Source organism: Cibotium barometz, chromosome 3 (genome assembly GCF_041138505.1).
Source record: "Cibotium barometz isolate CiBa-2024 chromosome 3, ASM4113850v1, whole genome shotgun sequence".
In the NCBI taxonomy this organism is placed as follows: Eukaryota; Viridiplantae; Streptophyta; class Polypodiopsida; order Cyatheales; family Cibotiaceae; genus Cibotium; species Cibotium barometz.
Window position 1 is genome coordinate 14950118 of NC_141048.1, and position 72089 is coordinate 15022206.

General features: G+C 39.7%; 4 protein-coding genes across 4 annotated transcripts; 2 read left to right on the forward strand and 2 right to left on the reverse strand.

Moving 5' to 3' along the window:
• The first annotated feature begins 23671 nt into the window (after positions 1–23671).
• Positions 23672–27452, forward strand: LOC147639744 (uncharacterized). Its single transcript, XM_086773488.1, has 2 exons — positions 23672–23922; positions 24207–27452. Exons 1-2 carry the CDS (start codon positions 23831–23833, stop codon positions 25390–25392), a joined length of 1278 nt encoding a protein of 425 aa, XP_086629614.1. The 5' UTR covers positions 23672–23830; the 3' UTR covers positions 25393–27452.
• LOC147639745 (uncharacterized) lies at positions 26215–27452 on the forward strand. Its single transcript, XM_086773493.1, has one exon. It carries the CDS (start codon positions 26215–26217, stop codon positions 26779–26781), a length of 567 nt encoding a protein of 188 aa, XP_086629619.1. The 3' UTR covers positions 26782–27452.
• Positions 27453–35552: 8100 nt separating this feature from the next.
• LOC147639746 (uncharacterized) lies at positions 35553–36423 on the reverse strand. Its single transcript, XM_086822467.1, has 2 exons — positions 36188–36423; positions 35553–36064 (listed from the first exon to the last, which is right to left on the reverse strand). The coding sequence occupies exons 1-2, from the start codon at positions 36230–36232 to the stop codon at positions 35618–35620; spliced, it is 492 nt and encodes a 163-aa protein (XP_086678593.1). The 5' UTR covers positions 36233–36423; the 3' UTR covers positions 35553–35617.
• A 517-nt stretch (positions 36424–36940) lies between these two features.
• LOC147639747 (uncharacterized) lies at positions 36941–38537 on the reverse strand. Its single transcript, XM_086823822.1, has 4 exons — positions 37701–38537; positions 37421–37611; positions 37050–37140; positions 36941–36949 (listed from the first exon to the last, which is right to left on the reverse strand). Exons 1-4 carry the CDS (start codon positions 38535–38537, stop codon positions 36941–36943), a joined length of 1128 nt encoding a protein of 375 aa, XP_086679948.1.
• Between the last annotated feature and the right edge of the window lie 33552 nt (positions 38538–72089).

The following is a 72089-nucleotide window of genomic DNA, read 5'->3' on the forward strand; positions in this document are numbered from 1 at the left end:
CTTGAGGCATGGGCCTCAAGGGCTGTTAGGTTTTAGCTGTTGGATTAAGGTTTGATATTGGCACGTTTAATTCTATGTCCACCTTCATTCTTTTGTTTTTTTTAACTTTTTTGCTTTTTTATCTTTTTGTTTTTTGTTTTTGTTTTTTTGTTTTTGTTTCCCTTGTAGCTCGGTCTACCTCCTTCTGTCTCAAACGAGGGCCTGTTAGAGTGCATTTGCATGAATTTCCTCTTAGATGCTAGGGCATAGGAACATCCTCTAAGAAATATTTTCTTGGAACGTGCGTACACTAATACTTTCCTAGATGTGGTAGAGAAGGTCTCAAAACCTATTTTTCATTAAAGTCAAATCATGCATTTTTTTTGGAAAATGTGACTCAATTTTTGCAGCCCTTTTTGAAGTGTGTTACAAAAAGAATTTGGAAACAAGTTATCTGAGAGACTTGTAGTATTTTTGGAGTACTACAACTTTGTTCCACTAACCTTGTCAAAATTAATTTGTTTGGTAGCTCAAGGAGTAGTTTGAAAGTGGTTCACCATCTTATTTTTGTTGATTTATGTGTGTTTTTTGCCTCAATTTTCTAGGTCAACTTTTGCAACTGTTGGTCTAAGACCAAAATAATGGAAATCGGCTTGGTATGCTTTAGGAACGCTTTACAAAGCCCATGAAGATTTTGAAGAGATGAGCGCTAGAACACGTTCATCAGCCTAACGATTTTAGACATATGGGCATGTACACATGGCTACTTTTTATACTCTTTTGTTTATTTGTTTAACCCCCTGGTTTTTTCATGCCAAAATTTTTTGCTCCTTTAAAGACAAATGCACTCCTCATGTGAACTCTAATAGTCACTCTGATATATAATCAACTTCTTAATCCCCAATAGAGGAAATAATGTGGTGTAATTTTCTCAAGAAATTCATGGCATGATGATCTAAGAGATCGGCACACGCGTGAAAAACTAAAGATAAACATGACCGTGTTACGTTTTTTTAAGGATTTGGGTTAAATGTGCTTACACAATGAAGTCAATCAATCAGTCCAAAACAAGTGATCACCTTACCAACTTCAAAAAATAAAAATTTTTTTGACATGGTTTTCTCAAGAAATTCACACAAGTATCTAGGAGATAGTCATGCATGGTTTTCTCAAGAAATTCACACATAAGTATCTAGGAGATAGTCATGCATGGTTTTCTCAAGAAATTCACGCATGAGTATCTAGGAGATAGTCACGGCCATGAAAACCTCTCGTTTTTCATGCCTTTTTTTGGTTCAAAATTACCTCCAAAGGACTTTAACAGTTAGTACCCATCATTTAATCACCTTCTCAACCCCAAAAAGTGATTTTTTTAAATGTGATTTTCTCCAAAAATTCACGGTGTGAGTATTTAGGAGATAGTCACGGTCATGAAAAACTATGGTTTCTCACACCAAATTTGTTTCAAAAGATGAGGATGAGATTTTCAAGATAAGGTTTTCTAGATGGCATTTCTGTTGAGAGTATTTCCCTAGTAGAAATTTCTTTTTGGAATAATATACTTAAAGAGAAATGGTATCTAAAAGTCACAAAAGTGGCTTTTTCTTTACAAGACTAGTGTTAAAGAGAAGAGGTTTTTATAGAGCCTTTATCCTACATTTCTCCATGTTGGTAGATATTGTAAAATCCCTCTCTAGAAGCATCACACAAAATCCTCAAATATGTAAGAGGTAGATTTTTGACTTATGTATTCAAAGAAGTGACTAAACCATGATCCTTTGGGGTGGAACCCTTATGCACCTACATGCAAGATCATGGGTCATCATAGCTCCCAATTGCCACAATCTGATCACAAAGGCCCTTTATCCTTGTGATGATTTACTTTTGTTGATTCTTCATCAAAGAGATTCTTCAATGCAATGCAAGTTGATTGTCAAGGTTCTGACTCCCTTCTTGATTAGTGGTCTGATACACATACTAGATTAGAATCATAAAAAAATCATTAATGACTGTGATAATGCAACACCAAGAATCTGTGCTCCCCTCCACACAAAAATAAGACTAGGATTTGAAAGAATAGTTTGAGTCCTCAGGAGTCTGGTATAACAAATTACATCATTCACCCTAGTTATTGTCTCCCACAACTTGTATGAAGATGCTATTTTTTTAATTTTAAAATTTCAAAGAGTATGATTGGTACATGGTTAAACTTTCCTTCATTGCCAAACGGTGGTGGTCATATGCCCAAGGGTGTTCCCTATAGGTTGATCCATTTCTCTAAATCCATTTCACAAAATAACTTTCCACAAAGCCTCGTTTTTACTTGAAATTACAACTTATATGTCAACATAAACAAACAAGACCTTCATATGTATTAAGTGTTACATGTTCTATTTGCATCATTTGGAAAATTAAGTCATTATTCTTTTGTGTTTATGAATTTGTGGATGTGGAAAGGTAGGTTCTTTAGGTGGTTGTTGCACACATGTTTTATTCAATTATAAAATATCGATTAACATTTGTTGGTGGTTAAACCTTATTCTATTTAATATTTCAATGAATTTTCTTACCATCGTGATGCATTGTTTCATTTAATTCATAGCATTGTGGGCGTGTTTTCCATTATCCTTTAATAAGCATTTCTAAGTTAGTTTATTCTTCTTAAAAAACCCACAACAATCTTGTATATAGGTCATACTTCGTAAAAGTCACCACATATTAACACATCTAGGCAACCAAAGTGTTTTGTATGTGGTTATGCATTATTGTCTACAATAATTTAGTGAATTCCAATTTCCTTTTACCGACTAGTCAAATTTTATCTATGACCACATGCTTTATATAGGCACCGAGGCCCTATCTTGTGTTCTCTTAATATAAGAGGGTGTTCACACCTGAAGGGTCAATACACCACTTGACACTTACTAGACTTCAAAATATCCAACAAACCCCCCTTTCGAGTAAAGGAGGTGTCATCTAAGAGAGAGATCTCCAATTTGATGGTTTGGGATCTTAGACATGTGATACAAAAGAACACAATGATGTCAACACCTGAAACCCTCATGTCAGGCTTAATAGGAGAGCTTGACCATACATAATTCCTACATCAGTCTACTATAAACAACCCCTTGGCTCTAAGTAGAAAAAGTAAGATAAAAAGAAATTAAGCCTTTTATAGAAACAAGGCTTACAAAAAAAGACATCCAAAATATTCAGACTTTGGGAGACTTTTCGAGGCAGAGAACACATGATTACAAAATATTCAGATTTTGGGGGGATTTTTGGATAGAGAACCCATGATTATTCAAATTTTAGAGGACTTCTCGAGCAGAGAACCCATAATGCATACAAAAAGGACTAGAAAGCCCAATCATAATATTCCTATTTTTCCATGACAATGAGGGCTACAAAAAGGAATAGAAAGTCCAATCATAATATTCCTCATTAAGAGAAATATTTGCCATGACAGTGAGGGCTTTGACTTCGGATGTTGTAGATGCTTCAGGTTCATCTTTATCCTCATGTTCTTGCACCAAGTTTGCGTGATCCTTTGATTTCTCTTTGGCCATCTTCTTGCACCAAGTTTACATGATCCTTTGATTACTCTTTGGCCATCTTCTCACCAAGTTTGCATGATCCTTTGATTACTCTTTGGCCATCTTCTTAAAACACGTCTTTTTTATGTATAAACTTTTTGCAATATATGCACTTGATGGTCCTTCATTCATGTTGTCCTTTGATCTTAAAGATGAAGGCTTTCACTGACTCAAGTGTTGCTTCAGTCATCTCTCAAAGATGGTAGTCTTCATCAAAATAAGAGCTGCTACATCAACTCATCATGTTTTATCTTTTTATGAGACATCCTTAATTCTAGTAAGATCTCATTGTACTTTCAAATCCCTTCTATGATGGTGAATAGGATGACTTTTATATCATCTTCATCAACGTGTAATTTGATGGCAGTAGCAAGTTGTTAAATAATGGAGCCTAAATTGCTCAAATGTTCACCCAAAGTCTGATTCTCATCCATCCTTAAATTAAAAAGCTTCTACTTAAAGAACACCTTTGAGCTGTTCATTTTATTACTGAATAGGTTCTCCAAACTTCCTCCATACCTCTTGGGTTGTTTGTTGAAGTCCACATGGTGGATGAGGCTCCTGGCAAGACCCAAGCTAATCAGTGTCATTACTTCATCATTCTTGTCCTCCCATATTAGGTTTTTTGGGTAGGCATCTTCTCTGTTCCTTTGGCAATGTTCCATACTCCTTCTTGCATTACGAGAAGTTTACCATGTTGGGAAGTTTTCCCCATCAAACTTTTCACATTAAGAGAAGTCTACCATGTTGCTCTTGGTTGCCTCCATGTTGTAGTAGGAAGTGGTGCTATAGTTGATTTAGGAAGAAATGCACATGCTGGTCATGGGATGCTTTTGATGAAGAGATGCTCATGTTAGGGCGACTTATGCTAAAAATACATGCGAGAGAACATAGGAAAATCCATGATGAAGAGGTGGCATGTATGTTTGGTTACAACATTACACAACACAAAATGATGAAGAGGCAGCAAGTACTTAGCTATGTTTGGACAACTAGTAAAAAACAAAAGGCTTTATCATGTGTGTGTGGTAGGCATGAGAATGGATGGCGGGTAGAAAAAATGCATCATTGAATGAAGGAAAAAAATTCAGGAGTGAAGACAGGGCATTGGAGAAAACGTAGAGCTCATTACAAAGGAAAAAACGCAAAGCTCGTCATGAAGGGAAAAAACGCAGAGCTCATCATGAAGGAAAAAATATAATGCTTTTGAGATGCTCACCCATGCTCTAATACCATATGGGTTAACATAGTTTCAACCATGAGAGAGGGTGAGTGGAATATCTGTTCAATCTATCCTTCCAACTTGTTTACAAATCTAATTTTTTGGTTGAGTGATGTATTGATTTTGGTTTAAAAAAATTGAAATTGAGATGGAGTAAGTTCTTAGCCACTATTGATTAGGGCTTTATGATATGCACTAGTGGTTGGTTTTGTTATGAAACGTAAACGAGTTCCAAAAGGGATATGGTGTCAAGATAGTCTTCAAAGCTAGAGTCATATTGAATGTGTTACCAATCTAGTCTTCAAAGCTAGAATCATATTGAATGTGTTACCAATCTCCACATTATAAAAATACTGAAGGAGAAGATTAATATCGTGTCATGTGTCTACAAACACATGAATGTTTTAAATTCAATCTTCAAATTTATGACTTTATGGATGCTTCAAATGTGGCAATAGGAAGTGCCTTGATATGTAGGAAGCAAAAGAAGGTTGGTTCCAACTAGTGTGCTATGCAAGCAAAAGGCTATCCAGAGTAAAAAGGAATTATTCCACTATAGAAAAGATCGAAATGATCGATTCCTTCAAAAACTTTGGGCACTATCTATTGGGGAATGTTTTTGAGTTTCATGTGGACCACAAGACACTTTTGTATCTGGTGAGCAAACCCGATCTTGCAGGAAAGTTAACACCATGGATGTTACTGTTTTGCAGGAGTGTCATTGTAGTAGTGTTTAGTGGCTCATGGGAAAGCCTTTTAGAAAAACAACAAAAACCAAAGACTTTAAGGAAAGCACCATTATGTGTGTGAATCTTACATATAGATGACCACCAAAGAGAGTATCTTGACTACTACCTTGGATTAAGTACATGTGAACACTCACTAAAAACAATCTTAAAAGAATTAAGGTTAATTCAACCATAAAAATTTAAATAGAGGGTTCAAAATCCATATGGATTAACTATGCAAGCTATGATGTAGGCTACTCCTATGCCCTTTGGGGTAATTTTGAGAGGTACTCCGATGGAACAAACTATTGATGTATGTTGGGAGTGCTCTTTGGGACTTACTTCCAACCTCAACTAACTTTCGATGTCTACGACTAATGAATTCATTTTGTGTCCGAATAAGCACGTAGATGTGTGTGCATGTGAATAGTCACTAACGATGAGCTTAAAAGAGTCAGTTAAGGTTAGACTTTAACAAGATCTTCAAAAAGCAAATCATGATCACCGCAAGCTTTACTTCGCATGTCCATGCTCTTTCCCACCACCACCAGCCCGTGCACGAATCTCCTCCTCCTCTATGCACCGTAACTCTCAAGTTGTTGCGCAATCTAACATCTCAACTACTATTGCTGCATCGCTTGCTTATAAGCCATAAATCCAAATGCAAGCTTTAAACTTATAAGCCTCCTATCCACAAGCTTCCCAAAGCCTATCATTACAATCTTCCTTCTCTCTCTTCATTACTATGGTGAAAAAAAAGGTAATCGGATATACTGTCCTCCTTGAACTTGGTGATGGGTGCTCGCTCTAACTATTCAAGCTATAACAACACATGTCGCTTCTATACCTAGAGCCCACGAGTTGTGAGCAAGCCAAGCTCCGTCGAGCCGCCAACAGATGCAAGATTAATATAGTCAAGGCAGGCTGAGGTAGAGAAAGAAGCCAAACTCACCGAGCCTCAAGAGCAAGACCTAAGGCAAGTGCCCCTAAACTTTAAGTCCTACAATATCAGGGACAGAGTGGGACATGGTGAGAAAGCTCAAAGAAGCCCGAGTAGAGAGCTACATGCTTCATATGATGCTGGCGCTGGCCCCACCGAAGTCAAAGAAGTAAATCTCGCTAGCTCACATGAAGAGCCTAAGCTAATGTTTATTACCAAAGAGCTCACCCTTGAGCAAGAAGGAGAATTGATAAGCCTTGCTCAAGGAATTTCACGATGTTTTCACCTAAAAATACACTGACATGAAGACAATTCCTTGGAAAGTGGTGAAACACACTATCCCACTCCATGGAGGCGCAAAACCATCCAAACAGAGAGTCTATCACATTAATAGCCTTGCTCAAGGAATTTCACCTGAAAATACAAGAGAATTCCTCTCAAAGTGGTGAAACACACTATCCCTCTCCATGGAGGTGCAAAACCATCCAAATAGAGAGTCTATCACATGAATCCTGAAGTACGCACAATAATTGGTCAAGGAGGAGCCAACAAAGCTCATTCATTGATGCAAGATTTGTGTATGAAATTGAGCACACTGAGTGGGTGTCGCCAATAGTGACCGTTCCCAAAAAGGACAAAAAGCTTAGGGTGTGCATTAGCCTAAGAAAGATTAATAACTTGAGAGAAGTCTTTGATTCAAAAACTCAAAATAAGGTCATTGCAAGACGAGTCGTTTATCACCACGATAGGTGCACCACAGTTTGCGATCACTACCCCTTGTCTGACACCTGGAAAGAGTCACTGGTGCAGAAGCTTACTACTTCTTGGATGGATTTTCAGGCTACAACTTAGTGACAATTGACCCAATGATCAATATAAGACAACATTTGCTATGGAATGGGGAACTTACGCTTATGAAGTCATGCCATTCGGCTCGACCAATGTCCCCACCACCTTCTAACACTTGATGTGTATAGCCTTGAAAATGACCTATTTGTGCACTCAAAGTGGAAGAAGCATCTTCCTCATCTTAGGTCAGCCTTTAAGAAATATAGGCTCTATTGCATCTCACGGATGTCAATTTTAGGCTAAACATGGTGTCATCCTTGGACACATTGTCTCCAAGAATGGCATCTCCATAGATGAGAACAAGATCTGTGTGAGCTTAGAGTTACCACCACCCAACAACTACAAGGGGGTGTAGAAATTCATGGGGCACATGGGAGGTATTATAGAAGATTTATCTTCTTATATGCCACATATGCCATACCCTTGTACAACTTATTGATTGTCTTTAAATGGAGAAACGAATGCTAATGAGACTATCCCAAAGAAAATACACCCACAACTTCTTACGAAAGTTATAGAATCAATAATAAGAAGTAGGAAGAACTGAAGAAGGCATTATTAGCAAGTGCACCCATCTCAAGATCCCTAAACTCGCCATATTAATGCTTCAAAATTTTCTATTTGGATGTGTGTTAGCACAGCTAAAGGAGCACAATATGGACTTCCTTGTGACCTTTTCTAGTCACCGTCAACTCAATGATGCTGAATGCAATTATAAAACCATTGAGAGAGGGGGCCTAGCCATGGTGTACATTGTAAAGAAGTATATGCATTAACTCCTTTCTACTACCAAGTTTGCTTTCTTTGTTAACAATCAAGCATTTCTTTATTTGGTTGATAAGACTTGCACCATGGAGTGCATCACCAGAGGGTAAGACATCCCCCGAATGCTTTACAAGAAGGGTCAAGATGGCATCATGAGGAAATGCATGTATGAAGATGACTTTGTCGTCGTGTTCTTGAGGAAGTTTATTCTAGCATGGATCCCAGTTAAGCTGCTGGAAGCTTAAGGCTTCTACAAGGGAACCCCTTTTGTTTGGGTCCCAAAAAACCTCAATGTTGTCTGCGGCAACAACCTCCTAAGGCAAAATGAACCAAGCGACGGACTCTAGTATAGCCAATGCCACCGCAATAGAAGACACTTTGGTGGATCCTAACAAAGCACTGAAAGTTCAAGGTGGGTTTGAAGGTCAAAGAAAACCATGCCACGGGCCTCTATAAACACCTCCTCTTTGGGTGTGGTTCTTTCTGATGTTTGGGGACCAGCATAAAAAAACAAACAAAGCTGGCATCAATCAAAGGATGCTACTATTATGTATCTTTCATTGATAATCACAATAGGAATACTTCATGAAAGAGAAAAGCAAAGTGTTTATGCACTTTCAAAACTTTAACACTATTATTGAGAAAGACAAAAGCATGCACATAAAATGCCTAAGATCAAATAGCGGGGGATAATTTTTCTCCAATGTATTCAGGATCTAAAAGGACATGGAATAAATAGGCAATTTACATGCAGGTACACCCTGCAACAAAATCAGTTGCAAAGAACAATGTCCGTACGTTGATGAATGAGAAAGTAATGCCTCATTATTTTTAGGTTGAAGCAGTAGCAAATGCAGTTTATATTATAAACATAACCCCCACTGCAGTTCATGGCATGAAGCCTGAATAGAAATTTATTGGGAGAAAACCAGATTTGGCACACTTAAAAGTATTTAGGTACATTACATATGCACATGTACCAGAGAGGTGAGAAGTAATCTAATTCTGAAGTGTTTGGGTGTATATGTACATGCACTTGAAAGTGTTTGGATGCATTTTTGCATATGTACATGTACCAGATAAGGTGAGAAGCTATAAGGTCCCCCCCTAGGGAAAACCTTTAAGATAGTCTACTAAGTCTAACGTGGGATAATTTCCTACTCGTCGACACCTTGACCATGTAAGATACAAGGATACAATTAGTAGGTAAGACCTAGTTCTATCCCGAGGGGGAGCGTGGTCTTTCTAAAGGATTCCTAAAATCAAACCACTCATAGAGTGATCTACCTTAACTCGGGAAACCTCTATTCTTGACTTCTAAAAACAACGCTTTTTTCCTCATCTATGCAAGGCACAACTGCCGCTGACCTAGTCCTCTAGAGTGATCTACCTTAACTCGGGAAACCTCTATTCTTGACTTCTAAAAACAACGCTTTTTTCCTCATCTATGCAAGGCACAACCGCTGACCTAGTCCTCTAGAGTAGGGTTGCCTAGGGACTTATTTATTTAACATAGAGCTTCAATTAATTTATTGGAAAGCTACCCGACTAATCGAGTCCGCCCGTCCATAGGATTTTGGCGTCAGGGCATTCCATCCTGCCACTTTCCACCCAACTCACACGTCAATTTGTTTTCTAATTAATCCTACCACACTGTTTGACATAAATAAATAAGTTCCTTAATTAAAGGCCTTACACATTGTTTGTTTAAACAATCTTTATCAATGATACAACAATGCTTTTACAAACAAAGGATTTTGAAAAAAAAAAGATACAATGTTGAGAATTATTCATAGCCAAATCCAGGCTCTTTACTTTATTCTGCCGATGATCTAGAATTTGGCCTTCCAGCCGCTATAGCCTGGGCAATCCCTACTACGGGACCATACACCTCATCATCGGTAGCTTGTGAGGACTCAAGTTGCGTGTCGCCCTCTCACGTTCCATCGCTTGATCCTCCCGCCCCTCAGAGCAATGTCTACGTACTAGGGGGAGGACTTATTCACCGCACTAGCCTGGGCCCGCAGAACTAGGTAGCATCACAATACTCGCCTCCCCATTGGCGAAATCTCATTCTCCCAATGGTACGAGGGATACCTTGGGTCAACTCCGGCGGGCCTCACTAACGTCACCCGGCTACACAAGCACGAAAATGGGCTTAGCATCGAGGTGGAGACAGGCTGTACATGTACTTCTTACTTAATCAAGAAAATAATTTCTAAAGTGGTATCTTCTTTCTTAATCTCTTAAAATTAACATTAAAGATTAATAAAAAATCTTTTTTTAAATGATGACCAAGCTAACCTCGCCCATTAATTCTTTGTGGGGCTCCCAAGGGGAGAGTTGGGGCCACATCTAGACCAACCTCTCTAGGCTCGTTGTTGTGCACGTCTCTCGAGGTGATATTTTGGTGCTTTCGTAAAGGAGCCATTTTGCCCGCCTTAGTTGGATCACAAATCGGAGCTCGTTTGCTCAAGTTATGAGCAAAAAACTCTTAGGTGGGAACCACCTCTAAGAACCAAAAAGCCCTTACTAAAGTCATCGCTAATGGGAGGGGGAAAGGTGTCCTTAAATTGGATTTGCAAGGAAGAAGGCTCCACTTAGAGGGAGAGGAGGGGGAGTCCTCCCTGAAGTCTATTCACATGCCGGGGGGGGAGCGCAGCTAAGGACACTCTGCCCACAAGGGTGAGATGGGGCAAAAAAATTCCGCAGAGGGCTTACTTGGAGATGGGAAAAAATGGCTCGTTGAAAGAGGGGTGCAAAGGGCTGTCGAGTACAATCCCGCACAAAGTGTCGGGTACAGACTATCGGATGCAGTCACTGTGCAGTGTCAGGCACGGCCAGAGCAGGGTGTTGGGTGTGTCAAACATGGGGTGCTCGGGGGTTTATATAGGTACAGGTATGGGTACGGGTGCAAGAAAAGGAAGAACAAAGCATGGGTACAAAGGATAGTGTACGGTGAAAGTACACTGACCCGTGGCTTGCATGGCTTGGGGAAAGGAATGGTACCTATGCGTGGGCAAAAGCTATGGTACGCATGTACCTTTAGGGTCATAGGCAGCATGCGCGTCCACATGGCGGTCTGTGTGGACCGTACACTAGGGCGGTTGGGCCTTTGGTCCTTGCACGAGCATTGTACGGGTTCTTGGGTGTGTGTACGACATATTTTTGGGGTGGGGACCCCTAATTTGGGGTGACGGTCTCGATATGCGTGCCGGAGCGCTCGACGATGCGAAAACTTTTTTTTGGACGAAAATGTCCGAGGTGTCTCCCTGGTCGTAGGGGTGTAGACCGTCCATCAATCGGACACCCGGTCGTGCATTTATTAAGGTTTAAGTTTACTGTATTTTAACTAAAAACTAAGAATTTACGTATAGGCTTGATCTGGTGTCTGTTTTGGATGTTGTAAAATCTTATATTAAGGTAAAAATCACGCGCAAATTCTGAATTCGGACTCAGAATTTTAAGATTCTAAGTGAAAAAGGTCATTTATTAAAATTATTAGTTTTACACCACAAAAGACCATAAATTCATGGGTATATATTATTATTGAAGATGGGCATGTTACAAAAGCAATCTGGATTCCAACGTAAGAAAATATATCCATTGGATATTCCCTTGAGAAAAAAGGTTATAGATGCTATAACCCCACTACCCACCATGAGATGCAAGTGAGGAGGAGGGATGTTGTGTTTGATGAGATAAGTAGCTAGAGACGGGTTTCATAGAGGCAGATGTAAACAACAATATAAAATATTCCATGGAGACTGATGTAAGCAACAATGTGAAGGATTCCATAGAGGTTGATATAAACAACAATGCAAAGGATTCCATAGAGGCTATTGTAAACAACAATGTGACTGCAATGAATGGAGAGAAGAAATCACATGTGCTTAGTGGACGAGGATAGTCCTCTAGCAATGGATCAATTGTTAGACGTTGGTCAGGACGGTTGAGGTAGAATACTAGGAATTATGACACATCATTTGGTGGTACTACGCGTGCTAAAAATTTAGCAAAATTATATGTATCATGAAAGGGAAAAGAGAAGGTGGATTAGCCTTTAATAGGGGATGATGTAAACAACAATGTGGCTATAGCAAATAGAGATCAGCGCGATCATATAGGCTTAGTGGACCAGGATAGTCCTCTAGGAGTGGGTCTATTATTAGACCTTGGTCTGAAAGGTTGGGGTAGAATGTTAAAATTTTTCACACATCACTTGGTGGTACTATAGGTTCAACAAATTTACATGTATCATGAAAGGGAAAAGAGAAAGTGGACTAGCCTTTCAATGTTTCAAAAGGCCATTCCTTTGTTTTGATGGGGATAAGAATAAAGCCTTGATGTTTCAGAAGGCCATTCCTTTGTTGATGGGGATAAGAATAAAGCCTTGATGAGGGGTTTAAGATCTTGGCTATTGTTACACATAGTGTACAAAGAGCTAAAGCAGTGTTGAGAACACCTAGTAGTGATCTAGGCATATGCAAGTCACCAAGATATCCATTGGAAAAGTTGATATATAATGGGTATATGGTTAAAACAATACCAAAGATAGAGCACACATGCTTATAAAGTCAAAGCAATATAAGAGATAGGAGCCCACATGCTTTGAGGAGGCACTTGGACATAAGTATTAGGAAGATGCCATGGATGAAGAGATGGCTGCACTGGATGCAAACGAGACATAGGAATTGGTGCCTTTGCCTTAGGAGAATAAGGTAATTGGATGTAAATGGGTCTATAAAGCAAAGCAGAATTTAGATGGGTCTGTGAGTAAGTATCAGGCAAGATTAGTAGCCAAGGGATATGCATATAGAGCTAGGTCATTAATTATGAGGAGACTTTTAACCTGATTGCTAGGATGGAAACTGTGAGAGTAGTCATTGCTATGGCTACAGTAAGGGATGGTCTTACAACAAATAGATGTAAAGAATACTTTTTTACATGGTGATCTATAGGAGGAGACTTTCGACCTAATTACTAGGATTGAAATCGTGAGAGAAGTCATTGATTATGCTACAGTAAGGGATGGTCTTTACATCAAATAGATGTAAAGAATACTTTTTTACATGGTGATTTATAGGAGGAGGTCTACATGGTGCATTCACCATGATATAAGGACCATGAAAATCCACATTTTATTTGCAAGTTGCATAAATCCTTGTATGGAGCCTTGTATGGCTTGAAACAGGCACCTAGAGCATGATCAGATTAGATAGAAGAGTATCTTGGTACTATTGTATTTCATATATAACAAATTTTTCACTATATGTGAAAAAGACTGACAAGGGAAGTTCTCTAGTAGTCATCTATGTTGATGACTTGATTGTCAGAGGGTACAATGAAGTTGACATTCATGAGGTAAAGATGCTCCTTAAGAGCAAGTTTGAAATAAAAGATTTAGGTGAGTTGTGATACTTCTTAGGTATAGAGGTAATTAGAGCACATGATGGGATTTGGCTTTTGTAGAGGTAGTATTCTCTCATGCTATCTAAGTATAGAATGGCACATTGTAAGCCAATATCAGTGCCATTGGAGCAAAGAACACAAAAATTAAGATTATGGTGATATGCCATCATTGTTTTACAGGTTGTGTGATAGCCATTTTGGATCACTAGAGTTATGGCATAGTTATAGTGCCAACTCATGTATTCAGATTCATACTATGGATCGACCAAAATATGTTTTAATAGAAGAGTACTTTCCCTTATAGTATGTACTCTTATCTTTATGTTATGGTTATAGAGGTACCATCTTTAAGAATTTGCAAGAAAGTCAGACCAATTATTGCATTTGGCATAGAACCACTCACATCACTGGTGAAAATTCAAGTCACTAAGGGATTAAAACCTAGTGGCATAATTGGAGGTATAAGATTGGTCCACTAATGGAAGATGTGAGTGGGGGTTGTACTTGAGGCATGGGCCTCAAGGGCTGTTAGGTTTTAGCTGTTGGATTAAGGTTTGATATTGGCACGTTTAATTCTATGTCCACCTTCATTCTTTTGTTTTTTTTTTAACTTTTTTGCTTTTTTATCTTTTTGTTTTTTGTTTTTGTTTTTTGGTTTTTGTTTCCCTTGTAGCTCGGTCTACCTCCTTCTGTCTCAAACGAGGGCCTGTTAGAGTGCATTTGCATGAATTTCCTCTTAGATGCTAGGGCATAGGAACATCCTCTAAGAAATATTTTCTTGGAACGTGCGTACACTAATACTTTCCTAGATGTGGTAGAGAAGGTCTCAAAACCTATTTTTCATTAAAGTCAAATCATACATTTTTTTTGGAAAATGTGACTCAATTTTTGCAGCCCTTTTTGAAGTGTGTTACAAAAAGAATTTGGAAACAAGTTATATGAGAGACTTGTAGTATTTTTGGAGTACTACAACTTTGTTCCACTAACCTTGTCAAAATTAATTTGTTTGGTAGCTCAAGGAGTAGTTTGAAAGTGGTTCACCATCTTATTTTTGTTGATTTATGTGTGTTTTTTGCCTCAATTTTCTAGGTCAACTTTTGCAACTGTTGGTCTAAGACCAAAATAATGGAAATCGGCTTGGTATGCTTTAGGAACGCTTTACAAAGCCCATGAAGATCTTGAAGAGATGAGCACTAGAACACGTTCATCAGCCTAACGATTTTAGACATATGGGCATGTACACATGGCTACTTTTTATACTCTTTTGTTTATTTGTTTAACCCCCTGGTTTTTTCATGCCAAAATTTTTTGCTCCTTTAAAGACAAATGCACTCCTCATGTGAACTCTAATAGTCACTCTGATATATAATCAACTTCTTAATCCCCAATAGAGGAAATAATGTGGTGTAATTTTCTCAAGAAATTCATGGCATGATGATCTAAGAGATCGGCACACGCGTGAAAAACTCAAGATAAACATGACCGTGTTACGTTTTTTTAAGGATTTGGGTTAAATGTGCTTACACAATGAAGTCAATCAATCAGTCCAAAACAAGTGATCACCTTACCAACTTCAAAAAATAAAAAAAAAATTTGACATGGTTTTCTCAAGAAATTCACACAAGTATCTAGGAGATAGTCATGCATGGTTTTCTCAAGAAATTCACACAAAAGTATCTAGGAGATAGTCATGCATGGTTTTGTCAAGAAATTCACGCATGAGTATCTAGGAGATAGTCACGGCCATGAAAACCTCTCGTTTTTCATGCCTTTTTTGGGTTCAAAATTACCTCCAAAGGACTTTAACAGTTAGTACCCATCATTTAATCACCTTCTCAACCCCAAAAAGTGATTTTTTTAAATGTGATTTTCTCCAAAAATTCACGGTGTGAGTATTTAGGAGATAGTCACGGTCATGAAAAACTATGGTTTCTCACACCAAATTTGTTTCAAAAGATGAGGATGAGATTTTCAAGATAAGGTTTTCTAGATGGCATTTCTGTTGAGAGTATTTCCCTAGTAGAAATTTCTTTTTGGAATAATATACTTAAAGAGAAATGGTATCTAAAAGTCACAAAAGTGGCTTTTTCTTTACAAGACTAGTGTTAAAGAGAAGAGGTTGTTATAGAGCCTTTATCCTACATTTCTCCATGTTGGTAGATATTGTAAAATCCCTCTCTAGAAGCATCACACAAAATCCTCAAATATGTAAGAGGTAGATTTTTGACTTATGTATTCAAAGAAGTGACTAAACCATGATCCTTTGGGGTGGAACCCTTATGCACCTACATGCAAGATCATGGGTCATCATAGCTCCCAATTGCCACAATCTGATCACAAAGGCCCTTTATCCTTGTGATGATTTACTTTTGTTGATTCTTCATCAAAGAGATTCTTCAATGCAATGCAAGTTGATTGTCAAGGTTCTGACTCCCTTCTTGATTAGTGGTCTGATACACATACTGGATTAGAATCATAAAAAAATCATTAATGACTGTGATAATGCAACACCAAGAATCTGTGCTCCCCTCCACACAAAAATAAGACTAGGATTTGAAAGAATAGTTTGAGTCCTCAGGAGTCTGGTATAACAAATTACATCATTCACCAAGAATCTGTGCTCCCCTCCACACAAAAATAAGACTAGGATTTGAAAGAATAGTTTGAGTCCTCAGGAGTCTGGTATAACAAATTACATCATTCACCCTAGTCATTGTCTCCCACAACTTGTATGAAGATGCTATTTTTTTAATTTTAAAATTTCAAAGTGTATGATTGGTACATGGTTAAACTTTCCTTCATTGCCAAACGGTGGTGGTCATATGCCCAAGGGTGTTCCCTATAGGTTGATCCATTTCTCTAAATCCATTTCACAAAATAACTTTCCACAAAGCTTCGTTTTTACTTGAAATTACAACTTATATGTCAACATAAACAAACAAGACCTTCATATGTATTAAGTGTTACATGTTCTATTTGCATCATTTGGAAAATTAAGTCATTATTCTTTTGTGTTTATGAATTTGTGGATGTGGAAAGGTAGGTTCTTTAGGTGGTTGTTGCACACATGTTTTATTCAATTATAAAATATCGATTAACATTTGTTGGTGGTTAAACCTTATTTTATTTAATATTTCAATGAATTTTCTGACCATCGTGATGCATTGTTTCATTTAATTCATAGCATTGTGGGCGTGTTTTCCATTATCCTTTAATAAGCATTTCTAAGTTAGTTTATTCTTCTTAAAAAACCCACAACAATCTTGTATATAGGTCATACTTCGTAAAAGTCACCACATATTAACACATCTAGGCAACCAAAGTGTTTTGTATGTGGTTATGCATTATTGTCTACAATAATTTAGTGAATTCCAATTTCCTTTTACCCACTAGTCAAATTTTATCTATGACCACATGCTTTATATAAGCACCGAGGCCCTATCTTGTGTTCTCTTAATATAAGAGGGTGTTCACACCTGAAGGGTCAATACACCACTTGACACTTACTAGACTTCAAAATATCCAACAAACCCCCCTTTCGAGTAAAGGAGGTGTCATCTAAGAGAGAGATCTCCAATCTGATGGTTTGGGATCTTAGACATGTGATACAAAAGAACACAATGATGTCAACACCTGAAACCCTCATGTCAGGCTTCTCTTCATTCCAAAAAATTACTAATCAAAAGTTTAAATAAATTAACAAACAATCAAGAAAGTGCATGCACAAACTTCTACGATTCATCAAAATAAGAGCTGCTACATCAACTCATCATATTTTATCTTTTTATGAGACATCCTTAATTCTACTAAGATCTCACTGTACTTTCAAATCCCTTCTATGATGGTGAATAGGATGACTTTCATATCATCTTCATCAACTTGTAATTTGATGGCAGCAGCAAGTTGTTAAATAATGGAGCCTAAATTGCTCAAATGTTCACCCAAAGTCTGATTCTCATCCATCCTTAAATTAAAAAGCTTCTACTTAAAGAACACCTTTGAGCTGTTCATTTTATTACTGAATAGGTTCTCCAAACTTCCTCCATACCTCTTGGGTTGTTTGTTGAAGTCCACATGGTGGATGAGGCTCCTGGCAAGACCCAAGCTAATCAGTGTCATTACTTCATCATTCTTGTCCTCCCATATTAGGTTTTTTGGGTAGGCATCTTCTCTGGTCCTTTGGCAATGTTCCATACTCCTTCTTGCATTACGAGAAGTTTACCATGTTGGGAAGTTTTCCCCATCAAACTTTTCACATTAAGAGAAGTCTACCATGTTGCTCTTGGTTGCCTCCATGTTGTAGTAGGAAGTGGTGCTATAGTTGATTTAGGAAGAAATGCACATGCTGGTCATGGGATGCTTTTGATGAAGAGATGCTCATGTTAGGGCGACTTATGCTAAAAATACATGCGAGAGAACATAGGAAAATCCATGATGAAGAGGTGGCATGTATGTTTGGTTACAACATTACACAACACAAAATGATGAAGAGGCAGCAAGTACTTAGCTATGTTTGGACAACTAGTAAAAAACACAAGGCTTTATCATGTGTGTGTGGTAGGCATGAGAATGGATGGCGGGTAGAAAAAATGCATCATTGAATGAAGGAAAAAAATTCAGGAGTGAAGACAGGGCATTGGAGAAAACGTAGAGCTCATTACAAAGGAAAAAATGCAAAGCTCGTCTCATGAAGAGAAAAAACGCAGAGCTCATCATGAAGGAAAAAATATAATGCTGAGGAGATGCTCACCCATGCTCTAATACCATATAGGTTAACATAGTTTCAACCATGAGAGAGGGTGAGTGGAAGGAGAGATCAAGCCATGGTGACTTGGTGCATAGACATGGATGGGTGGTTGAGAGAGAGATAGAGAGAGATGTGATAACACACAAATAAGAGAGAGAGAGTTGTTGCACAATACATTGTTGTATTATGATAATGATTCCATCATGTACTTTATATAGGCACCAAGGCCTTATCTTGTATTCTCTTAATAAGAGGGAGTTTACCTAAAGTGTTCACACACCATTGGACACTTACTAGACTCCAAAATATACAATAGTTTCTTTGAAATGAAAGAGAAGAAATAGTAAAATTTGTTTAAGGATAAAAGTATTCATTGTTTTTTTGCCTATTAGTTTTTTACATATCTAATTATGGAAGGCCTTTTGCGTTTATGTATATTGTTTTTGTTGAAATATAAGATGTACAAGTGATAAAGGGTGAGAGAAAGAGGTCATGTAGGTGTAAACACACCCCAAATAAAGTGGGCATGTCGGTGGAAAAGGGATCTAGGGTTGGCCCAACCAACCCTAGCCCTTGGTGGACCCTATATAAAGAGCAGGAGGCCTCACTTTTTGTAACACAACACAACTTAACCAACACATGAAGGTGAAGGTTAAGACAACTTTGGAGTGGCTGAAATGGAAGGTAATATAGAATCTTTCTATACGTCTTGTGTTCTTGCTCTCTCTCATGTGTATGTTGCTCTATCTTGCCATCAACTCTATTGCTTTCGTTGTGCATACTCCCCATAATTCTGACATGGTATCGGAGCCTTGCAAAGGCTAAGTTTCCCTTCAATCCCCTTTTCTTTCTCTCACTATCATAATCCATTCACATTCTCATAAAAAAGGACGGTGGTAGAAGAAGGTGAGAAGCAAAAAGGCATCAAGAAGGAAGGCAACAAAAGAGCTTCATCAAAGAGGAGATCCCGTCAACATCAACAAGTTCTTGAAGCTTGGAAGAAGAAGAAGAAGAGGAGAAAGAAGAAGTCCTTTTGCAACTCTGTTGTTCCTTTCTCTCTACAGGTCTTGCTTTTGTACAACATGATTGACCTTCTCTCTTTTGGTCAATAGCTTGCAGGTTGTTGCAGAGGTTTTTATTAGGCTACTCTTTTCTTGGGATATATGCTGTGCGAGCTTCCACAAAACAATGGCACTATTCCATTCTCCACAAACACCCTTGTCTTCATGAACAGGTATGCAACTTCCCTTGACCACTCCATTCTTGTTGCGGGCTTGATTCTCCTCTCTAAACAGCATTGCTGACTATCTTCTCTTCTGCTCAAAGCTCCTGCAAGGATCCACGCAATGGCTTTTGTTTCGACCTACTTGTGTTGCAATTGATCTTGTTCATAATGGTCCCAAAGATTTTTTCTTCTCTTTGGTTGACTTCAAGCAGCCCACTATTCATTTTGAATCATCGATCACCACCATCTCCTCTCCTTGAGACATCTGCTCTTTCTTACTTCACAATTCTACTTCACTAGTGTTCTTTCTGCCACTTCTATTGTCTAGCAACAACATAACCGTGGTTCTCTTGTTGCACTTTTTTGTTGCAACTAAGAAAATAAACAATATCTTTGCTTTTTCCTTCTTGCTACATTTATAAAATAGTACGTAATTTGAGGCACTGTTCCACAACAGTAACAATATCTTTGTAGCAACACATTCTTGGCTTCATCTTTGTAGTAGTGTTTCCTTTATTATTGATGCTCCTTTCTTTGAACCAGCATCCTTTGGAGCACCATCTGTTCTTTTGCAGCAACAAAATTTAGACTTTGATTCATCTTGCCTCTTTCTTGGGCATCAACCTTTATTCATGGCAGCTTCCTGTCTTTTGTAAAGATAGGCCTCATATATAGAGAGCCTCTTCATCCACTTTACACATCATGAACTTATGTGGCATCTTCTGATTTACAGCTCAATTAGTGGTGACCCTTGTCCCACATGCACTGTAGTCCACATCCTCGTGTGTGGCTACCATAATTCACACAATACCTTGAACTTACATGATTCTCTAGGGTGCCAACATATTACCCCATCACCGAGCTTACATATATTTCAACATGGCTTTCTTTAAGTGAGTCATGAGGACTTGTTTTGTTACAATTGATTGGTAGGTGTGGTGCTTCAAGCCGTCTTGATTTGACCTGCAAGAGTACAGAAGGTATGTGTTGTGCTCTTTCAGAAAATTCAAGATTTCAAAGGATATCCTCATTATGTACTATTTTAAGGACACCATTCAAATCACTACAATTTTAAGTAAGATCCAGCTGGTTGGGTTTGCTTATCTCTCCTCAGAGGAAGAACAGTGTCAAAAAAATGCTCCATCTTGGTTGGAACTTGATGCTCACGCTAACTTTTTGATAGTAAGGGACAAATGTCGCTTCTTTAGACTGCTAATCTTTGGGACTTATTATTCCAGTTGCATAGTAAAATGCACGGTACATTGTTGATTGGAAACCTCATTCTATTGCTACTTAAATTGATTCCATTCAATTGCAATGTCGCTACTTTTATCTTCATTGAAGACGCCACTGTGAACAAATTGGAAGCTTGGGAAGGGTGGATATGGAGGAACAAGCTGAGGTTAGATTGTAAGATGAAGCATTAGAGCACAAGGGCTGTCCAAGATGACAAAACCTAGGGTCTTACCCTTGACTAGGGTTAAGAGCCACATAACACACTAATTGGTCCTGTGGTTGGTCACCTCTCCTCTCCATCTTGCCCCTCAAGTGGCCCACATATGGCTATGGAACTGCCCTATCTCTAGCACACAACTAGCCCTCTTTTGGCACCTAACTGCTTGAGCACCGGCGCTCTCAGAACACTCAACTAGACCTTACACTAGGCAGGCACACCCACTAAGAAGTCCTCATTCAATAGGCTATAGGGAGGGGATGAATACACCAGATGTGACTCTTCATAACCTTGGGTCCAAGCCTAAGGCATTCAATTACACGTCTTGGTCTGTATCCACATATTGGTGCTGCTATTCCTACAATTAACATGACATCTCATTGTTATCCTCAAAAGTCCTTCAAAATTATGCAGATTGAAGAAAAACATTAGGAGTCCATGCCTATGTTACCCCATCAAATGATATGTCCAAAGTATACAATTTTTGGTAAGGAAATTCTCATCTTTTGAGAATTTACTTAGGCGCAAAAGATTGAGCAAAAGTGTCAAGTGTTTTAAATGTTCCTTCTCTATCCTACTGTAGATTTTAGAAACGCATTGGCCATTCCTAAGTATGGTCTAAGTATGATGTTCATGAGTGTTGTCATTATGGTGGCTGAGAGTAACTCCTTGTGGGGGATGCACCAAGTGCATGGGTAAGTGAGGGGAATTTTCATTTTGTACATGTTGATGTCCTGTCAGCATCCAATATTCAATATATCCTTACACTTGACCATTGGAGTTTTAGCTATGGGATTGATCATCAAGGCTCTATGTCTCAAAATGACAATAAGAGAATGGTTTGTGAGTGTTTAGTCAACACTTGAATCACACTTCAGCCTGCCAATTTTTGCTTTCTACATTGAGATCTGCTCAACATTTGTGTGTCTTTCCCTGGTCTATTTTTTTGCAGCCTCCAGTATGACATGTGAAGCCTCATGAAAGCACATGCTCTCATTGTAGCACGTGCCCTCATTGTAGTTGTCACCCTTAGAGATACCTAAGGGAAAAATGAGGTCATCAACTGATTAAGTCATTCTTCATTCAAACAACTACAATTCTCAACTCATGGGCTGCTTGAGCTTGTATGTCAACTTCATATGCCCCTCCATGTGGATGCAAGTGGTGGACTGCTCCATGAGGCTCATATGTACTCCTCCATCACTGGAAAACCACATGCAAGCTGCTCTGCAAGTGGGTGCAATGACGAAGGTGATGCTAGCTTCTGAATAACTTACTGAACTCATCCAAACTTGATGCTGCAAGTGTGTAAGCTGATGGCTGCTAATTGGGATCTCCCAAACCTGAGACTGAAACTGAGAGCAGGAACCTAAGAAGCAACTGAGTGACTGATATAACAGGAGAATTATTGCTGCCTGGCAGGACGATGCCTGATGCAAACTGATGTGCTGCGGGCAACAACCTTTTGGTTGTATAACGCTAAGGGAATTAATCCTACTCTACTGGAGGAAGGAGTGCCTTTTCTAAGTAATATAGTCAGCCTGTCCTTTTGCAAAATACATATATGACAAACAAAAAACTACAGATCTACTGATACAGTTTTTAGTTTCTAGTTAAGGCACAGTTTCTAGTTAATTTTTATATTAGTAGATACAAAAGACAAACAAAAAAAAAGTTCTATTGATATAGACCTACAGGTCTGTTTTGAACAGATTTGTTCAAAACAGATCTAATCTATTCAAACAATAGTATAGAACGTATATGGATTTCCACTTTTAAGCTTTAGAATTTCAAGAACAAGAAATGATGTGGTTCTTTTTCATTTTTAGATGTTACTTGTTCAGTTCTCGTGGTATTGCTTAAAGGAAAGCATAGCTTGGTATCTTCAATATATAGAAAAGATTAATTTTAGTGGCGCTAAGAGATGATTTCATTTTAACGCCACATAAATAATTACATACACTTATGGAAATACAAACAAATCATGTACCCAAAAAACTAAATGTTTATCATTTGATAAAGCATTAATCAACTCTACATTAAATCTCAAAGAGTTGTTATCTTGCATGTTTAAAGAGGATTCCAAATAAGCTTGAAGAATTTGATGGCCAGCTGTTTTTTGTTGTTGTTTTTTTGCATTTTCTAGATAAGTACAACTAAGCGTCGATGACAATGGGGTGAAGCGATATCCTAGATAGAGCACAACACATTGTTGAAAAAATAATAATTCTATTTAACTTATTTGCATGAAGAAATTATTGATCAATGTAAATGGGTATACTTTCATCCATGGCGAATTACTTGTTTACTTATTCGCTATTCAACTGATTCACATGAAATTACTTAGCACTAAAAACTTGTGTGAAACTATAGCGTTCAATCTACATACATAAAAGCATTGAAGAATAAAATCACATACATTGCAACCATGGCAGTAGCTCAGTTGGCAGAAGAGGACGAGTGTTATCCTTAGAGGTCGTGGGTTCGATTCCTAAAGACTCTTTCACTCGCTCTCTCCCTCGCTGCCCTCGTTGATGATGGTGGATGCGTGTGTGTGAGTTGTCTACACAAGCAGGGTGTAAATATTTATAGTATGTATGTGGTGTTAATTTGAAGCCTTCCTTAAAAAAAAACAAAAAAAAAACCACATTGCTTTCACGCCTAGTCGAGTAAGAAGCATAAAACCAAAAAAAAAAAAAAAACACATTGCTTTCACACCTAGTCGAGTAAGAAGCATAAAACCGTCTTCTCTTCGAGTTTCAGATTTACCCGACTGATACTGAGCACTGAGAAGGATTGATGATAGCATGCATGCCCCCCCCGCCCATAGCAGCGATCATACGGCCCATTGGCATGTTGCTGCGCTTTCCTCATTGAACTTTGAAGGCAGCATCGCCTCTGCGTGAAGAAGAACATGTTGAAACCGTCAAGTTACAGAAGCTGGCTTGCCGTATCTCTGCACAGAACCAGGCAGCAGCAGTTCATGAGAGGTTTCTCTATCCACAGGCAAGTATTCCTACTTTTCTTATTTTTCTGTGGAAAATTTGGAATATAAGAAGATATACAAATTGTGAGGGATCCATGTTTTCTTTGCGATCATCTCTGCTTTTTTTTTTTTTGGGTGATTCATGCATTCTAATCAATATGGCTGAAGTTTTCGGTCCAAAACAAGCTCATAGTTTTTCCAAAAATATATTTAACTTCTTCCTTTCCTTTTTAAGGAAAATTAATTGTTTTTTTTTCTGATTAATATTTCTCTGCTCCCCTTGACCTTTGCCTTTGTCCACCAGACTACATAGCAAGGTACCTGAAGCTCTCAGTCTTAGACATCTTATTAAGCCATCTGGTCAAGGTCCTAAGCATGTGAAAATCCAGCAGGGGCATTGCTCATCCCAAGAAGAACTAAGAGGGCTTATTTCGCGCCTCTGCGACAAAGACAAGGCCATGGAAGCATTCAAGCTTCTAAGCATGATGAACGTCAAGGATTTATCATGCAAGCTAGATATCTACAATAGGGTCTTGGACTCACTTGTCACCACAGGCAACATAGCACATGCTTTGCAATTGTTCGAGCAGATGAAGCAAGAAGCTCCTCCAAATCAGTCGTCATACATGTCCTTGTTTAGAGCATTTTGCAGAGCGGGGCAAATAGATGATGCTTGTCAACATCTGGACGAGATGGTCCACAGAGGGTTCGTCCCTGAGACTAGTCTTCTCAACTCGCTTATCAATGATTTCTGTAAGGTGGGTAAATGGCAAGCATCTCATCAGATACTGACTAGAATGTGTGACTTAGGCCACGTCCCTATGTTGGTAACGTTCAACATGTTCTTCAGCAGTCTATGCCGAGCAGGTCTTATGCAGCAGGCATGCAGGCTGCTTGAGGACATGATCAAGCTAGGGCTCTCATTAGATGTCTATACATACAGTATCATGATACACAGCCTTTGCAAGGCAGACAAAGTCGATGAAGCCCACAAGCTACTAAGGGCAATGAAAAACAAGAATTGTGTACCAGATGTTGTTTGCTATAGCACAGTGCTTCATGGATATGTGAGAATGGGAAAACAAGAACTAGCTGTGAGGATTATGGATGAGATGTGTGGACATGGTTGCTCACCAGATGTTGTGGCCTATAATTCACTTATCAGTATGTTCTCCAAGCAAGGTGACACAGATAACGCTTTCAAAATCTGGGGTAAAATGAGGGCAAGCGGCTGTGTACCAGATCACATCTCGTACACTGCTATGTTGGATGGTCTATGTCGTCAAAATAAGGCAAAGGAGTGTTTGAGGCTCTTGATGGAAATGCTAAAGAGAAAGCTGGTGCTTGATGCACCATTGCAAAGGAAATTGAGAGAGTGCATTGAACGACATGGCATGGATGCTGAAATTGATGAGAAATTGATGGAAATCAAGCAAATTGGGCTTGATCTGGGGAGTGCTGGTGTTATCAAGTCTTCTTGTGCAGTTTGAATCAATGTTGTGGCATTTTAGAGGGGATTCAATTGGTAGCACATTAATAAATGCATGTGTCCAATGGTGGAAAAGGTTGGGAGGCTTTTAGCTGTATCAGAATATGTGGCAAAAAGGCATAGAGCCATGTAGTGCCACATTTGATGAATCTGCTGGCATAACTTGACTGGACTGAGGGCAAAACCATCCACGGCCATGTTGAGGAGAGTGGTCATGTATCCTAGTAAATCAGATTAAATCAAATGATGCAAGAATTCATGCAGTAGGCCTCGCATCGCTCTTCATATCTTCCAGCAAATGCATTAGGTTATGGAGCTAAATTTTGGCCACTTTCATCGACCATAAAAATTCTTGAACATGCAGCAGCCATGAAAGCATGGAGAACTGTTCATTGAAATTCCTGTGCAATCTGTGGAATGCATTACCTTAAGGTTTTGACAGCAGCATGTGATACCAATGCACAGGAAATGTGCATAGTAAAGCTTGAATCTGGATGGTACAACACTTTCCTGTCCTGTTGCATGCTATTACACAGGTGTCAGTTAGATGGAGGCTAAAAGTCAGTTACAGAAAGCAACATGCCAAGTATTGTTGTCAAGAAAGCAATGCCCCCCCTTGGGAATGCAGGGCTAAGGGAAGCATAGGGTTTGATGTAGAGAAAGGCAACCTCAGCTCTTGCATCATGGTGTATCCTGGTTGCTTGGATTTGGCTACTTGGGATTCAAGTGGGAGCTGATGGGACAACAGTATGCATAGGTGGCTGACTTGATCGAAATGGAACAGTTGGTTTGTATGACTTCAGATGTATGATGAAATGTGTTTATGTTTCTGGCCTACTGTTTCTGCAGGCGCACACGAAATGTCTTTGATGTGGCCCTCAAAGTCCACAAAGAGATTCAGAAGCGAGACTTGTCAGCAGGTTGCAGTGTGGGTAATTTCATTTTGCGGTTGTTGGACCGTGCGAGGCCATCTGCTAACATATGTGGACCTTCTGGTAAAATCCAAAGTGCTGATGGGCATAAAAGGCTTTTGGTAGGCAGCAGCCCAAGTGACAAGGATTCTGCAACAAGGCAGTCGGCAGTAACAAAGTCGTCCCGGTCTGAAACGGGATCGCGTGACAAACTCTTTTTCTCTCAACCACAGGCTCAGATTGGCCAAGCATTAAATAATAGAATCAGCGTGGGCATTGGCAGGACGTGTCCAGGCATTCAGAGTGCAAAGTCTGTTTCAGGAATCAGGTCATGTTTTAACGTAGTGCCTGTTTGGGAGAAAGTAGGATCATCTTTTCCAAGGTCAAGGCTTGGTTTATCAGCTGAGAAGGGTGTCTTTCGTGATGATATTTCTCAATGGATGGAAAGGAAACCAGTGTGGAAAAAGATGGCTGGATAGTCATGCACACAAGACTTGTTTTTGAAACTGTCCTCATTTTACTGTGTTTGTGATGTCAAAGATGAACATTTTTGTGCAGCAGTGGAACCATGGACGTGGTTTAAAAAAAGTCAACTAGCATGAGGTATTTCTGACAATGCGGTCCTTTGACCCTGGCTTTATAACTTGCAACAGATACACTTTGGAGTCCTCAAATCAGAGAATAGTCACACAATGAGTATCATGATTATTCCCTTGTCTTGCAGACTTGTTCCAGGAAATCTTGATCAAGAGTGTGGTATGATCATACCACACTCGATAAACAGTAGGTCAACAGCATCAATGTTATGTTTACTAATGGAGTTCCAGCGTTTACAGCTCTCTCCTACATGGGGGAACCCATGAGATTTTGGCTGTATGTTTTTGGTGTATCTTGGAAAATTTGTTTTAAAGATGGGAGTGAAGATTAACAATGTTGGGGGATATTGTTGCATGCGCATTTGGCAAGCCATCTGGGTCATGCTCGAAAGTGAGCTCGAAAGTGTGACAATAGTTGCATCACATGGTTGTGTTTCCTTCCAAAAAAAAAAACTGAAATTGTCAACTTATCTCTTGCTAGAGGCCTTTGTGTGCAAGGCACTTGGGGCATGTAGCTCCTTTCTTATAATGTCTCATTGTCTGGTAAACTCATTGTACACAATGACTCGTTGTTTTATGGATTCCAACTGTCTTTATTTGGTGTTGCAAATGTTTACAAATGTGGTACACAATCCAATCCATGACCCACTTCTGAATTATAGCACGACTATGATATGTTTCTATGTGGCAAATAATATACCCTTTCATATTCGTTTTGCATGCAACCCTTTAAGTTTATTCCACCTTCAAAAAAACCACCTTTTTTGAAGCTTAAAAAAAGATATGACATTCTAGATAATGAATCGAGTGAATATCAAAAAATTGTTCAATCTATCCTTCCAACTTGTTTACAAATCTAATTTTTTGGTTGAGTGATGTATTGATTTTGGTTTTAAAAAATTGAAATTGAGATGGAGTAAGTTCTTAGCCACTATTGATTAGGGCTTTATGATATGCACTAGTGGTTGGTTTTGTTATGAAACGTAAACGAGTTCCAAAAGGGATATGGTGTCAAGATAGTCTTCAAAGCTAGAGTCATATTGAATGTGTTACCAATCGCCACATTATAAAAATACTGAAGGAGAAGATTAATATGGTGTCATGTGTCTACAAACACATGAACGTTTTAAATTCAATCTTCAAATTTATGACTTTATGGATGCTTCAAGTGTGGCAATAGGAAGTGCCTTGATATGTAGGAAGCAAAAGAAGGTTGGTTCCAACTAGTGTGCTATGCAAGCAAAAGGCTATCCAGAGTAAAAAGGAATTATTCCACTATAGAAAAGATCGAAATGATCGATTCCTTCAAAAACTTTGGGCACTATCTATTGGGGAATGTTTTTGAGTTTCATGTGGACCACAAGACACTTTTGTATCTGGTGAGCAAACCCGATCTTGCAGGAAAGTTAACACGATGGATGTTACTGTTTTGCAGGAGTGTCATTGTAGTAGTGTTTAGTGGCTCGTGGGAAAGCCTTTTAGAAAAACAACAACAACCAAAGACTTTAAGGAAAGCACCATTATGTGTGTGAATCTTACATATAGATGACCACCAAAGAGAGTATCTTGACTACTACCTTGGATTAAGTACATGTGAACACTCACTAAAAACAATCTTAAAAGAATTAAGGCTAATTCAACCATAAAAATTTAAATAGAGGGTTCAAAATCCATATGGATTACCACTTGATGAACTATGCAAGCTATGATGTAGGCTACTCCTATGCCGTTTGGGGTAATTTTGAGAGGTACTCCGATGGAACCAACTATTGATGTATGTTGGGAGTGCTCTTTGGGACTTACTTCCAACCTCAACTAACTTTCGATGTCTACGACTAATGAATTCATTTTGTGTCCGAATAAGCACGTAGATGTGTGTGCATGTGAATAGTCACTAACGATGAGCTTAAAAGAGTCAGTTAAGGTTAGACTTTAACAAGATCTTCAAAAAGAAAATCATGATCACCGCAAGCTTTACTTCGCATGTCCATGCTCTTTCCCACCACCACCAGCCAGTGCACGAATCTCCTCCTCCTCTATGCACCGTAACTCTCAAGTTGTTGCGCAATCTAACATCTCAACTACTATTGCTGCATCGCTTGCTTCTAAGCCATAAATCCAAATGCAAGCTTTAAACTTATAAGCCTCCTATCCACAAGCTTCCCAAAGCCTATCATTACAATCTTCCTTCTCTCTCTTCATTACTATGGTGAAAAAAAAGGTGATCGGATATACTGTCCTCCTTGAACTTGGTGATGGGTGCTCGCTCTAACTATTCAAGCTATAACAACACATGACGCTTCTATACCTAGAGCCCACGAGTTGTGAGCAAGCCAAGCTCCGTCGAGCCGCCAACAGATGCAAGGTTAATATAGTCAAGGCAGGCTGAGGTAGAGAAAGAAGCCAAACTCACCGAGCCTCAAGAGCAAGACCTAAGGCAAGTGCCCCTAAACTTTAAGTCCTACAATATCAGGGACAGAGTGGGACATGGCGAGAAAGCTCAAAGAAGCCCGAGTAGAGAGCTACATGCTTCATATGATGCTGGCGCTGGCCCCACCGAAGTCAAAGAAGTAAATCTCGCTAGCTCAGGTGAAGAGCCTAAGCTAATGTTTATTACCAAAGAGCTCACCCTTGAGCAAGAAGGAGAATTGATAAGCCTTGCTCAAGGAATTTCACGATGTTTTCACCTAAAAATACACTGACATGAAGACAATTCCTTGGAAAGTGGTGAAACACACTATCCCACTCCATGGAGGCGCAAAACCATCCAAACAGAGAGTCTATCACATTAATAGCCTTGCTCAAGGAATTTCACTTGAAAATACAAGAGAATTCCTCTCAAAGTGGTGAAACACACTATCCCTCTCCATGGAGGTGCAAAACCATCCAAATAGAGAGTCTATCACATGAATCCTGAAGTACGCACAATAATTGGTCAAGGAGGAGCAAACAAAGCTCATTCATTGTTGATGCAAGATTTGTGTATGAAATTGAGCACACGAGTGGGTGTCGCCAATAGTGACCGTTCCCAAAAAGGACAAAAAGCTTAGGGGGTGCATTAGCCTAAGAAAGATTAATAACTTGAGAGAAGTCTTTGATTCAAAAACACAAAATAAGGTCATTGCAAGACGAGTCGTTTATCACCACGATAGGTGCACCACAGTTTGCGATCACTACCCCTTGTCTGACACCGAACACATGCTGGAAAGAGTCACTGGTGCAGAAGCTTACTACTTCTTGGATGGATTTTCAGGCTACTACTTAGTGACAATTGACCCAATTGATCAATATAAGACAACATTTGCTATGGAATGGGGAACTTACGCTTATGAAGTCATGCCATTCGGCTCGACCAATGTCCCCACCACCTTCTAAGCCTTGAAGGATCTCATTTGGAAGATCCTAGAGATATTCATTGATGACCTATTTGTGCACTCAAAGTGGAAGAAGCATCTTCCTCATCTTAGGTCAGCCTTTAAGAAATACAGGCTCTATTGCATCTCACGGATGTCAATTTTAGGAGGCTAAACATGGTGTCATCCTTGGACACATTGTCTCCAAGAATGGCATCTCCATAGATGAGAACAAGATCTCTGTGAGCTTAGAGTTACCACCACCCAACAACTACAAGGGGGTGCAAAAATGCATGGGGCACATGGGAGGTATTATAGAATATTTATCTTCTTATATGCCACATATGCCATACCCTTGTATAACTTATTGATTATCTTTAAATGGACAAATGAATGCCAATGAGATTATCCCAAAGAAAATACACCCACAACTTCTTGCTAAAGTTATCGAATCAATAATAAGAAGTAGGAAGAATTGAAGAAGGCATTATTAGCAAGTGCACCCATCTCAAGATCCCTAAACTGGGCATATCAATGCTTCAACATTTTCTATTTGGATGTGTGTTAGCACAGCTAGATGAGCACAATATGGACTTCCTTGTGACCTTTTCTAGCCGTCAACTCAATGATGCTGAATGCAATTATAAAACCATTGAGAGAGGGAGCCTAGCCATGGTGTACATTGTAAAGAAGTATATGCATTAACTCCTGTCTACTACCAAGTTTGCTTTCTTTGTTAACAATCAAGCATTTCTTTATTTGGTTAATAAGACTTGCACCATGGAGTGCATCACCAGTGGGTAAGACATCTCCCGAACGCTTTACAAGAAGGGTCAAGATGGCATCATGAGGAAATGCATGTATGAAGATGACTTTGTCACCGTGTTCTTGAGGAAGTTTATTCTAGCATGGATCCCAGTTAAGCTGCTGGAAGCTTAAAGCTTCTACAAGGGAACCCCTTTTGTTTGGGTCCCAACAACCTCCTAAGGCAAAATGAACCAAGCGACGGACTCTACTAGCCAATGCCACCCCAATAGAAGACACTTTCGTGGATCCTAACAAAGCACTGAAAGTTCAAGGTGGGTTTGAAGGTCAAAGAAAACCATGCCACACATGCCTCTATAAACACCTCCTCTTTGGGTGTGGTTCTTTTTGATGTTTGGGGACCGGCATAAAAAAACCAACAAAGCTGGCATCAATCAAAGGATGCTACTATTATGTATCTTTCATTGATAATCACAATAGGAATACTTCATGAAAGAGAAAAGCAAAGTGTTTATGCACTTTCAAAACTTTAACACTATTGTTGAGAAAGACAAAGGCATGCACATAAAATGCCTAAGATCGAATAGCGAGGGAGAATTTTTCTCCAATGAATTCAGTCAGGATCAAAAGGACATGGGATAAATAGGCAATTTACATGTAGGTACACCCTGCAACAAAATCAGTTTTGCAAAGAACAATGTCCGTACATTGATGAATGAGAAAGTAATGCCTCATTATTTTTAGGTTGAAGCAATAGCAAATGCAGTTTATATTATAAACGTAACCCCCACTGCAGTTCATGGCATGAAGCTTGAATAGAAATTTATTGGAAGAAAACCAGATTTGGCACACTTAAAAGTATTTTGGTACACTACATATGCACATGTACCAGAGAGGTGAGAAGCAATTGAGATCTCAAGTGTTTGGGTGTATATGTACATGCACTTGAAAGTGTTTGGATGCATTTTTGCATATGTACATGTACCAGATAAGTGAGAAGCTATAAGGTCCCCCCTTCCTAAATAGGAAAAACCTTTAAGATAGTCTACTAAGTCTAACTTGGGATAATTTCCTACTCGACACCTTGACCATGTAAGATACAAGAATACGATTAGTAGGTAAGACCTAGTTCTATCCCGCAGGGGGAGCGTGGTCTTTCTAAAATCATACCACTCATAGAGTGATCTACCTTAACTCGGGAAACCTCTATTCTTGACTTCTAAAAACAACGCTTTTTCCTCATCTATGCAAGGCACAACCGTTGACCTAGTCCTCTAGAGTAGGGTTGCCTAGGGACTTATTTATTTAACGTAGAGCTTTAATTAATTTATTAGAAAGCTACCCGACTAATCGAGTTCACCCGTCCATAGGATTTTGGTGTCAGGGCATTCCATCCTCCTACTTTCCACCCAACCCACACGTCAATTTGTTTTCTAATTAATCCTACCACACGTCCATAGGATTTTGGTGTCAGGGCATTCCATCCTCCTACTTTCCACCCAACCCACACGTCAATTTGTTTTCTAATTAATCCTACCACACTGTTTGGCATAAATAAACAAGTTCCTTAATTAAAGGCCTTACACATTGTTCCTACCACATTGTTTGGACATAAATAAACAAGTTCCTTAATTAAAGGCCTTACACATTGTTCGTTTAAACAATCTTTATCAATGATACAACAATGCTTACAAACAAAGGATTTGAAAAAAAAAAAGATACAATGTTCAGAATTATTCATAGCCAAATCTAGGCTCTTTACTTTATTCTGCCGATGATCTAGAATTTGGCCTTCCAGCTGCTATAGACTGGGCAATCCCTACTACGGGACCATACACCTCACGTCGCTCGACAGCTTGTGAGAACTCAAGTTGCCTGTCGCCCTCTCAGGCTCCATCGCTTGATCCTCCCGCCCCTTAGAGCGATGTCTACGTGCTAGGGGGAGGGCTTATTCATCGCACTAGCCTGGGCCCGTAGAACTAGGTAGCATCATAATACTCCCCTCCATCGGCGAAATCTCATTCTCCCAATGGTAGGAGAGATGCCTTGGGTCGACTTCGAGCCTCACTAACGTCACCCGGCTACACAAGCACGGAAACGGCTTAGCATCGAGGTGGGGACAGGCTGTACATGTACTTCTTACTTAATCAGGAAAATAATTTCTAAACTAAACCATAGAATATGATAGATAACACCTCTTTCTTGAGAAAACAACAATTTCACAAAATTTTTGGTATAAAGGAAAGTGGTATCTTCTTTCTTAATCTCTAAAAATTAACATTAAAGATTAATAAAAATCTTTTTTTAAATGATGACCAAGCTAACCTCGCCCATTAATTCCTTGTGGGGCTCCCAAGGGGAGAGTTGGAGCCACATCTAGACCAACCTCTCTAGGCTCGTTGTTGTACACGTCTCTCGAGGTGATATTTGGTGCTTTCGTAAAGGAGCCATTTTGCCCGCCTCAGTTGGATCACAAATCAGAGCTCATTTGCTCAAGTTATGAGCAAAAACTCTTAGGTGGAAACCACCTCTAAGAGCCAAAAAGCCCTTACTAAAGTCACCGCTAATGGGAGGGGGAAAGGTGTCCTTAAATTGAATTTGCAGGGAAGAAGGCTCCACTTAGAGGGAGAGGAGGTGGAGTCCTCCCTTAAGTCTATTCAAATGCCGGAGGGGGGGGGGGGGGGGGGGGAAGCGCAGCTAAGGACACTCTACCCACAAGGGTGAGATGGGGCAAAAAAATTCTATAGAGGGCTTACTTGGAGATGGGAAAAAATGGCTTGTTGGAAGAGGGGTGCAGAGGGCTGTTTGGGCAGTGTCGGGTACGGACTGCCGGATGCAGTCATCACTGTGCAGTGTCAGGTGCGGGCAGAGCAAGGTGTTGGGTGTCTCAAACATGGGGTGCTGGGGGTATAGGTATAGGTATGGGTACGAGTGCAGGAAAAGGAAGAACAAAGCATGGGTGCAAAGGATAGTGTACGGTGAAAGTACACCGACTCGTGGCTTGCATGGCCTGGGGAAAGGAATGGTACCTATGCATGGGCAAAAGCTATGGTATGCATGTACCTTTAGGGTCATAGGCAGCATGCGCGTCCACATGGCGGTCTATGTGGACAGTCTGTGTGGACCGTACACTAGGGCGGTCGGCCTTTGGTCCTTGCACGGGCATTGTACGGGTGCCTGGGTGTATATACGACATATTTTTGGGTGGGGACCCCTAATTTGGGTGCCGGTCATCTCGATATGCGTGTCGGAGTGCTTGATGATGCGAAAACTTTTTTTGGCAAAAATGTCCGGGGTGTCTCCTTGGTCATAGGGGTGTAGACCGTCCATCAATTGAACACCCAGTCATGCATTTATTAAGGTTTAAGTTTATTGAACTGAAAATAACTAAAAATTTACGTATAGGCTTGATCCGATGTCTTAAGGTAAAAATCACGCGCAGATTCTAAATTTGGACTCAAAATTTTAAGATTCTATGTGAAAAAGCTCGTTTATTAAAATTATTAGTTTTTACACCACAAAAGACCATAAATTCATGGTTATATTATTATTGAAGATGGGCATGTTACAGAAGCAATCTGGATTCCAACGTAAAAAATATATCCATTGGATATTCCCTTGAGAAAAAAGGTTATAGATGCTATAACCCCACTACCCAATGAGATGCAAGTGAGGAGGGATGTTGTGTTTGATGAGATAAGTAGCTAGAGACGGGTTTCATAGAGGCCGATGTAAACAACAATATGAAATATTCCATGGAGGCTGATGTAAGCAACAATATGAAGGATTCCATAGAGGTTGATATAAACAACAATGTAAAGGATTCCATAGAGGCTATTTTAAACAACAATGTGGTTGCAACAATGAATGGAGAGAAGAAATCACATGTGCTTAGTGGACCAGGATAGTCCTCTAGCAATGGATCAATTGTTAGACGTTGGTCAAGACGGTTGAGGTAGAATACTAGGAATTATGACACATCATTTGGTGGTACTACACGTGCTAAAAATTTAGCAAATTTATATGTATCATGAAAGGGAAAAGAGAAGGGTAAACAACAATGTGGCTATAGCAAATAGAGATCAACGAGATCATATAGGCTTAGTGGACCAAGATAGTCCTCTAGGAGTGGGTCTATTATTAGACCTTGGTCTGAAACAAGGTGGTTCCAAACGTTATGTACTGTACGGATCCGTACATACTGTATGTTGTTTGGTACGAAAAAAAAATTTAAGGTACGTAAAAATATGTACCATTGGTAAAAATACATAAAATCTCAAAAATTTCAGCCACCTACATTAAATTTCAATCCATGTCCACATTGACATATAAAACTTTCGAAATAGAGACACAACAAGGTCAAAAACCTACTAATTCAAAAGTGAGAAATTAGAATCACAAAGTCGTCAATCATACTTAATAAGTTAATCGTACTTAATACTTAATACTTATTACTTAAGACAAGTCACATCGTCACAAGTGAGTCGTGAGACAACTCACAATTCACATCAAGAAATGATGAAATTTAAAAATGAGTCTATGAATAATGACAAAATGTGCCATGTCCATACAACACCAAATCAAAACTAAGGTAATCCAAATCAAAACTCATCATCCGATGAGGATGATGACCCTGGAGAATCAAGCATATAACCCTCCGTGATGACATTGCCCTCGTCATCATACTCAGGCCCTATCATCATGGGCACAGGTGGGTGGGCTGCCTCAGATGTCCCTGTCCCTGTCTCTACATCATCCTGCTGGGTAGTGTGAATGATGCGAACGGCCTCATTCGCACATGCTCGAGGAGTCTGAATAGGCAGCTTCCCTCTCCGGGCGCCTCTTCGGCCAGAACTCTCTGCATCTGCAGGTCCCTCATGTAGCTGAATTTTATAAGCTCGGGCTCTCGATCTCGTCACCCGCCTGTCTACACTCTCCAGCTCTCTATACAAGAGGCAAAGAATCTCGTCCTGCTCATCTCTCAACCGTTGCTCTGCCTCATCAATGGTGGTAGGATCTGGGACCAGCTTGACACGTGTTGGATCCACCTATTCAACATAAAACGAAAGAGAACGCGGAGTGTCAACGACTCAACTTTTTGTATACTATAGTATAAAAGCTATGTAAATGGGAGGCCAATCCCCATAAGAGAATGAATAGGATAAACTCACCTGTTTTGGGGTGCCCAGAGCATGATAAGCTCGTACGAGCTTCATGTTGGCCCTACAATAGACCAGTCTCTCTAGTTGAGAGGTGCTCAAACGATTGCGTATCTTTGTATGTATGAGCGAGTAAGCGCTCCAGTTGCGCTCACAAGCACCTGCTGAACAATCCTGCACTCTAATTCAAAAAAAGTGCTTCATTCATGTGAGCTCGGCAATTCCCAATAAGCTTCACAAGACTAGTTCATAGTCCATAGTACATACATGATATACATACCTAAGATAGCACTCGCAGAGCTATATCTGTAAGCTATGGAAGACCCTGTCTTCCATAGTTTTGCCACCAAGTAAGAGGAAGCTTGGTGGCCTCTGGTCTAAGAGCACCAACTCTAGCAAATGAGGGTCCCAAGTTGTTGACCCAGCTGCAGAGCTCCGCATCAATCTCCAATTGCTGCTCCACATCATACATACTATTAATGTACCTATCTCGTAAGGTGAGCAGCTCCCTATCATGAAAGAGAAGTGGCGTCTTGTAGAAAGGATGGAGGAATGCAGCCATCCCATGAATGGGGCGACTCATATACCCCCATCGATAATCCACAATAGCCAATATATCATCTCGGTTGCAAGAGTAAAATAAACAGAGAAGTAGAGCAATCATGAAAGAGAAGTGGCGTCTTGTAGAAAGGATGGAGGAATGCAGCCATCCCATGAATGGGGTGACTCATATACCCCCATCGATAATCCACAATAGCCAATATATCATCTCGACTGCAAGAGTAAAATAAACAGAGAAGTAGAGCAATTAGTAAGTCAAGACTCAAGAATCAAGATTCTGTAATCGGCCATCAAGAATCAAGATTTTACTTACCAATTCTATGTCAGGGACGTACAGGCTGCAATATGACTCTTCATCTGCATGAAGAGGTGGTACACTAAGCCCAAAGTGGAGCCCTCCATGTCTGTGACTCGCAGAAGTACAAATACTCGCTGCAAAGCCACTAAGAGAGTTTGCACATCTGTCCAAAGGGTCTCATCCAGTATCCGTCTCTATATGTATTTGGTGGGCTCTGTCTGTGAATGATACATATCTCTCCACTTTGGATCCACAACTGTCTGTAATAGTGGATCTCTCAATTTGAAAAGCCTGTGTAGCACCAAATACATATAGGCAAATCTTGTCTTGGATGGCCGCACCATATCTAGGTTGCTGTGGCTCCTAAAGATAGCCAATGCGCCTACTGCTTCTTTCTGAAGAATGTAGTGATCTTCGTGGCATCAGAAACTGTGGGTTGCACCCAACTCAGCTTGCCTATGTCCTCCATAAGCAAATCAAGGCAATGGGCTGCACAGGGAGTCCACACAATGCGAGGAAACTCCGCCTCCACCATGTCTCCCATTGCCTTGCAATTAGCAGCATTGTCTGTTACAACCTGCACCACATTCTCTGGAGACCAACTTCAACAATTGCTTGGCGAATATGCTCATAGATACTCTCAACAGCAGTGATGCGTTCGCCTGCCTTCCTAGCATCCACAGCGCGTAAGAAATACGTACCAAGACATGAAGAGACAAGAATATTGATGATGTGTCGTCGTCGTGTGTCACTCCAGCCATCTGAAATGATAGTGCAACCAAATTGTTGCCAACCTGCTTTCACTGGCACCAATGCCTTGTCTATCAAGGCCTTTTGCTCATTAAGCATCGTGGTGCGCATCTTTTTGTACTCAAGCCCTGACCATGACTCCGTGTGTCCAACCTGGGCTATAGCTCTGACCATCCTCTTCCATTGGTCAGTCCTCAAAACATTGAAGGAGATATTGCACTCTATGAGAGTGCGAGCAATCTCCATCTCAGCCACCTTTTGCCTTTCTTTGACCCAAGACTGTGCATGCACACAAGAAGGCAAGGTGGTTTGCCTTTCCGTATATGTATCACCCTCATTCTCATCTTGCATGACAGAAGGCCTCTTTCTGGCACACGATGCCTGCTCAGAAGAGGCAGGCTGAGATTCATCAACCTGCGTGGATGGACCAGCCAAGTCCCCAAGAAGAGCATCATGAAGCGCATCCTGTGTCTCTTGTGTGCCTCTTCCTCTTCCAGCTGCCCCCATTGCAGGGAAATTTTCAGCAACAATCAACTGATCCCTCAATGCTTGTGGCACTCTCTTACACCCTGCACAATTGTTGGTGGTGCCAATGCCTGTGAGGTGCTTGATGACACGAGTAATTGTACTCATGAGGGTGAAATTGCAGTACTTGCACTGCCATTGTCGAGTGCCACTACCTGCCTGCCCTGGAGTAGTCACAATGCGAATGAGAAAATCGCGATTTGAGATATCCAACAAGATTGTGACCATCTAATCACCTTGTAGTGATTCTGCTTTATTTTCGTACATAAGTTCTTCATAATGTAATACGACACCATTTCTTTGACACCCTTAAGAAAATCACTACAAAATGAGTTGGGAGATCCAACAAGATTATGACCATCTAATCGCCTTCTTGTAGTGATTCTACTTTATTTGCACACATAAGTTCTTCATAATGTAATACGACACCATTTCTTTGACACCCTTGAGAAAGTCACTACAAAGTGATTTAGGACATCCAACAAGATTGTGACCATCTAATCACCTTGTAGTGATTCTGCTTTATTTTCACGCATAAGTTCTCCATAATGTAATATGACATCTTTTATTTGACACCCTTGAGAAAGTCACTACAAAGGGATTTGGGACATCCAACAAGATTGTGACCATCTAATTGCCTTGCCATGCTTCTACTTTATTTTCACACATAAGTTTTTTATAACATTATAGGATACCATTTCTTTGACACCCTTAAGAAAGTCACTATAAAGTGATTTGGGGCATCCAACAAGATTGTGATGATGAGGGATGAAGAGAGAGGGAGGACTAGAGAAACTACACTACCTAACACCCTAATGAATCAAATGAACAGGAAATGAGAAACACAACTATACAAGTCCCTTGACATAACCTTCTCTCCCATGAACAATCCCAATGATAAGATTAAGGGTTCTCACACATAGAATGCTCTCAGCATCCCACATGCAATGAACACATGAGAAGACCATACCACTCTACCATCCTCCTCCAAGCAAGATGCAAACCTTCAAGCACACAAACCTCCCTCTTACAACACAACCTCACACCTTCTCACTAGCTACATGGCAAGAAGAAGGTCCAAGGGAACTTCCACCCTTACAACACACACTCTCTCTCTCACACAAGAACTAACAAGAGGGCAAGGGGAACAAGAGGAGGCTTTACACAAAAGCAAGGTCACACTCTCACTCAAGAACAAGACACAAGAGTGGATTCTAACTCTAGGGTAGAGGGAATGAGCTCTCCCTCACCCATGCTCTTATTATATAGCAAAAACAAGGCTATCCATATGCCACATGGCAGAGTCACACAAAATACAAGCAATGAGGTGTGGGCAATCCCATCATTCCCATTAGCTAAGGAAAATACCTTAGGCTATGTGCATCAAATAAATAATACAATGTGTGCAATGTGCCTGTACACCTAGAGTAGTCAATGAAGCTCAATGTGTGCAATGTGCATGTACACCTAGAGTGGTCAATGAAGCTCAATTTCGGCCTAGGTGTTAACCCCAAGGGTTAATAGCATGCTTGTGTGTGTTGATGGAGTGTGTTGAGTGTGCATGCTCTCTTGCTTGAGTGAAAGTATGATTGAGCATAATTGGTAAAAAAGGTGGTTCAAGCATGATGTTAACCCAAAGGGTTAACAACATGCTTGTTTGTGTTGATGGAGTGTGTTGAGTGTGCATGTTCTCTTGCTTAAGCAAAATTATGATTAAGCATAATTGGTAAAGAAGGTGGTTCAAGCTTTCTAGCATAATTATTGCCTTTTGGAAGATTACTTAGTTGATTATTGCCTTTTGGAAGATTACTTAGTTGATTAGAGAGTAGAGGAAGGGCTTAAACAAGAGGGATCGACCTAACTCTTGGTCTCTTTAGCCTCTCCAAAGGGACTTCCATGATCCAAGATAAGGGTCTAAACCACTAGCACTATGATTCCTTGGTAGAGAGCAAGAAGGTTCTTGATATAAACAAATGGCATTACTGTCGGGAATCAAACTAGTGTTGGATGAGTAGAGATAAATTTTCTACTCAAAAATCTTCTATTTTTCCCACTCTATCTTGCCCTTAGATGCAAATCCTTGGTTGATTGTTGAGGAAATGTGTTCTAGAGTAGGATCGGATTTCATTATGTGTTATTGGTGTGATTAGGAGTAGATTTATATGATTAGAAGTAGGTTTTACTTCTAAACTTAACCTCTTTTGTGTTTTATATTACTTAATTTGTTCAATTCTTTGTCTCATAGGAGTGGTGGAATGAAGAGCAAGCTCTCCCACTCTCCAGAATGTGATTACGGAAATCTCTCCACTTGGTTGATTTCATCATGATTATGAGACCATTAGCCTTAGATCAATGAGGAAATTGGTGTACATTTTAGTATTTTAAGCATTTTATACCAATATTAGCTTAATCAAGGCATTAATGTTAGTAGTTATTTTTGTCAAATTGAGTTGAAAATGATGACATTGGAGTGTTACTAAAAAACCTTGAAAAATCCTAAAATTTTAAAAATCTATAAAAAATATGATTCTATTCTCTTGAATTTTTGGATCGTCGATTAGGATCTAGATCATACCATTCCAAATCTTTAACTTTGCATCCAGATTGTTGGACCAAAGCTTTAAAATAATTAATGTGGGGTTATTTGGGTAAATGATCTTCATTAACCACACATTTGAGTATAAATAATGGGGGATGTCAAGGTACCTGTCAAATATTCTCTTATAAGAGGATATAAAGCTAAGTAAATAACCCCATAGTACCAAAAATTACATAGAAAACAGCATCAAAATACCATCATAAATGCATTTTTGGATCGCCGATCTCAAATCCAGATTGCAACCCAACCCGCTTCAATCGTGATCGGTCGATCTTGTCTACTAAAGAGTCCCGATCTTCGCTCTGATTTCTAGATCGTTGACATCTTGATCATCAATCTAATATTCCAATCACTTATGATCATCGATCTTATATTAGATCATCGATCTAATATTCTAATCACTTATGATCTAGATCACCTAGAGTTGGATCACATGCATTCCAGATCGTACCTATTTCGTTTCAATAATTCCCATCTCATATCGTGAAATTTTTTTATCACACAATCTAATCCCTAGATTGCTGACATCTAGATTGTCACATTAAGATCATTGACCCAATCTTGGGATCGCTAAAATATCAAGATCATGCTAGTTGAGATCGTGGCTAGTTTGGATCATTTAACTTCTAGATCATCCATCTGTAATCATCTAGATCACAGATCTGACTAGGAAAAAACAAGAAAAAATAAAAGAATTCATAATTGCATTGTGCATATACATTTTGCATGTTTTTCCTTTCCTTTTTAAGTTATTGTTTTCTTGTCAAAAATCTTGAGAAATATAATTAAAAAACATTATAATAAGATCATTTTTAAAAATCCATTAAAAACCTAAAAAACCATATAATCGTCATAAAAAGAATCTCCACAATTTTAGTGCTGGATTAGGTGCTTATATATGCGATGAGGTCAAAACATTGCCCGGTCCCATTAAACCCCGACCTTTGAATGTGAGACTTCATCTCACACGACGTCAACATTAGGGAGTAGTATTGGACCACGAGTAAGAAAGAGACTAGATCAGTACTACAGAGTATAAACCCTATAGAGCTTACATGAAACCAATTAGAGTCCTCGAGAGTTCAAGAGCTTGCACGAAAACAATTAAGACTCAACCTCTAAATGTGATAGATATATTCTTCGTGAGGAGAGTTAGACTCAATCAAGGTGATATAGGCCAACATGAGGATGCCTGGGGTAACCTCTTCAGCATCATCAACACACAAAGGGATGCAAAGGGAAACCAAAAGCTTCACAGATGCACGTCTAGTCAAAAGGTGTTATCATTATGCCAGATTAAACAATATATGTGAGGGAAACCACAAGCTTCACCAACACACAAAGGGATGCAAAGGGAAACCACAAGCTTCGAAGATGCACCTCTAGTCAATAGGTGTTATCATCGTGCCAGATTAAATGATATATGCAAACGAGGACGTAACACATACATCTTGAGAATGGTCAAGGAAATGGGAAGGAAGGAAGGGTCTGGGTTGGGGGGAGTTTTTCCATCCTAATATAGACTTGGAACGTAGGCCAAGTGAAGTAAGGACCTCTCTAGAGGAAATTACCTCAAGACCAAGAAGCATAGAGTGGCAAGGGGATAATTTTCCTTTTTGTCCACAAGAATAACTAACCATAGACCCAATGCATAGATGAGACTTTCCTCCACATTAGACCCAATCACAAAGGAACATTAAGCTTCCACAAGGATGAGACCTATGTTGGGAACCTATGTTGGGTATTTTGAACCTCATATGTGTGTCCCTCTTCTATATGTACTCGCTTATGTTCGCGTGTGAACTACCCCAAAAGGGCTATGTTTATGTGGGTGTCCACCTTGTGTGTGTGTGTGTGTGTGTGTGTGTGTGTGTGTGTGTGTGTGTGTGTGTGTGTGTGTGTGTGAGAGAGAGAGAGAGAGAGAGAGAGAGAGACCTTGTTCATATGTATGTGTGTGTGAACACTTGCCTAGGTGTGAACACACCCTTATATCTGGATAAGATAAGTGTGTGCCATGTGGCATTAGTTTATTGTTATGTGTGATTTATGTGAGTCAAAAGATAAGGTTTGAAACCTATAAAAAAGCATGTACTTTGTGTACTTTAGATCAATTAAATCAATCTACATTGAGTTGTGCAATACAAGCTTCTCTCTTATAGCTTATCTTTTCTCTCTCTATAATCATCTCTCTTCGGAGGTGTTTCATCCACCACCATAGCCATGATGCTCTCTACCTGCTAACCCTAGAAGAACTGGGCAAGGCCTACAAATTGGTATCAGATCTAGCTATTAGGGTTTCCCTAATTTTTAGGTTTTTTCCCTCACGAAATAGGGTTTTTTGTGTTCTTTGTTTACACGGCTCTTCTCCTTCTCAACATCGACAATTATAGGCTTTTAGCTTTATTAAGGCTTACATCCACTTGTAGTTGCCTTTTTCACCTCTGCCTTAGCTCATAGCCCGCTCTCATTTTTTGCATACGGGCCACTGTCTACTAGTGTTCTTATGCCTACTTCAACCTTATTAAGTACTACTTCGCTCTGCTACCATTTTTTTCTTCCCTTTGTCTAGTCGCTGCCATGTGGAGTGTATTAAAACTTTAAGGCTTTAAGCCTTATACTAAGGCTTAACAAAACCTTATTAAAAGGCTTAATAAAGCCTTATAATGCCTCTATGATCTCCCAATAGAAGCGCAACTAGTAGCCTATCATTGCCCATCTACTTCTCTTAAAGCAACAACATCATCAGTGTACGTGCAAAATCAAGATCAACACAAAAATCAGGGTGTCTCAAAAATTCGGTGCTCTAATAGTATCAAATTTGGGGCTTTTAAAAAATAAGGCAAATTTGATCAAATTAAAGCTTGTAACTACCCAAAAAATTGGGGGTTTTGTCCAAATCTATCTCTACATCAATAATTGAAGGCCTTAGCATGTTTAATTTTTGGGGCTTTACCAAAAATTGGCATCCCCTATGACATTGATGTTTGTCATATCAACAAAGTCACCCCCCATGGGGTTTAGAGGCGGTCGCATCGCCTTGTGGAGAGCACCTAGCATCCACATGAGAGCAACATGTTTTTGCCTTCCACTCTGTTCGACATCATCAACATAATGTCTACAACATCTATATGCTCCAAGTAAGTGTCGTGGAAGAGATGACACAGTGTCTACATCATCTATATGCTCTAGGTGATAGTGCCATGGAAGAGACAACATAGTGTCTACATCATCTATACGCTCCAAGTGATAGTGCCATGGAAGAGATGGCAGCACTGCCTTGTGGCACCTTGGCAACACCTAACATTCACATGGCACCAATATGCTTTGCCTTTTGTTCTGTTCGACATCATGCATTGTCTACATCATCTATATGCCCTAGGTGATAGTTTCTTGGAAGAGACGGCGCACTGTCTACATCATCTATATGCTCTAGGTGTGACAGTGCCCTAGAAGAGACGATAAAAGAAGGATGCTCTCACCTACTTTATCATCTTCACTGTGGAGGGGAGATTCTTCCCCAGCCTCGCTACTTCTAAATCCCTTAAACTATGTTATGTGTGAGATTCATGGTTCCTCTTGCCTGGTTCATCCCTCGAAATTGATATGTAATAAATGTTTATCATGTGTGTTTGAACCACCTTATGTTATAAAAGGCTTTTGATATTTCCATAAAACCCTAGATAGGAGTCAAGGGGAGTGAGTAAGCAATAAACTTTGCTTCAGTATAATAAGCTAATTGAGGGACTAGCATGGCATGGGAGGTGTGCATGGCTAGGTTGCCTCTCTATAGTGATGTGAGGAGTTGGAGGTTGGTGTTTCTTTTGCATTTAGGTCTCACCACCTTCGCTTCAAAGGGGGGTTTGTTGGGTATTTTGGAGCTTGTATGTGTGCACATCTCCTATATGTATTTGTGTTTGTTTACCCATGTGAAGCGCCCCAAAAGGGCTATGTTTATATGTGTGTCCACCCTATGTGTGTGTGTGACCTTGTTCATTTGTATGTGACACCTACCTAGATGTGAACACACCCTTATATCTGGATAACTGTGTGCCATGTGGCAATAGTTTATATGTGTGTCCACCCTATGTGTGTGTGTGACCTTGTTCATATGTATGTGTGTATGAACACCTACCTAGATGTGAACACACCCTTATATCTGGATAAGTGTGTGCCATGTTGGCATTGGTTGATTGTTGTGTGTGATTTATGTGAGTCAAAAGATAAGGTTTGCAACCTATAAAAAAGCATGTACTTAGTGTACTTTAGATCAATTAAATCAATCTACCTCCACAATGGAGGAGTTTTATCCCCACCATAGCCCAACAACTAAAATCTCTTCATCTATGTTATGTGTGAGAGTCATGGGTCCTCTGTCTACATCATTCCCTGAAATTGATATGTTATAAATGTTTGTCGTGTGTATCTGAACCCCCTTTGTGTTATAAAAGGCTTTTAATATTTCCATAAAACCCTAGATAGGAGTCAATGGGGGTGAGTAAGCAATAACCTCAGCTTAAATGTTTGTCATTGTGCTTGAACCCCCCTTGTGTTATAAAAGGCTTTTGATATTTCCATAAAGCCCTAGATAGGAGTCAAGGGGGTGAGTAAGCGATAACCTTAGCTTAAGTCATAAGCTGATTAGGGCTAGGATGGCAATGCAAGGTGTGCATGGCTAGGTCACCTCTCTACAGTGATGTGATGGAGTTGATGGTTGGTCATTTCTTTTGCATCGAAGTGGTAACGGTCAATCAATTTACATTCTGTTGGCTTTGATTCGAGAGGCGAGAATGCCTTAGCATCTATTAGCGTCAAAGGTTCAAGTCCGTCCATTTCACCGCTTCTTTGGGCAGCACTACCAGTTGGTGGTCCTAGACGAAGTGATGGTGATCATCCATCAGTTTTGCTCCGCTTTTTGACATGAAGATTTGTTCCTGTGAGATTGAACACTCCAGTTACTTATGTTTTCCCTTCACTCGATCTAGAAGACTACCTATTTAGATAGGCAAAGATACTCTCTTTGTTGTAGGAAAATCGAGGCTCATAGCTCCTAAACCAACCCTTCTCTAATTGTACTGGACATTCTGTAAGATTCCTCCCCCAACCCCCTTTTTGATGTCTAGTATCTTCCCCCGTAATCAATCCCTCTTCAGAAATATAAAGACCTTGTTTCTAACTGTTTTAACCTAGAGAGAGAAAATATTCTAGAGAGAGAATATTCAGATTATGAATATTTTTGGATAGAAAAATAACTCATCTTATTAAAATAAGTTCCCCTGAAACAGAAATTCAAAAAGAAATTTCCAATGTGCAATTGGAATTAATTGGAAATAGGTATAAAGAACCTTAGTCTAAGGGCCTAGATTTTCAGAAATCTTTAGACTATGGTCCAATTAAGGTTTCTATGGGCCAATAGCATCAATCCATGTGTAGGGAGGAGATAAATCCAAATTGTAAAAGAAGATACCCAAAAATGAGTAAATGCTCACATAAGATGAAGAGTTGAAAATGTACAAGGTTTATTAGTAAATAAACACATATGTAAGGAAGGGGAGTTCTTTAAAGGAGGTGCATATTTCACATAAGATGAAGAGTTGAAAATGTACAAGTTTATTAGTAAATAAACACATATGTAAGGAAGGGGAGTTCTTTAAAGGAGGTGCATATTTCACATAAGATGAAGAGTTGAAAATGTACAAGGCTTATTAGTAAAAAAACTATGACACATATGTAAGGAAGAGGAGTTCTTTAAAGGAGGTGCATATTTCACATAAGATGAAGAGTTGAAAATGTACAAGGTTTATTAGTAAAAAACTATGAGCAATACAATTTTGACACATATGTAAGGAAGGGGAATTCTTTAAAGGAGGTGCATATTTCACATGCTTGAATGAGTTTTAAACTCATAAAAATTGAGATATTTCATCTCTCCTCTCTCCTCATTCAAGTCTAGTTCCAGAAAGTTAGCTTAACTGACCTAAAAATGGTCAAAAAGTGACCAAACTGACTTGGAAAATTCTAGAATCAGTTTGTTTGGTTAGGAGCTCAAATTTTCCTATAAATAGAAGCCTCCCCTTGTTGAAAAAAAACATAGTCTCTTATGCTTTGTTACTCTACTCCACCTAAGCCAAATTAGATAGTCTCTTATGCTTTGTTACTCTACTCCACCTAAGCCAAAAATATATAGTCTCTTATGCTTGTTACTCTACTCCACCTAAGCCAAATTAGATAGAGTCTTATGCTTTGTTACTCTACTCCACCTAAGCCAAATTAGATAGTGTCTTATGCTTGTTACTCTACTCCACCTAAGCTAAAATATATCGTGTCTTATGCCTTGTTACTCTACTCTACCTAAGCCAAGAACTGTGAATTCTTTAATAATTCACTAGTTTTTGATACTTCTCTCTTTCTTCAATCCCCATTGGTGGCTCCATCAACACACTAAACCAATTGATTGGTTGGGGGCCTCTACCGTGAATAAAGAATCAAGCAAATTATAAGGTAAGTATATTGAATTTTGATCTTTCTATAATTTCTCAATGATTCTCTCTTCTCAACCCCTCTCAAGCTTGAGAAGTTTAATTGGTATGGTTTTTTAAGTGCTATTGAAGTTAATTGGTGAATAGTAGTGAAGAGTTACATAATTTAATAAATGCTATAGAAGTTAATTTCCATTTATGTTTAAATTCTAATGGTTTTTATGTAATTTCTCTCTCTTACTCAAGAAGTGGTCATACTCATGACCCATCTTAATCCAAATGAAGCTTTTCATAAAGCTTTTCCTTAATCCAAGATTAAGCTATTCTTGAGGCCAAATTAATGGCTTTTTACTATGCTTTTAGTTTATGCACATTGATGATTCAATCCATTATGGATTGATGACCCAATTAGAGACCATTCTAATTGTTTTCTTAATGATTCAATCCATTATGGATTGATGACCCAATTAGAGACCATTCTAATTGTTTTCTTAATGATCCAATTAGAGACCATTATGGATTGATGATCCAATTAGAGACCATTCTAATTGTTTTCTTAATGATCCAATTAGAGACCATTATGGATTGATGATCCAATTAGAGACCATTCTAATTGTTTTCTTAATGATCCAATTAGAGACCATTATGAATTGATGATCCAATTAGAGACCATTCTAATTGTTTTCTTAATGATCCAATTAGAGACCATTATGGATTGATGATCCAATTAGAGACCATTCTAATTATTTCTTTAATAATGAGCTTTATCCCTTAGAAAAAAAATTGAGATTTATCAGTCATAGTAGCGGAGCTATGGCAAAATTTTTATAGAAATTACGCATAAAATAAATTCATTCAAAGCATAAAAAGAGGACTTTCTACCATATTCTAGGAACTATCATCCTAGATTAATTAAAAGAATTTTATCATGCATGGGGATGTGGATGTTTGCATGTAGATGTAGATGTATAGATGTAGATGTGGATATAGAGGTGGATGGATGCATGTAGATGTAGATGTATAGATGTAGATGCGAATGGAGATGTGGATGTATGAATGTAGATGTAGATGTATAGATGTGGATGTGGATGTATACATGTAGATGTAGATGTATAGATACGGATGTGGATATGGAGGTGGATGTATACATGTAGATGTAGATGTATAGATGTAGATGTGAATGTGGAGGTAGATGGATGCATGTAGATGTAGATGTAGATGTATAGATGTAGATGGGAATGGAGATATGGATGTATGCATGTAGATGTAGATGTATAGATGTGGATGTGGATGTGGAGGTGGATGGATGCATGTAGATGTAGATGTATAGATGTAGATGTGGATGGAAATGTGGATGTATACATGTAGACGTAGATGTATGGAGGTGAATGTGAATGTGGATGTGGATGTATGCATAGAGATGTAGATGTATGCATGTAGATGTGGATGTATGCATGTAGATGTGAATGTACGCATATAGATGTGGATGTATGGATGTGAATATACGATATGCGATGTGAGGGAATCTGAAGTGATGAGATAGAAATGATGTGATGGGATGAGTATACATATAAATGGAATATGGAATAAGTAATGTAGATTGATAAAGGATAATGTGGAAAAATGAAAGTTAAAATAGAAATTGTGTTGTAAACTGTTTGTAAATGCTGTTTGTAAATGCTGTTTGTAAATGATTGTTTTATGTCAAGAATGCTGGGGGGAGCATTTTGACCGTCTTGTGATTAAGGTCATGATGAGAAAGTTGCAACTGCTGACGGGGAGTCAATGAAGGACGTCTCGCATAGCAAGGTCGGCCGAGGTCTTGACCAGCCTCGGTGCGATTAAAATGGTGAGCTTCCGGTACGGTGGATGAGGGGCCAAGGAAGCGGCCTATGCGTGAAGCGCTAGGTTACCTGCGAAGGATCCTAGAGGGTGCTGACCATACGGTGCTCGGGCTCTGGGTCGCCTAGGATACCCACGCGTGCGTCGAGGAAGATATTGGAACAGAGTTGGAGTTGTTTTCTGAAATCGAGCATGGATCTGGTTGATTGACCTTGCTGGTCTTCAATGGATGAGTCCATGGCTCCTTATATGGATCTGTTGGTTGATCTTGCTGATCTTCAACGAGAGTCCATCTTGTTAAGTGATTATATTACCAAGTATTATGGGCTAGGAACTATCGAAACGGCTCCTGAGCGTTCTAGTTGCCAATGATGCCATAGATACTCTGATGAAGGAATGATGGGAAATTAAGAATCAATTGGATAAATTGGAAGATGGTGATCAATGATACTATGGTTTTATTAAAGGATTGTTTTAAACTGGTTGAATCTGGTTGAAAAAGGGCAATTTCATATTGGGTGTGTGAGTGGTGTGACTAGTTTTATTTTGCATGAACATCCGGCTAGGGGGCCTTGGAACTCTTTTCCTTGGTACCCGGGACAAAACCTAACCAAATTTTTAATTGGATCCCATCACTACAGTGGTTGGGCGGTTGGCTAACCCATGGGATCGGATGGGGTTAGGCTGGACTGATGGATCCGTAAACCGAGACTCAAACTTTTGTTTTTACGATAGAAAAAAAAAATATATAAAATAAATCCCGGACAGTAACTGTTCTATGGATAGGAATCAACGGCTGTGCCTCTTGAATGGGGAAAAAAGCGTTGATCCCAATGATCCAAGTGCAAGTTTCTTCCTTGAACTGACTAAGTATCTTATAGATGTAATCGGACCATCTCGATCAGAAATGATCTTGACTACGTTAGAGAAAAAGTTATCCTGGTGGAATCGCCCGTGCTTTCCGGTAAAGGAAGTTTTTCCGGGTTCGGTTTTGGAACAACCGACGGATTAGTCTCTTATCCGGATATCCGTGGGCGAGGCCCCGAGTGTGGGACCCCTGTCCCACGCGAGAAGCGCTACTTCCGCTGCCAGTACCCCGAATCCGTTGCTCGGTGGGAACAGGGATCTTACAGTTGGTATCAGAGCATTTGGTTAATAAAGATCAACTGAGAAGACAAATATATCAAAAATTTATCAAGAAACACAAAAAGGTTATAATTGTGTGAGATAATTCATACAATTTGATATTCAAACTGAAATTCATAATTTTGGTAATTGGTTCTTCAGATGGAAGTACCGCAATTATATAGAATTCCTGACTTGCTTGAGGCCTAGACATGATAGTATTTACCTTATAATTCCAAGGGCCGTGACTACACGTATATACCGAGAGTATACTGCAGCTCTTTACTGACAGTATATACGAGTAAATCTAAGACTTGAAATTATAAGCGTTAATGCTATCTAGATGATGATTTCGAATGTGATTGATATGATTTTTAATTCTGTTTGAGAATGAATGAATTGATTTGGATTCTGATTGAAAATGCTGATTGAAAAATGTTGATTTTTAAAAAATTAGTTGAAATATAATGAAACCATAATGAGGGGGAATGGGACGAGTCCCTGTGATGATATTCATAACTAGAATGATGATAACGAATTCAGCAAATCAATATGAGATTAGTGGGTTGTGCTGTCAGATTGCTATTGTTAATACTTGACCGGTAGATCAAGTTAAGGGATGTCAAATTGAGAACTTGCTTGACTGAAATTTTCGTAGAGGAATGTTCGGAAGGAAACTTTTCGGTCTAATGGACCATTATCATGTTAAAGATATGAATGATATAATCTGAATGAATTGTTATTTAATGATGAGTTCTATATAAGGGATATTTATCCCAGTGTTCTGTTGGGTTGACCAGAATATGAGCAACCCCAGAATAAAAATTGGATCTTAAGAATAAGAGCTGTCCTCTACCTTGCGAGATGAGGACATCTCGCACTTTTTAAGTGGGGTAGGATGTAAGATTCCTCCCCAGCCTTTGAGGTATACAGGAGTAAGAATCTCCCTTTCTAATCTTATAATTATTCCCTCTCTAAAATAAAAGAAAGTTTTTGTTTAAAAAAAGGAAGACCCTTTTCCTAAAATACTTCTCAGGAGTCACGCCTATTTTAAGGATTTAGAACAATGAGTTTAGAAGTGAGAATCGGTGTTTTGGATACCAAGGTTTTGGTTTTCATTCGAGTATGGCCCAAAAGAAGTTCTTTATCTCTTGGGGAGTATAAGAAGTTATCCCCCAGATATTGTGATCCTTATATCTGAATTCAATGAAAGTAGGTGACTTAGCCTACAAGTTTCTTTTATCTCCTCATCTCAAAAATTCTTAATGCCTTCTATAGAAAAATGTGTCAAACACAAATCATGGAAAGACGGTAAAACTTCAGTGGCAAGTTACCGTGTGGCTTCTAGGTTACGCTAGCTCCTTCCTTTATATAAGTCGTAACTTTTACTTGTCGCTCACAGTAATCTTACTCCCATCAATCTCCTTTCTTTCTTAATCTCCTTCATGGCTTGGCAACAAGAGCTAGTTTTATCCATGATGATTTCTCACCTTCAAGACGCAAGAGAGTCTGTGAAGAAAGACTTTATAGAACAGTATGAGCGCTCACTTTTTCCTCACCTAGGAACTTCTGTAGCGCAGACCAAATGGCGGACCTATCAAAACATAACTAGGGTAACACCCTGGGGTCAGCATCACTTTCGTAACAATGTCCGCTTGGCCATGGTTATTGAAGCTTTGGGTTTGGGTCCCCGTTACTACTGCGTCATGAGATCAAGACATCTTGGGTTTTCTGAGCGGGTCTTCTTATTGGCATGTTTTCTTCCTCATGAGAAGATATGCCTTTACCCCGTTTTTGGCTTGCCTCTCAGAGGTCCTTTTGTTAGATCACCTCATACCACTGAGATAGGTGCGGCAATAACCAGCAGAATCATTCCCATAGATGAGTTACCCTATACTTGTGCAGCTTGTGAGGACTGCTTTTGTGACCATATGATGGATGGGCTTATGGAAGTGTAAAGAGTTCTTCTATCTTTACTGTATAAGTTCCGTGAATGAGTAAAGTTTAAATCTTGTTCTTATTTTGAATCTTGCTCTCTTTAAGACTTTTCTTGGTGGTTAATCTTGATTAAAATTTTCCTCTAAGTCTCATATTCGTGCATCTTACGAAATTATCCCAAGTTGTGAGATGAGGACATCTCGCGTTTTTTAAGTGGGGTAGAATGTAAGATTCCTCCCCCAACCCCCTTTTTGATGTCTAGTATCTTCCCCCGTAATCAATCCCTCTTCAGAAATATAAAGACCTTGTTTCTAACTGTTTTAACCTAGAGAGAGAAAATATTCTAGAGAGAGAATATTCAGATTATGAATATTTTTGGATAGAAAAATAACTCATCTTATTAAAATAAGTTCCCCTGAAACAGAAATTCAAAAAGAAATTTCCAATGTGCAATTGGAATTAATTGGAAATAGGTATAAAGAACCTTAGTCTAAGGGCCTAGATTTTCAGAAATCTTTAGACTATGGTCCAATTAAGGTTTCTATGGGCCAATAGCATCAATCCATGTGTAGGGAGGAGATAAATCCAAATTGTAAAAGAAGATACCCAAAAATGAGTAAATGCTCACATAAGATGAAGAGTTGAAAATGTACAAGGTTTATTAGTAAATAAACACATATGTAAGGAAGGGGAGTTCTTTAAAGGAGGTGCATATTTCACATAAGATGAAGAGTTGAAAATGTACAAGTTTATTAGTAAATAAACACATATGTAAGGAAGGGGAGTTCTTTAAAGGAGGTGCATATTTCACATAAGATGAAGAGTTGAAAATGTACAAGGCTTATTAGTAAAAAAACTATGACACATATGTAAGGAAGAGGAGTTCTTTAAAGGAGGTGCATATTTCACATAAGATGAAGAGTTGAAAATGTACAAGGTTTATTAGTAAAAAACTATGAGCAATACAATTTTGACACATATGTAAGGAAGGGGAATTCTTTAAAGGAGGTGCATATTTCACATGCTTGAATGAGTTTTAAACTCATAAAAATTGAGATATTTCATCTCTCCTCTCTCCTCATTCAAGTCTAGTTCCAGAAAGTTAGCTTAACTGACCTAAAAATGGTCAAAAAGTGACCAAACTGACTTGGAAAATTCTAGAATCAGTTTGTTTGGTTAGGAGCTCAAATTTTCCTATAAATAGAAGCCTCCCCTTGTTGAAAAAAAACATAGTCTCTTATGCTTTGTTACTCTACTCCACCTAAGCCAAATTAGATAGTCTCTTATGCTTTGTTACTCTACTCCACCTAAGCCAAAAATATATAGTCTCTTATGCTTGTTACTCTACTTCACCTAAGCCAAATTAGATAGAGTCTTATGCTTTGTTACTCTACTCCACCTAAGCCAAATTAGATAGTGTCTTATGCTTGTTACTCTACTCCACCTAAGCTAAAATATATCGTGTCTTATGCCTTGTTACTCTACTCTACCTAAGCCAAGAACTGTGAATTCTTTAATAATTCACTAGTTTTTGATACTTCTCTCTTTCTTCAATCCCCATTGGTGGCTCCATCAACACACTAAACCAATTGATTGGTTGGGGGCCTCTACCGTGAATAAAGAATCAAGCAAATTATAAGGTAAGTATATTGAATTTTGATCTTTCTATAATTTCTCAATGATTCTCTCTTCTCAACCCCTCTCAAGCTTGAGAAGTTTAATTGGTATGGTTTTTTAAGTGCTATTGAAGTTAATTGGTGAATAGTAGTGAAGAGTTACATAATTTAATAAATGCTATAGAAGTTAATTTCCATTTATGTTTAAATTCTAATGGTTTTTATGTAATTTCTCTCTCTTACTCAAGAAGTGGTCATACTCATGACCCATCTTAATCCAAATGAAGCTTTTCATAAAGCTTTTCCTTAATCCAAGATTAAGCTATTCTTGAGGCCAAATTAATGGCTTTTTACTATGCTTTTAGTTTATGCACATTGATGATTCAATCCATTATGGATTGATGACCCAATTAGAGACCATTCTAATTGTTTTCTTAATGATTCAATCCATTATGGATTGATGACCCAATTAGAGACCATTCTAATTGTTTTCTTAATGATCCAATTAGAGACCATTATGGATTGATGATCCAATTAGAGACCATTCTAATTGTTTTCTTAATGATCCAATTAGAGACCATTATGGATTGATGATCCAATTAGAGACCATTCTAATTGTTTTCTTAATGATCCAATTAGAGACCATTATGAATTGATGATCCAATTAGAGACCATTCTAATTGTTTTCTTAATGATCCAATTAGAGACCATTATGGATTGATGATCCAATTAGAGACCATTCTAATTATTTCTTTAATAATGAGCTTTATCCCTTAGAAAAAAAATTGAGATTTATCAGTCATAGTAGCGGAGCTATGGCAAAATTTTTATAGAAATTACGCATAAAATAAATTCATTCAAAGCATAAAAAGAGGACTTTCTACCATATTCTAGGAACTATCATCCTAGATTAATTAAAAGAATTTTATCATGCATGGGGATGTGGATGTTTGCATGTAGATGTAGATGTATAGATGTAGATGTGGATATAGAGGTGGATGGATGCATGTAGATGTAGATGTATAGATGTAGATGCGAATGGAGATGTGGATGTATGAATGTAGATGTAGATGTATAGATGTGGATGTGGATGTATACATGTAGATGTAGATGTATAGATACGGATGTGGATATGGAGGTGGATGTATACATGTAGATGTAGATGTATAGATGTAGATGTGAATGTGGAGGTAGATGGATGCATGTAGATGTAGATGTAGATGTATAGATGTAGATGGGAATGGAGATATGGATGTATGCATGTAGATGTAGATGTATAGATGTGGATGTGGATGTGGAGGTGGATGGATGCATGTAGATGTAGATGTATAGATGTAGATGTGGATGGAGATGTGGATGTATACATGTAGACGTAGATGTATGGAGGTGAATGTGAATGTGGATGTGGATGTATGCATAGAGATGTAGATGTATGCATGTAGATGTGGATGTATGCATGTAGATGTGAATGTACGCATATAGATGTGGATGTATGGATGTGAATATACGATATGCGATGTGAGGGAATCTGAAGTGATGAGATAGAAATGATGTGATGGGATGAGTATACATATAAATGGAATATGGAATAAGTAATGTAGATTGATAAAGGATAATGTGGAAAAATGAAAGTTAAAATAGAAATTGTGTTGTAAACTGTTTGTAAATGCTGTTTGTAAATGCTGTTTGTAAATGATTGTTTTATGTCAAGAATGCTGGGGGGAGCATTTTGACCGTCTTGTGATTAAGGTCATGATGAGAAAGTTGCAACTGCTGACGGGGAGTCAATGAAGGACGTCTCGCGTAGCAAGGTCGGCCGAGGTCTTGACCAGCCTCGATGCGATTAAAATGGTGAGCTTCCGGTACGGTGGATGAGGGGCCAAGGAAGCGGCCTATGCGTGAAGCGCTAGGTTACCTGCGAAGGATCCTAGAGGGTGCTGACCATACGGTGCTCGGGCTCTGGGTCGCCTAGGATACCCACGCGTGCGTCGAGGAAGATATTGGAACAGAGTTGGAGTTGTTTTCTGAAATCGAGCATGGATCTGGTTGATTGACCTTGCTGGTCTTCAATGGATGAGTCCATGGCTCCTTATATGGATCTGTTGGTTGATCTTGCTGATCTTCAACGAGAGTCCATCTTGTTAAGTGATTATATTACCAAGTATTATGGGCTAGGAACTATCGAAACGGCTCCTGAGCGTTCTAGTTGCCAATGATGCCATAGATACTCTGATGAAGGAATGATGGGAAATTAAGAATCAATTGGATAAATTGGAAGATGGTGATCAATGATACTATGGTTTTATTAAAGGATTGTTTTAAACTGGTTGAATCTGGTTGAAAAAGGGCAATTTCATATTGGGTGTGTGAGTGGTGTGACTAGTTTTATTTTGCATGAACATCCGGCTAGGGGGCCTTGGAACTCTTTTCCTTGGTACCCGGGACAAAACCTAACCAAATTTTTAATTGGATCCCATCACTACAGTGGTTGGGCGGTTGGCTAACCCATGGGATCGGATGGGGTTAGGCTGGACTGATGGATCCGTAAACCGAGACTCAAACTTTTGTTTTTACGATAGAAAAAAAAAATATATAAAATAAATCCCGGACAGTAACTGTTCTATGGATAGGAATCAACGGCTGTGCCTCTTGAATGGGGAAAAAAGCGTTGATCCCAATGATCCAAGTGCAAGTTTCTTCCTTGAACTGACTAAGTATCTTATAGATGTAATCGGACCATCTCGATCAGAAATGATCTTGACTACGTTAGAGAAAAAGTTATCCTGGTGGAATCGCCCGTGCTTTCCGGTAAAGGAAGTTTTTCCGGGTTCGGTTTTGGAACAACCGACGGATTAGTCTCTTATCCGGATATCCGTGGGCGAGGCCCCGAGTGTGGGACCCCTGTCCCACGCGAGAAGCGCTACTTCCGCTGCCAGTACCCCGAATCCGTTGCTCGGTGGGAACAGGGATCTTACACATTCATTTAAGAATGAATTTGACAAAAGATAAGTAATTTACACTCTATTCTTTCCGGTACATATTCGGGTCTCAAAGGGGGGTTTGTTGGGTATTTTAGAGCACATACATGTGTCCATCCTCTATATGTACCCATGCTTGTGTACCTGCTTGTGTTTGTGTGTGAACTATTCCCAAAAGGCTATGTTTATGTATGTGTCCACCTTGTGTGTGTGACCTTGTTTACATGTATGTGTGTGTGAACACATGCCTAGGTGTGAACACACCTTTATATTTGGATAAGATAAGTGTATGCCATGTGGTTTATGTGAGTCAAAAAATCAGGTTTGCAACCTATAAAAAAACATGTACTTGGTGTATTTTAGATCAATTGAATTATTCTACATTGAGTTGTCCAATACAAGCTTCTCTCTCATAGCTTATCTTTTTTCTCTCTCTATAGTCATCTCTCTCTCTCTCTCTCTCTCTCTCTCTCTCTCTCTCTCTCTCTCTCTCTCTCTCTCTCTCCACGACAGAGGACAGAGGTTTTTCATCAACTATAGCCCTGTTGCTAACCCTAAAAGAGCTGGGCAAGGCCTTCAAGTTGTTAGGGGAGAGCCAATCTCCACAACAGGGATGAGAACTATTAGAGGTGAGAGCCTTTCAAAAGAACTAGGTTGATAACCCAAGTTGATGAACCAGTAGTGCAAATGCATTTAGGATGGGGAATCGTGAGAGTGGAGAGCTAACAAAATAGGGCCTTAGGCATACGAATAGGTCATGGAGACCCAGTATATGGATGCCCAATGATGCATTCAGGCTTCATAACACGTGAACAACCAAGAGAGGCATCTTTTGGGGTGCCATCCTATAGATATATAGGACCATCCTATATATAGGTACCTCCAAGAATGGAACCCAAGCACATGGTTGCAATGGCTCTTGAGCTAGTTATAGAACCAACGAAAACCGAGCTCAAAACTCACGTAACTCTAAAAACAAGGAGAAACATTGATGTCTTCTGGCATTAATGAAACCAATGAGGGGATCCAGGGAGGAAGCAGAATATAGTTATCCTAGGATAAGAAGATAGCCAAGCTAATTTCAAAGTTTGATGGATTGATCCCTACAGCCATCTAACAGAACTGCCTGTAGAAAGGGTGATTGATGCTCGAACCAAGATTGGTGCTTTTGGCTTAACTTTAGAGGACAACACTCTGCTGCCCTGGTTTCAATTCCTAGAAGTCTTTAGAGCTAGAGTTTACAACTAGATTATCTAAGACAGGTGTCAAAAGAATAGCTAAATAACCCAGCTTTACCAATTCAAACATCTTGAACACAAAACCGTGAGAGACTATATCAACTTTCTCAAGAACTTGAATAGTAGGTGCCTTACTAAGGAAAAACCAAGCCAAACTAGGTTGATTTTTCTATTCTTAAAAGGCTTAAGAAGAAGTAAGAGATTGTGTGATGTGTTATATATCAAAAGACATAAGACTAGTGGAAAATTTCTTGGATACCGTAGACTTCAATGATAACTTTACTAGCATCCTAAACATAGATAGCCTATGGTTAGAATCAAGATGACCAAGATGGAGCCCAACGTCAAAATCCAAGATTACCGAAGACTGCCAACAAAGACATAGCAAATGCTATCAGGTCTTGAATGAGTACTGAAAGCTAGACCAAGAGATCCATTCTCATTTAGCTCCTAGATAGGAATTGACATGGTGTGCTATTTGTAAAGCAACTACACATCCCATGAATGCTCGGTTCTCATAAAAGTGAACCAGTGGTGTGGATATTACAGAAGATACAAAAATCATGAATCAACCAACTACTACCATGCCCAATGATGAAGATGTATAGAGTACTAGCATTACTGGCCCCCATAACCATTATATTTTTCAGTGCCACCTCTTAGTGGTGTAGATGTAACCCAGGAACACTATTGTTATTATGAATCCTTATAGGGACATGGAGATCCCACCTCTAGTGCTACCCCCTCTGAAGGGAGATGAGAATTAGGGTTTCATGTGGGAGACATACACAAAGAGAAGAAGGGAGAGAGAGAGAGAGACATATGTGGGGAGAAGTCAACTCATCAAGTGTGTGAGTGTGTGACTCCCCTATCACACATGTATATTTGCTCTAGTACACATAGTGCACTTAGTACTAAGTGTACTATGTACTATAACTTATGGGCTTGTACTATAACTTATGGGCTTGTACACACTACAAGGGTGGGCATAATGCCTTTACCCCAACAACCTCCCACTTAAAGGCAAGGTGCCCTTAAATGAAGGAAAAGAAAAATCAGCATGTACATGATAATATACAAGGCCATATCAAGGCTGAAACTGGCCTCATCCACCATCAAGTGTCTACAATGAGCAAACCGCTCTGGAGGCAAACTCTTTATCAACAGATCAGCTGGGTTGTCATCTATATGAATCTTGACAAGCTGAATTTGCTTGTTCTCTATCACCTCTCTGATGAAGTGATATTTCACATCCACTGGATGGCACTCTCTGACTGTCACAATGCAACAATGGAATATCCCCTGTATAACCCAAATCAACCACTAACCGAGATAGCCATAATGCCTCCTTGCAAGCCTCTGTGGGCTGCAATATACTCAGCCTCTGTAGTAGATAAGGCAGTGCACTTCTGCATCCTGGATATCCATGACACAACACCTCCTGTGAATGTAAACACATAACTGGTAGTAGACTTCCGGTTATCTGGATGATCGGCATAATCCGAATCCGTGTAACCATGCACTAATGCATCCTGTTTGCCAAAGCAAATGCACATATCCTGTGTTCCCTTTAGGTATCTCATGACACCTTTCACTGCTTCCCAATGCTTCTTGCCAGGGTTGGCCATGTATCGAGAAACCACTCCCACTGAAAATGCAATGTCCGGCCTGGTAGCAACCATGGCATACATGAGACTGCCACAAGCTGAAGCATACGAAATCTTGGCCATATCAGCCCTACCACTATCTGATTGTGGGCTATCCATAGCACTGAGTTTCACATATGGAGGCAAAGGAGTACTAGTCTTCTTCCCCCCATCCATATTGAACCTCTGCAAAACTTTGCCAATGTATTCCTTCTGAGACAAATACAACACATGCTGATTTCTGTCCCGAAGTATCCGCATACCCAAAATGTGATTTGCATCACCCAAATCCTTCATATCAAAGGTTTGATGCAGCCGCCTCTTCTTCAAGGCATCCATCTCTTTACGAGATTTCCCGGCAATCAACATATCATCAACATACAAGATGAGGATCAATAGACTGCCATCCAAAGCTTTCTTGGTGTATAAGCAGTGATCTATGTCACTCCTCCTGAAATCCTGGGATTTCATGAATGTATTAAATTTATGATACCATTCCCTTGGTGCCTGTTTGAGCCCATAAAGACTCTTTTTCAGCTTGCATACAAGCTTCTCCTTTCCATTTACTGCATAACCCTCTAGCTGTTGCATATATATCTCCTCATGGAGATCACCGTGAAGAAAAGCAATCTTCACATCCATCTGAATCAAATCCAGATCATCATGAGCAACCAAAGCTAATACAGCTCTAAGTGTGGTCATTTTGACCCACTGGAGAGAAGATCTCATCAAAGTCCACACCATATTCCTGCTTGAAGCCCTTAGCCACTAACCTGGCTTTGTATCTTGGGCTTTGCATCAGGTGTAACTTTGAGCCTGTAAACCCACTTGCATGGCAAAACCTTCTTGCCTGTAGGCAAATGCACCAACTTCCATGTTCCATTTTTGTGCAGAGAATCCATCTCTGACTTCATAGCACGCTTCCAAAGAGCCTTGTCTGCCCTCTGTAAAGCCTCCTTATAACATGAGGGCTCCCCCCACAGTCAGTGAGCATCAAGTAGTCAACCCCTGGAACAAACCTGTCAGCGATTCTGGAGGGTCTTGTGGACCTCCGTACCCAATGACCATCATTTGCAGGTTGCTGTCCAGCCTGCATATCACCTATTGGTGGCTCCTGTTCCATGCCATAAGGTTGAAAGATCATGCCCGATATCTCCATAGGGATATCTTTTGCCATCTCTGGCTGTCCATTTGGACCATTTTTAGCACCATTTAAGGGCTGGTTTTGATGCTGTAATGGCTGATTTACAGCCCTTGGTTGTTGTCCATGATGTCCATCATCATCAAACATGACTCTGCCAGGCTCCTGTTGCCTTGTAGGCTCCTTATACATGCATGTTTCATCAAAAATGACATCATTGCTGCGTATAATCTTTCTATTCACTGGATCCCAAAGTCTATACCCCATTTCACCTCTGTCACCATATCCTAGGAATATGCATTTGTGAGACTTAGGATCAAGTTTGGTGCGTATTTGCACGTACGCAACGCAACCAAACACTCTCAAGTGCTTGTAGGATGGAGGCTTCCCTGTCCATACTTCCTCTGGTACTTTCCCACCAAGCCTCGTGTTAGGTGACCTGTTTATAAGATGAACGGCTGTCATAACAGCTTCAGCCCAAAAACCATGAGGTAACGCAGCATGTGACAACATAGAATGGACCTTCTCCTAAATGGTCCTGTTCATCCTCTCTGCTGTCCCGTTTTGTGGAGGATCATAAGGAGTAGAGAGCTCCCTTTTGATGCCTTTAGCATCACAAAAGTCCTGAAACTGTTTGGACATATACTCTCCACCATTGTCGAAACGCAAAGCCTTCAATGTTTTGCCAGTTTGATTCTCAACATGAGCAACAAACTTCTGAAACACTGAGAATGTATCACTCTTCAAACAAAGAGGATAAACCCACACCTTGCGTGTGGCATCATCAATAAAAGACACAAAATATTTTGCCCCTCCCAAAGAAAGCTGAGACATCTCACATACATCTGTATGCACAAGCTCTAACTGAGCATCTTTCTGTCCAAGAGCTTTCTTGTGGGGGCACTGGAGTTGCCTGCCATATATACAATGCTCACAAAACTGAAAACTTGAGAACTTTAGAGAAGGCAAGTAACCAAAACGAGACAATTGCTCCATTCCTTTGACACTCATGTGTCCCAATCGGCTATGCCACATAGAGATTTCCGGCGGCAGCTCGGTTGCATTTACATTAGCATGGTGACAAACACCAGCATGCATGAAGTAAAGAGTGTCCACCTTAGAGCCTCTGGCAACAACCAGTGAGCCCTTACTAATCTTCCACTTTCCACGACCAAATGTGGTAACATAATCAGCATCATCAAGCTGTCCAGTAGAAAGCAGGTTCTTCTTGATCTCAGGCACATGCCTGACATCATGGAGCATAAGCTGTGAGCCATCTGAAAACACAAGCCTCACATCACCTCTGCCAAGAATCTTGCATGCATGGTTGTCACCCAAATAAACTACTCCTTCATTGCCAGCAGTAGTATACCTGACAAACAAGTCTCTGCAACCTGTGACATGAAAGGAGGCACCTGAATCAATGATCCATGAGTGCATACCATGACCATCTCCTGCAAGGAGTGAATGGGCATCAAGTGAAGACGTGAATAGGACTTCATCCTCACTGTCACCTGCATGTGACACATTGACTTCTTCAATCTTGACTCCACTTTTGCCCTTTGGCTTTGCATCTTTGGCTTCATCTTTGTCTTTGTCTTTTCCTTTGCCCTTTTCCTTTTGATCATTCTTCCATTTGTAGCATTGCTTTTTGATATGTCCCTTCTTGCCACAATAATGGCATTCCAAGTCCTTTTTGGAGCGAGACTTGCTCCTTCCCCGTTCTTGGCTTTTACCCCTTTGGTGGGATCTCCCACGTGCATTCATTGCATTGGACTTTCCAATAGAATTGTTCTTCCTGTTCATCTCTTCTTGAAGAAGAGCACCCTCCACATCTGCATATGACAACCACTAGCATTTGAATTGCTAGTGGCTGTCCTGAATGTGTCCCAACTCTCTGGCAAAGTGCATAAGAGAAAGGTGGCTTTGAACTCATCGTCCATTGCCAACTTTTGATTGATGACTTGGCTGACAATACCATTAAACTCATTTAGATGGGCTGTCATAGACACCCCTTCCTTCATTTGAAGACCTATGAGTTCTTCAACCAATACACTTTGCTTGAGGCACTTTGCTGGGCATACAAGTCCTGCAATCTTTGCCACATTCCCCAAGCTGTCTTCTCTTCACGAATGCTGAAAAGTAAAGAGTCTGACACAGACAACATGATAGTAGATCTTGCCAGCTCATCCATGTCTTCCCATTCTTCAGCAGTAAGAGAAGCGGGCATTACACCCCTTTCTTTGATGGGCTTGTGCTGCTTCTTCTGGAGCAACACATTATAGAACTAGGTTTGCCAAATGTCATAATTATGTGAGCCTTCAAGCTTCTTGATGTGAAGTAATGAAGAGCTCTCACCTATGGTTGCCATAGCAATATGCAACCTTTGTCAATGCCTGACTCCCTGCAAGATGTGCAAACACTGCACCAAAAGCACACAAAATGCTCACAGTTGTTCTCCCAAAGTTTATCTCCCACTGCGGAAGCACAAATGCAACTCTCTTCCCACTGAATGTGATAAAATCACCAAAATCTGGTTACTGCAGATTTATGATAGCACCTTAGATGTGCTCTGTTCCCCTTCCAAAGTACTGTACAACAGTACTAACTGCTCACCAATGATGTACCAAATTTGTACCGGCAAGTACAACAGCTAAAAATGAGCCTTTTCCTCACTCAAATCAATGTGCAGCCATGCCAAAACTTGTACAAAGTTGTACCAAATCTGTACCAACAAGTACAATAGCAATAAATGCTCTCCTGGCTGTCCAAATGAGTGAAAATCAAACCTTGACAGTCCTCACCACTGCATACAACAGTCCTGGACAGAAATTGAGCAAAAGCCCCTTGACTGCAAGTGGATTTCTGAGGATTCAAGACATAAAAGTCTTCCCTGCTGCTTTGCCAAGCTTGATTCAAGATCAATTTCTGATCATACATGGTACATTAACGCACATGAAGGCATCCAGAGTCTTCACAATGCTTCCCCTGGCCACATAAAAGCCCCTTGATTTACAGGCACATTGAGTGCTTGATAGGCATCAACACATTGCCCAAAGCATCAAATGCCAGTGCCTGCATGCAAATCAACCCAATCGGCACAAAAGCCCTTTGATCTGCACTCCAATTTCCTGTAATTTTGCCCCAAATGTGAGATTGCTCACATCATACAGCATGTATGAATGCCCAATGACACAATTACATCAAAAGCCCCAAATTTTGACATCCAATTTCTTGCAAATTGACCCGGAATGCGACCAATGTCACCCAATGTTGCCAATTTTGCTCAAAAATTGAGCAATTTAGACTTGTACCTGCTCAATTGATGATTGTACCTGCTCAATTGATGAAAATGAACAAGCAAATCCCAAAATTGAAGGCAAATACTTGTGAAATCAGTTGATTTCTGTTGCAAAAAAAAAATTTGCTGACTCGTGAAGGAGCTGATGCTGCTGGAAGCGAGATGCCTTGTATCGTTGGGTTTGTGGCCTATTTCTGTCGTAGGTCTTCCCATGGGTCAAGGCGCATCCAGCGTTGCCTTATCAAATTCTTGAAGGTGATCCTTGGAGCTTTGATGGCTGCAAGAATCAAGCTACTACCTGTGATGTAGATGCCCAAGTACACGCACGCAGGCGTTTACCATGAAGCGCCCAAAACAGAAATGCCTATAGCTATGCGATGCCGACTGCTGCAAAGAACGTGTAAGGTGCTTGGCATCGGGAAATTGCTGATGTGTGCAGAGCAATAGACGGGTGCTTGGTGACCTCATTGGCGATGGTTTATTTCTCATGAACAAGATTGCAGTCTCGCTGATGTGTGCAGAGCGATGGACGGGTGCTTGGCAACCTCCTTCTCTTTCCGCCCGCCTGCCTGCACGACTGATTCAACGCAGAAATGGCTGCTTGCCTCCTTCTCTTTCCGCCCACCTGCTTGCGACTGCCTGCGACAAGCGCTGCTGCCTGTGGTGTGCGTTGCTACGCCTTGTGGCCAGGAGTCTGACGCCCAACGCCTTGTGCTTTGCTCACGCTGCCTAAAGTCCAGCACTGTCTCCAATGCTCACACGCACAGGAAACTTGCAGCGCACGTGCTCGTTGCTGAGCACCAGAAAGCTCCTCTGCTCGTGCCAAGCTCAAGGCTCCATAGCCGAGCTTCTTCTTCGCGATGAAGATGACTTCGCACACCCGCACACACACGGACACAACCGTGGCTCTGATACCAGTTGAAGGGAGATGAGAATTAGGGTTTCATGTGGGAGACATACACAAAGAGAAGAAGGGAGAGAGAGAGAGAGAGAGAGAGAGAGAGAGAGACATATGTGGGGATAAGTCAACTCATCAAGTGTGTGAGTGTGTGACTCCCCTATCACACATGTATATTTGCTCTAGTACACATAGTGCACTTAGTACATTAAAAGTACTAAGTTTACTATGTACTATAACTTATGGGCTTGTACACACTACAAGGGTGGGCATAATGCCTTTACCCCAACAACCTCCCACTTAAAGGCAAGGTTCCCTTAAATGAAGGAAAAGAAAAATCAGCATGTACATGATAATATACAAGGCCATATCAAGGCTGAAACTGGCCTCATCCATCAAGTGTCTGCAAATGAGCAAACCGCTTTGGAGGCAAACTCTTTGTCAACAGATCAGCTGGGTTGTCATCCGTATGAATCTTGACAAGCTGAATTTGCTTGTTCTCTATCACCTCTCTGATGAAGTGATAGATGAGAATTAGGGTTTCATGTGGGAGACATACACAGAGAGAAGAAGGGAGAGAGAGAGAGAGAGAGAGAGAGAGAGAGATGTGGGGATAAGTCAACTCATCAAGTGTGTGAGTGTGTGACTCCCCTATCACACATGTATATTTGCTCTAGTACACATAGTGCACTTAGTACATTAAAAGTACTAAGTGTACTATGTACTATAACTTATGGGCTTGTACACACTACAAGGGTGGGCATAATGCCTTTACCCCAACACCCTCAAGTAGCCCTGCTAGGTACCACTCCTATGAGGCTAGTCGAGGCTGAGCCGATAATTGACAAGCCTCCTAACACACCTAAGTTCTATGTTGAGTACCCAGACTCAGCACAGCAGTTGGAATCCCACCAAGGGTTGAACACCATGTGGCCCAACCTAGACATTTGATGATGCTAGACACACAATTGACCACCCTTATGCAAATAACATTGGGAACTTACAAACCAAGGGATATCAATGCACCAAGGCAAGCTCTACTAGCCTTCTTTAAATGCCAAGGCCCTCACAAAGTGATTGATTACCTAATGAGAGATAACCTAGAAGGAGCTACTACTAGCCCACTACATTTGGATAGATGGTGTACGAAGTGTGGTGTTGATCACTTGCTTAGTGTTGAGCACCCTCTCAAGCCAACAACTCAAAATCCCTCAGTGAGTACATTGTCACTAGAAGAGCAATCCTCTCTACCCATGTGACTACCTAAAAGGAATACCAAAATCTTGGAATGAAGTCCACCAATAGATGAAAAATCAGCACAAACCATTAGAAGAGACACATGTGAGACTGACCAAGAAACCAAGAAAAACCCACTTAAGATATACAAAGACATACATGTCAATGTAGTGGGTAAGTACTTGGAGGGCGTGACCATGATTGTGATAGCCACCAAAAACATGTGGCAAGCCCCTAAAACATTCAAAGATTGTCCTCAAATTATCCAATGGCAATTTAGGAACACCTATAGGGATCCTAAAGGAAGTGGAAGTAATGTCATGCAGCCTATAGCCTATAAGCATACCTTTGCTATTGTTGACTTTAGAACTAATTAGTCGTTATTCTTGGACGCCCTTTTGTTCATCTAATGATGTTAATCCATGACCTCCAGTAGGAAGGTAGTACCATTAAGGTGAACCTAAAGAACCATTCCTATAGGGATGTGACCACTAGGATGCCTCTATGACTTAGGGTTTGACATGACAGCACACTCAGAGAGAGCATAAACTCATGTCAAGTGAATGAGAATAGCTGAAAGAGGTGTGTGCAAGATGATGAAACTTCAATTGCTTCACTATCAAACCTCGAAGAGGAGGACAATTGGATGCACCTATTAGCTACAATGGACACATGTTCTAGATGATCTAGTTTTGTGACAAAGATGGTAATGTCATTGTTCCTATCAGAACCATATACACTTTATACACAGAGCCAGAAGGAGCTAAACCAAGTGAAAACATGAAGAAACAACTCCTAAGAAATACAATTATTATACCACTCAGAGGCTTTATTATAAGCTTTGAGCCAAGCCATGCCTCAAGATTAGTAGATAATGATGAAGAAGATGAGGAGGTGTCAGAGGATCACTAGGCACTCCTCAAAGGAACACCACATAGAGAATTCCTTGAAATAAGAGAAGCTTCTATAAGGAAACTGAAGAAGCTGACACATGTTAGAACAAGAGACCCACCTAGCCTCAAGGATGAAGATCATTATTTGCACTATGTTAAAGAGCTATAGAGGAGTTTCATTCCAACTAGAAAGATCTAATGAAGAAACCATGTCAGAGAGCTTACCATATATCAAGGATCTTGAGTGGAGAGCCAACAATAAGAGTTGAGGATGATCTTTCATCCTATATTCCAAATCGGCTTAGTTCCAAGATGAAGCTATGAAATTTCTTATAGCTCTTGAGCCATGGATTCTCTTTGGAATCAATATCCTTAAAAAGGAAGAGATAATTGGTCAAAAGATTGCAGCTCCCTACACACTTATCTTGGGGCAACTCTATAAAAAAGGGAGAGATGGCATCTTAAAACTCTGTGTGTGAGAATGAGTATATTGATATTCTTGAACAAGCTCACACAAGGGCTAGAGGGAACTTTGGGAGTGAAATCATTGCTCACAAAGTCCTCTATGCTGGATTGTGGTGGCCAACATTCTTTGGAGATGTTGCTAAATATGTCAAAAGATGTGATGAGTGCTAGCGCTTCAAAGAGATAGGATGCCCTTACAACCTATTATGTCTATCAGGCCATAAGTGGGGAATGAATTTTGTTGGACCCTTTAACTTTGCCAGCAAAAGGCACACAAGTGCAATATATTAGCTATAGACTATGTAACCAAATGGACCGAGGCTAAGACCACAATCAAGATTGATGCTAGAATCACTACCAAGTTCCTCCTATGAGAACATCATCACAAGGTTTAGGTGCCCCTTGGAACTCGAGGGACTCATTTCTTAAATGAGATGGTGGAGTTTCTTTTAGAAGAATTTCCATCATCTTAAATCTTCCCCTTATTATCCACAAACAAATGGAAAAGTTGAGAGCACAAACAAGGTCTTATGTTTAGTTCTCTTAAAAGTAGTCGAACCTTCCACCAGGACAAACTGGGAATAAAAGCTTCTACCAACACTATGGGAATATCGAACTACTTATAAAACGTCAATAGGGACAACACCTTACAACTTGGTCTTCGGACTAGATGCGATTCTCCCTATAGAATTCATGATCTCAACTTTGAGGGTATCCAAACAAATGGAATAGACTAGCCCCAAGGGTTATCAAAATGACTCATAGAACTTGAAAAACTAGATGGTGCCAAGCTGCGCTCATTAGTGGGCATGTATGTTGAAAAAAATTGGCTTGATTTAAACATTAAGACCAAGAGGTTAAAGGTAGGGGATTTGGTCCTACTATGTAACATCAAGAAAGCAAACAAAAACTCAAGCTTAGAGGGATGGGACCTTTTAGGATCTATGAATTAACTTTGGGAGGAGCTGTCTATGCTGAGAAACATTACTTGGGTTCCAAATGGAAGGATTCCTAAACGAGAGCAAACTTAGAAAGTTCTATGGACCTCTCATTCTACAAATAACTCGAAGCCATCTACCAAGCAAAAGACACCAAAAAGAAGAAAATAGAAAGGAAAAAATAGACTCGATGCAAAGCTAAGGCTCGCAAAGAGAAAGCTAATCAACGAAGAGGTATTCTACCTATTCACATGGCTAATTTAGATGTTGAGAACGGAGAAGAAGATGTGAAGCCTACAAGGATTTTCTTAGACTTCCCCACCACCACAAAAGATGTGCCCACAAGTCTTTGTTTGGACTTCCCCACCACCACAGAAAGATATAGCCAAGCTTGCCCTACTAGACATTGGAGCATGAAAAAACCTCATGTCCTATGAGACATAGATCTCGTTAGGAAAACCAGTCATTGAGCCCACAAAGGCCTTAGTGCAAACTGTTTCAAGACTATATATAATGAGTGTGAAAGTGTTGTAAAACTTAAGTTCCACATAAACTCTTATCCCATGGAAGGTAGTTTCTTCTTCATGACTACAAGAACTATGGTAGAACAAATCATCCTTCTGGATTGCCTGACATGACTGTAGCATCAAAACTAGAGGACAAGAATCATAACTATAAAATTTGAGCAAAGAACCATGAGTGTCCTTCTCATACTCGAAGATCCAAAAAATTGTTCATGCTATTACAAGTAGGTCCGATCTTGAGCCGGTAAGTTCTATCATCCCCACAAACTCCAAGCCTCGTCAAGCCTCATCAAAACAATCCGAACTCTAGCATAAAAAGGGGCCAATAAGCTAAAAGCCAAACCTAAGGCAAAGAAGACCAAGCCAAAACCAAGGATGAACCATAGAGGAGAAACAAAAAAACACCCAAAGAACTAACAATCCATGGTGCCTCCACTATGCCAATAGCACCTAAGGGTAAACTTCGACAAGTATGGGTATCAAAAGCTACAATAATCGTAGCCACTGTACACAATACCTCCCCAAAAGCCAATGTAAAATAACCAAAACAGGTTTGAATCTCAAAAGCTAGTATACCAAACCTATAATAGACCGCAAATGATAAGCTAGTATGAATCCCAAAGCAATGGAGAAACACTAGGTAAAGAAATGATTCAGCCACCCAAGGATAGATAACCACATAACGCTCCCTCAAAAAATCCCAAAGAAATTATCAATGACAAGTCTTAATCTAGTTACCAAAGATAAAGCCAACAAAGGGGGCCATCAACGATAGAGCATAGGAGCTACCAGCGCTAAATTATCAAGTCACCCGAACGCAAAAATGTGCCAGGGGTATAAAAGTCAAGAGTTGGGTTACAAAAGGCCAAAATGAATAAATCCTAAGCACAACACAACATGTTATTCATAAGGTCTTTTACTGTCGAGTTAGTTATGCTAGAGAGACAAGCGTAATGGCCAAGTCAAGTCACCTATATGGGATGCGGTAGGCATAAATCCTTCATCATTATGATTGTACTTAGGCTTCACCCATCTTAGCGTAGTGTTATGTACTATCACATTTGCTCACTACTCCATAGCTATCTTGCTTGAGATATCCATGATTTTTAACTGAATTATCAAATAAGGTTACTAATGTAGCCATTTAAAGGAGCAAAGGTTACTAATTTAGCCATTTAAAGTAGTAAAGAAGGTTACTAATGTAGCCATTTATATGGTAGTGATGTGTAGACAGAGGCTAATAATGGGCTAGGGTTCTTTCGCCCCAAGCGTGTGTGCACTCTTATGAGTGTGTGTAAATGTCCTTATCATGTCACTTTACTCGTTCTCATCAATCTACTTTGAGTGTTGTGCTTCTCTCCATCTCTTCTTACTTGTTGCATCTATTTGTGTGCTGCTAGCTTTGTCTCCACTCCAACAATTGATATATCAAAGAAGGTTCATCATCAATTGGCACACATGGGTGTATCCATTGAAAGCAAAGTCAAAGGTTTTTACATACTTTAGAAACCTTGTTTCTATGGATGAAAATGTGTCTACATGTAAAATTGACATGCTTTGTGTAGATCATTGGGAGGCACATGAGGGAGGATGGAGGAGTATATGTCAAACCTTGTTTCTATGGATGAAAATGTGTCTAAGTAAAATTTACATGCTTTGTATAGATCATTGGGGGGCACAGGGAGGAGGGGGAGGGTGGAGGAGTATATGTCAAAGGAGTTTCATACATATATGGCTAAAAGAGACATAAAACCTCAATGTACGGTGCCTTACACACCTTGGCAAAATAGTGTGGCTGAGAGGAAGAACATATCTCTCATGGAGATGGCACGTTGCATTATTAAAGGCCAATATTTGCCTCATGTTTTTTGGTTGGAGGTAGTTATGTGTGCCGCTTATGTACTAAACAGATGCCCCACCAAGCTTGTAGACAATTACCCCTTATGAAGCGTAGAATGGCAGGAAGCCCTTTGTGACTCATTTATATATTTTTGGTTATATTGCTTATGTCCTTGTGCATAAGAAACAATGTAACACGCTAGATGATAAGGTGGTAAAGTGCATTTTTTGTGGAATATAGCTTAAAAATCATGGGTATAAAACCTACCATTCAGCCACAAAGTGGATTTTGGTGAGTAGAGATGTCTTTATTGAGAACTCAATTCACCCCATGCTTTTATTCCAAAAAATAACAAAATGTATATGTGCAAGACTTCTTTGTACACTCCTAGCTTTGTACAATGTCGAGTAGCCATATGTGAAGCAAATGAATGCTCAACAAGGTGATGCAAATCATCCCATACCAACTGAAAATTATTTTGAATTTCAGCCCATAGATCAGCTTATTGAGACGAGGCAATTGTGGATGATGCAGTGGATATAAGGAAAGGGCAGCCCTATAAGCATCCAAGAGTATGCTAAAAGGGCTGGTGCAAACATTATGAGATATTAAATTAAGTACTCATGTGCCTACTAGCAGAATATGTGTAGTCTCTCATTAAGGAAAGGGCAGCCCTACAAGCATCCAAGAGTATGCTAAAAGGGCTGGTGCAAACATTATGAGATATTAAATTAAGTACTCATGTGCCTACTAGCAGAATATGTGTAGTCTCCTATTATACATCTTATTCTTTTGTGGATCATGCTCTCATTGCTAGTATATGCAATGAAGAGGAACATGTTTCCTTTTGAGAAAGCATATAAAAATGATCATTATATGTCAGCCATGGAGGATGAGTACAACTCAATCCTAAAAAATGACACTTGGTATTTGGAGGATTTGCCTTATGGTTAAAAGGCCATAGGTACAAAGTTGGTTTATAAGCTTAAGCGTAAAGATGATGGTAATGTGACCGCTATAAGGTATCCGCTACAAGGTAAGGCTTACTCTACATAGGGTTATGCTTAGGGGAAGGGCATAGATTAT

Excerpts from the sequence above, each read along its gene's own strand:
- LOC147639744 (XM_086773488.1), top strand. The coding sequence starts at position 23,831 with ATGTTGAAACCGTCAAGTTACAGAAGCTGGCTTGCCGTATCTCTGCAC. Across the intron at positions 23,923-24,206 it reads AGAGGTTTCTCTATCCACAG|ACTACATAGCAAGGTACCTG; the intron begins GCAAGTATTCCT and ends TTTGTCCACCAG.
- LOC147639745 (XM_086773493.1), top strand. The coding sequence starts at position 26,215 with ATGTTTCTGGCCTACTGTTTCTGCAGGCGCACACGAAATGTCTTTGAT.
- LOC147639746 (XM_086822467.1), bottom strand. The coding sequence starts at position 36,232 with ATGAAGCTCGTACGAGCTTATCATGCTCTGGGCACCCCAAAACAG. Across the intron at positions 36,065-36,187 it reads CTCTGGGCACCCCAAAACAG|GTGGATCCAACACGTGTCAA; the intron begins GTGAGTTTATCC and ends TATGTTGAATAG.
- LOC147639747 (XM_086823822.1), bottom strand. The coding sequence starts at position 38,537 with ATGGTCACAATCTTGTTGGATATCTCAAATCGCGATTTTCTCATTCGC. Across the intron at positions 37,612-37,700 it reads GCGCTGTGGATGCTAGGAAG|GTTGTAACAGACAATGCTGC; the intron begins GCAGGCGAACGC and ends AATGTGGTGCAG. Across the intron at positions 37,141-37,420 it reads ACATTCTTCAGAAAGAAGCA|ACATGGAGGGCTCCACTTTG; the intron begins GTAGGCGCATTG and ends TGCGAGTCACAG.